This window comes from Netta rufina (genome assembly GCF_964035555.1).
Source record: "Netta rufina genome assembly, chromosome: 2".
NCBI classification, from domain to species: Eukaryota; Metazoa; Chordata; class Aves; order Anseriformes; family Anatidae; genus Netta; species Netta rufina.
In genome coordinates this window covers 123,099,733-123,160,680 of record NC_140124.1, presented here as the reverse complement: position 1 = coordinate 123,160,680, position 60,948 = coordinate 123,099,733, and the positions used below count along the sequence as shown (strand labels likewise).

The 60,948-nt window shown below is 42.6% G+C and overlaps 2 protein-coding genes across 2 annotated transcripts; both read right to left on the bottom strand.

Moving 5' to 3' along the window:
• Positions 1–5,239: 5,239 nt before the first annotated feature.
• Positions 5,240–25,548, bottom strand: ADHFE1 (alcohol dehydrogenase iron containing 1; the record flags this gene model as incomplete). The annotated part of the gene is made up of 15 exons (XM_084281892.1): positions 5,240–6,985; positions 7,581–7,709; positions 11,117–11,274; positions 14,425–14,521; positions 14,670–14,748; positions 15,721–15,819; positions 16,909–17,061; positions 18,295–18,400; positions 19,540–19,617; positions 19,976–20,172; positions 20,329–20,483; positions 22,671–22,724; positions 22,895–22,938; positions 25,205–25,242; positions 25,493–25,548. The coding sequence occupies 14 exons, from the start codon at positions 25,546–25,548 to the stop codon at positions 7,626–7,628; spliced, it is 1,398 nt and encodes a 465-aa protein (XP_084138018.1). The 3' UTR covers positions 5,240–6,985; positions 7,581–7,625.
• A 1,997-nt stretch (positions 25,549–27,545) lies between these two features.
• On the bottom strand, positions 27,546–28,779 carry RRS1 (ribosome biogenesis regulator 1 homolog). The gene has a single exon (XM_084281800.1). It carries the CDS (start codon positions 28,773–28,775, stop codon positions 27,690–27,692), a length of 1,086 nt encoding a protein of 361 aa, XP_084137926.1. The 5' UTR covers positions 28,776–28,779; the 3' UTR covers positions 27,546–27,689.
• Between the last annotated feature and the right edge of the window lie 32,169 nt (positions 28,780–60,948).

Sequence of the window (60,948 nt, the reverse complement as noted above, 5' to 3'; positions counted from 1 at the left end):
GCACTAAGGAGCAGGGCCGTGTTCACAGGGCCCTCTTTAAGCCAGGTTTAAGTGAAGGTGCCTGTGTGGAGCCTCAAGGTAGCACAGGAGATGGCACCTGACAGACAAGGCTTCAGGACAGGCTGGGAGCATTATGGAACAGCTGGGTCTTTGAAACAAAATGTTAGAGACAGCTTTTGTGTGACAAGTATGCTAAATGGCCCTACAGCTATGAATCCGTGAGGGGAAACTGGGAGAAATGCCCCTGACGCCAATTATCCTAAAAGGGGTTTTGAGGAGATGAAGTGGGTTATCTGCTCTCCTTGCTGGCTTGGTCTTTGGCCTCTCTACTGACACTGCCAGCACGGGTGTCAAAGATCTTCTGCTTTAAGTACCTGACTTGCTTCTAGGAATCTGATTAAAGTAGATCACCTCAGATAACAAGATGAATTAATGCTGCAAGTACATAGGAGAGGATTTTCAAACCCATAAGCTACATAGAGGTCAGCCTTTTCAAGTCATGCAGCCTCAAAGAGTTTTGTTTTTCACAGAACTGATATTTATTTGTCCTTTACATCCATCCTATTAGCTTTAACACTTAGACACTTAGTTTATTAGCTCAGTTCTGGTTGTGGCCTATTCAGCTGCTCTGTCCACTCCGTGGCACCAGCTGTGCAGAGATAAGCCTAGGAGAGAGAAAACCAGAAGGGAACAGGAGAGAGTTTCTGGGGCTCTGCAATAGACATAACACACTCTCCTTAATAACTACGTAGTTTTAGATTCTACATCCCTTAGGATTTTATTGTGTTTTGTAAAATGCATTTCTCATTGTGGATATTACCCTAAAGTCTGACATTTCTATTTCCTCTCACAACATGGCCAAATAGGAGAGAGAGGCTCCTCAGTTGTACTTCTCCCTTTCAGTTATATATTTTTTTATAATCTCTGGTCTGCAACCATGTTATATATTCAGGCTCAGTGTCTCAGCTGCAGCTACTGTATGCATATGTCTGCACACAGGTCATTTTTTTTAGAGATATGCTCTGCACATGCAGATGTCTCCAGTGAGGTACAACCTGCTTAGCCCTTTACAGACCATCTGCTTACCATGTGCAGCTGTAAAAGTTGGTGCTTTTAGCTTAGCCTTGGTGTGTAGGTCCCCAAGTTGTGCTTTGCATTTGGTGACCTCATCCCTTCTAACAGAAGAGGTCACAAATGGTTACTTTACTACCGAAATCTGTCCCTGAACTCTGTGCTCGATTTTACTGAGTAGTCCTACTTTTAGGACTTCCACTTAAAATACAGTTACAGTAGGCATGAATTACATCAGGAACTAAACCTGGGAGATGGCTACATGAGGGCTGTGGGACGTGCTCTTCTAGGATGTTGGAACTGCTTCACGCATTGAACTGGCGGCTCCCAAAGTAAGGCCCTTCCCTCCAAAGCGAACACCTGGAGGGCAGATCACAGCTCTTTATAGCACACAGAGAGAAATGGGAAAGAGAAAATTGGGCTCACGTGCCAGAAATGCAGCTATGAGTGTGTCTGAGCAGGACCTGCGTGCTCCAGAGGTGGGAGCAGAGGCCAAAGCCCTCCAGGAGGAGGATGGAGCCACCAAAACTAGTGCTACACGGGCTCTGTGGTTTCAGTACTGCAAGACAAACCAATTTGGGCACAGTTTGTGTGAATTCCTGTTCCTTCCTGCTCTGGCAAGCACATAGTGACAGCTTCCATGAGGCGGAGGCCTGTCCATCGGAAAATGGATTACAGCCACCACCTCTCACACATAAACTGCTGAGCAACCATCTAATGGTCACTGGAGATACACCGCAGGTCTGGGCTGGTGACCCGGGGGTGACAAGGCTCCCTTTGTCTGTCTGAATCCCCGAGGCATTCAGAGCCCTGATCAGGGGGGAAGTTCTGATCTAAATGACCATTAATCTTCCTTGGGGTGAGAAGGTCAGAAGAGCAAGTTATTCAATGCTAACTGCTTTTTATGCTAGCCAAAAGCTTCTTTATTTCCAATGCTGTCTTAAAACATACAGCAACACTTCAACATCCAAACGTTCACAGTGATTTTGGGGAAGTGATGTCAGCTTTTAGACAGATGACAAGCTGCGGACAAAGTGTCAGCCCCCTACAGCTGTGTCCACAGCGATACCGACAATGCCCCACAAGGGTGTCCTTAAATTGCATGGAGGCAAGCGACAATGCCACAGAATGAAGCAAGAACGCGCTGGAGCTGCTGACAATCGGCCTTTAACATGTGTTATCCATTTGACTGCAGGTGTAAATCAGCATTTCAATGTCAAGTTGCTAATTTAGGGCTGTATGGCCGAGCATTCAGATGGCGCATCCCGTGAAAAGCATTAGGGTATTGTTGAAGTAGGTCAAAGTCACCGCGAGGCAGGAACATGGAGGAGAAGTTCCACATCAATAAACCAGTGTTTGTGCTAGGATATATATTTCATGATACAGCAGGGTTGGATCAGATTAAACATTTAAGAGGGGCTCAGACCACGGCGCGGTTGCTGCTGCTGCTCCGTTGACTTGGTGCCTGTGCTGCCAGCACACGTGGCAGCAGAACCAGGCTCTGGCTCCACAACGTGACATCAATTTACACTGCCCTCGAAAGGATGCATTTCACATCTTCTCTGCTTTTACACGACTTAATGGCTGTGCATTAACTTTAATTTCCACATTCAGAGAAATTAAGACAAAAATCTTTTGCCATTTGCCGTATTTAGAGTTCCCTGAGAAATAGGCACGTGTAATTTTTCAGAAGAATCCAAAGACTAAAAGCATTTTTTCATCCCTCTCCTATTAATAGGAAAGCAGTTAACTCAAGACCTTGAATTAACATTCCACTGAGCTGTGTCAAAGCAGTTCTTCCTCTTATTGTTATTATTTGGCTGCACGAAGTTTTCTACCAAGTCACTTGTGGCAGCTGTCTCAGTACAATGGGGGAAAAAAGAAAATGAATGGCTGAATGGATTTTATTTATTTTTTTTTCCTAATGGGAGTCCCAAGCTGGCAAAATATAAAACTGCATTGTGAAATGGTGCATTTAAGGGAACTGCAGCTTTCCTAGTCATATCACGTTTTTTTGTTTGTTTGTGTGTTTGGTGTTGGGTTTGGTCTCAGTTTCATTGAGAAATTCAGAAGTGAAAGATAAGCTTCTCCATATTCTCATGTACAACTACATGGGCACAATCTCTGTGACACACGCGTGTAAAAATACACACTCAGCATTTTTTTAACAAACTGAGCCTGTATTCTTTCACACCTGTACACTGCAGGTAAGTGCAGAGGTAAACAGCTGCCTGCAGCAAAACTGTGCATGCTGAGACCTTTGCAAAGTCAGTCCCTGACAGTCCCACTGTATTACCGTTCAAAGAGCAGCCTCTTCTGCAAGTAGCCTTCTTCAGCTTCCTCTGCAAGGTGAGTCAAAAATTGAAGCAGGTTTTGAGACAGGACTACTAAGAGAGGTAGGTGTGGAAGATCCTTTTCTTGCTTCCTGGAGCTGACACTGCAACGAGCAAGCGGTCTTTGTACTGCCCCATGAGCAACAGCTCTTGGAGAGATGAGAAGAACGATCACGTTACTTTCTGCATTCACTACCAGGTGTTTAACAACTATTTTGAATTTAAATTCAGTTCCCTTTTGTTTGGGAAGTACACAGGGATGGTCTGGGACAAAATGCAGACCATACTTTGAGGCTTTTGCTATGTTGCATTAAGTTGCTCTTGTCCCTTCTCCACAGACACACTCAGTGCAGGGAGGGATGTATGAGGCCGCAGATGCTGAAGCCCAAGACACGCTGCACATGTCCTGGAGCACTGCAGTGCTTAAGCAGATTTGCTTGGGGCTTATGGAAAGTGCCTAGAGAGAGCTTTGCTGCGTGTCTTTTAACTAACACTCTTCCTCATCCATTTTTCAGGCCTCAGGGGGATGGAAAGCCAACCACGAGACAGGAGATGACAGCCTTGGCACATTGCCTTGAAGAGAACACGATGCAGTCAGGGATGAGCAAGCACTCGCTAACCCACCTGCAATTTCTTCCACCTTCATTCACGCAGGATGACTGTGGGAGTTTTCCAAGATGTAGGTTATGTATTTTTTGCCTCATTCTCCTTTTGCTTTAACTGGTGGGATAATCAGCACTGAAATGGGAAGAGGCAAGGAAAAAGAGGGGCTGGACAAACAGCTGTATGAGCTGCCCCCATTTCTGCTGGTGCCACGCAGCCACCCTGTGAGCACCTAGTACATTGGTTTTGCATTTTGTAGTCCAGGTAGAACTATTACCTGCTGTTAAACTGTCTTCAGCAGCACTACACAAGCACTTGCTCACACTGGCTCCCCAAAGCCAGCCTTATCCCGGCAGATGGACCGACCGAGTCACCGCATGGGCCAGGGCTCAGTCTGTGTATGCCTGCACAGAGCTCTGAGAATCCAGGACTACGGCATAGAAATCGATGTCAACAGCAAGAATCTGAGCAGTTTGCTAGCATGAACATGACAACTCCTACTTCAGTAAAAAGGAGTCCCTGGAGTCTCCTCAAACCATTCTTCTGTCATGACTGAATAGCCCCTATCTACGCTTCCTCAAAACCTATTAAAAAACCATGGCCTAGATAAACTTGGCATTTGTTCTTCATATAAAGACTGGCAAATCCCTTTATGTAGTTATAAGGCAGAAAGTAAGGCTGACTCCTCAAGGAAGGGGAGGAAATCAATCACACCCTAGTGCTCACAAGTAAGCCACACAAGGATTGTAGTGTTGTCATGCAGTATGTAATATTTGTTAACCTATGTACTGACTATGCAGAGTAAGGTGTACAGAAAAGCTGCTTCAAGGTTCAGAGAAGTGCAGTGCAGCAGCTGGGGTGCTTTTGTTTCTGAAACTTTAACATTCGTCTCAGTTGTCACCCCTGATGCAATGGCTTTGCTTACTGCTGAGTGCACCAAACAACTTGGCTGGAAAAGTCACTATGCACTGCGAAGCTAACAAGTGATTATTCTTTCCAAATGGTTTTGGTTCATAGTTATTTTAAAAGTTAACATGGTAGAGTTAAATGTCAAAGAGAGTCAAAGACTTCCAAACAAGCCTGTGTTTATAGCAAGTACAATACTATTTATTATTTGCATTCCAAATGCGTCACGGAGGCCTTTAGTAACAGGGCAGTAACAAGTCACACATGGGACAAGTCGCTCAGATGTGCCCGACCACCACAATTTCACCCCCCTCCCGCCCCTCAAACACCAGGCTCACGTACAGAAAATAGACATGTTCAAAGATACAGGTATATTTGATCAACTAGATTTCTCAGTACAGGATAGTTTAGTTAGATAATACACACACACATACAACAAACCCTCATTCAGTTGTGAATGAAACTACCAGTGCTCAGAATAGGACAGGAGCCGGGACATGACTCCTTGTCAAACCATCATTATTTGAAAGACAGCTCTGCAGGGTGGCTTAAACTCCTTCAATTTTGCTCAGAAAACTGCCAGGAAAACAAATGTCCCCTTCTTACGGTACCAGGTGCTTATGCTGGGTTAGGTATGGTATCAGAGCCTTTGTCTCATCCACAAAACATGGAGAAAACCTATTACCTCAGAATGGGTTGTAAGGCTTAGCTTGGAAATTAGCAAGAGCTCTGGGTTGCCCGAGTACATGAAGTTTAGCGTGAGGTTGAAAACTCAGCCTGTTAGTAACTGCCACAGCAGCATAAACAGCAAATAAAAAGTGTGCTGGAGCAAAATATCCTGCATTCCTAAGTAGCCCATCAAAGTGCTCTGGTGCAGTAATGAAACCCATGTGCTGCTCAGTTCCCCAGAACTTTCCAAACGCAGCACTGCTGCCATGAATTAGGCTCCTAGAAAAAAAAAAAATTCACTCTTCAGGATTGCTCCCACAGCCTGGAGAAAGGTAGGAGCGAAAAGCTGAAACAGAGCAAAATATTATACACAAAAGGGTTTGACAAGAAGGTTGTGGTTTTGTTTTTTTTTTCCAAGTATGGTAACTTTGCATGATAAAATAAAATGAATCCCTCACCCCCTGCTATTATGAAGGCATTCTTCATGATAGAGGTTGCTCTGGGCAATTTCAGCACAGGACAAGATTCAGAAGGACACGGAAGACAGATGCGCTTTCCAGAACAGGCTGAGGCATTTTGGCAGTGCAGTCCCCATTGCCGCCAAACCCATTTTATGGTAAATAAGAAAATCTCTGGTATCCAATCAGTATCCATCCACCTACTTCAACTGAATATTAAACCAGACCCAATGCCATCATCCAGGACATGTCTGCCTTTTTAGACAGATCTTTTTAGATTCCAGGTTAGCATTAATCCTATCAGACCAATCCCAAAGCACACAGGTGTACGTATAGAGCCTTCTGCTTCGGCTGGGTGACTGCAGAACTGCTTCTTTCCCAGCAGGTCATGGGGTTCTTCTTGTGTTTGTCTTGTGCTGTGCTCACTGCATGAATCTGGTGCTGAAAGGGTCCAACATGAAGCAGAATCTGATTTAAATGAACTGCACACACAACCGTGTGCACTTTTTTTTAAAAAACAAAGAAAAATAGTATTAAAATTTTAGTTTCATTTCTCCCTTTCCCACTTCCCTTTCTCAGTTGACAGTCCACCAGCTGGTTAACTGCTCTGAACATGCACACTCGTTCCCATGTCTAATCAGCGGGGCACCGTGCAGCGCAGTGCTCCACCACCACACTTTCGTACTGAACCACAGCCTGCTGCCACTGCATTAGGCTGGTGGCTGCGCTCCGAGTGACAGCACCTGCAGGACTTCAGCAGAAGCGCTCGCTTCACACATGCAGCTGATAGCTTCCTTCCACAGAACACAGCAGGAAAAGGGAGCGGTTTTCTCCACGGAGACAAAATGACCGTGAGGGATGATGTCTTGCTGTTAGGTGGTTCCTGGTGAGGGTGCAACCATGCTTTGCTCTGGTTTGCTCCTCCTATGAATACTTCATATATATCTGGAAAGGAAAGACAAGTATTGGAAAATACATTTCAAAATTTTAACCTAAAGCAAAACCTCAGAAAGCCTTGTCCAAACGTAGTTTCTTCTGTTATGTTTGTTTTTTAATCAAACAACAGCAATCGACCTCCCTTCAATAGCCTTCTTGGTGAAGCAAGAGGGTAAGAAGATGACAAAGTGGAATACAATACAGCAGATTGACATTTTCCCCAAGGGACCCCCCACCCCCAATTAAAAATGACCCCAGTTATTTCTTATATAGCATGACTTCTTAACAAAATTATAGACAATTTAAATAAAACATGTTTTGTAAAACACCCTGTAAAAAACAATTTCAAACAATTTCACTTTTGACCATCTCTAAAGCACCAGCAAGCCCTCAGTAAAGCTAGATGTCTGACTCAGCTTTCATGCAAGAAATACTACTGGCTACTGAGCAAGGAAAAATGCAATCAAGCCTTCGCTTCAAAGTACTGTTAGTTAACGATGAATTACTTGATCTTCTGGCGGTGCACAATGGAACAGAAGTGGAGGACACCCAAGTTCTTCCATTCTCTAAACAAATTCAACCCCCCCTCTCTGTAAGAAATTACCTTTGTGTTAAAAAAGGGCACGCTTTTCTGAGCAAAATGTTTACGCTAATAAAGCTTCATGGAAGCCTCAAAGAGGGCAGACAAGTCTTCTTCTGTTTGGGGACGTGGTGACAGTTTAGTCACTCTCTCCTGCAAGATGAAAGACAAACTAGATTAGAGAAGGTCGCCAACAAATGGAATCAAAGAGCAGCTAACTGTGCAGCTCAACGATGTGCTGATGTCCTTTGCAGAGAACAATAAGGGTTTGCAAGTAAGTAATCAAGCAATTAAGGTTGAACCATCATCAACTGCACTGTACTTTCAGTAATATACTGGCTAAAACAGCTTATAATTAAACACACAGAAGGAAGATTAAAAAGCAGTTCAGTTGCAAAGTTGACTACTTCAAACATGCCAGTCACAGATCCAGGTACACTGGGGGTAGCAATCTGGGAATACAGTCCATTTTAAATTCATTTGCCAGCATTGGAACTAAGAACTTAATTTTTAGGCACAGAGATTTTCAAAATACATCTCCTCTCAAAGGCCGGGAAGCCCAGTAGATGGGGAGAATAAGCAGTGAGTGCAGCTCAGGCTCCAGAGGAGAGGCATGCCAAAGGAAGGTAGTGCAGCTGCTTGATACATAGCTGGACACCTTGGAGCAAGAACAGAAAATAATTAGGTTGGGTTTTACTCTGGCCTGTGATTCACCAGAGTTTTCAGATGCATAAGTCCCACTGACTGAAACGAAACCCAGCTGTACGCTTCCCCGTGCTGTTTGACAGAAATAACTACAGAGGCAGGGACTGCAACTGCGAACAGCCCCCACGCCGTCCAGGGTGCGGAGCTGTGACTGTGCAGGGAGCCAGGGAGTGCAGAAACACGACAGGGCTCCACTGGGCTGCGACAGCCTCACATAATGCACTCGTAGTGTTACGATCAGTAATTTCATGCCTTCAACAATCAATGAATTTACCATTTACTGAAGTACTGGGGAGGTTTACAAACACCTGCAAAGCCAGATGCCCACACCAGGAACGCATTGTGCCTCGGAAAAGCAGTCTCTAAGCGTTATCTGCAGCCTCTTTGGCAAGACAGCTTCTCCTACAACTGGTTTCCACATCTCCCTAGTGGAAGAGGCTGTCCCTGTAAACGCCCTGATTCATTTCTCTCTTTTTTCCACTTGTGACACTGCGGATGTCATTTGCTGTGGGGCTTGCCTCACAGACTGGGTTGGATGGCAGGGAGGGGACGCCTCCTGCCCTCAGCATCTGGAGGAGGCTCAGCAAAAGCAAAAGGCAGAGCTCACACCGCTGCCGCAGCTGCTCCGCTTCCCCCGGTGCCCACAGGGCTGTGATTTGCCGAGCAGCCGGATGCGGCCGCAAAGCGAGAGCACCACGCTGTGAAGTTCATCTGTGGATACGGGGCGAGCAGGGTGAGGAAGTCACCGCAGAGATATTCACAGCTCATAATCGGCACGGCCTGCGATGGGTCCGAGAGGCGCGGCTTTGTGCAGACGACTTCATGTGCAAAAGGAGCTTTGCAGGTACAGCTGCAACAACTGAATGAAACCTTTCCTCGTCTCTGATCAGCGCGGCTGCACGCACGGATCCAGCCAAGGAAATGGCTCAGATTCTTCTGTGCAGTTTTGAAAACAAATGAAGAATTCAAACAGCACCAGGATGAAGAAGTGTGTTGCTTTTTGTCAGACTCCCAATACACGGTAACTCAGAGCTCAAATACCCAGTAAATTCATCAGCCTTAAACTGGGATGCTTTGGGCCAAACTGCAGTTTTGCAACCCTGTATTACCTGTGAAGTCCCACGGGGTGACAGGGGACGATCACCGTGACAGATCATAGCATTTCCCAGCAGCAGGATGCTCCCTCCCCATGGCAGCTCAACACAGAGGCACCAGCGCTGCCCCCACACAAGCCCGCTGTTACGTGCTGATGCCCAGACAGCAAGGCCCTGGCTCCTCCGGGCTGACTCAGTAAAGTCTGGTGTAATGCCAAGGATGAGCAACTTTGTGCTCATCGCTGGTTCAGACTCATTTAAAAAGAAAACCAAAATCCTATTCTAACTTCAGGTTTGCCCCAGCATAGCTCCAGCCCTGCAGCGTGAAGTACACCTGGCTGATTGATGGTATTAGCAGCAGCGGCCTGCAGCACACTGCCTTGCCAGCACGAATGGGTGGCTGCTGTGTTCTGAAGAAAACTTACTGAAAGGTGAAAAGAAAATAAATATATCAAAGGCTGACCTGTATGGACTAGCTCTGTAGGTAATGGACTGTTAAGGAATACTAATATGTTCCCAGTATGGTACAAATACACAAAATGAGGTTTGAGAAACTACCAAGTCAGCTTGTTTTACACAGCACAATTAATCACCAATGCAGTGAGATGACAGTAAATGAACTAAAAGTCAATCTGAGATAAGCTAACAAAAAAATAACAACAACAAATAAAACCTTCAATGTCTAGCTAAAGAGACTTCCCCCTCTCTCAGCTACACAAAACATGCCTTCAATGAGATGTTGTGCTTGTGCTGTCCCAAAATAAATGTTTTAAAGAAAGCATACTAGGAAAACAAACCTCCAAAATGCCCCATAACAATTTATGTGCATAACCTATTTGATGCGTACTCTGACACTACTTCTTCCTGGCTTTGCCACTTGATCCCAAATAGTTGCATCTTTGGGTCTCATTTCCTCAGGTGTAAAATAGGAGTATCATTATTTACCCTCTAATGTGAGCTGCTCTGAGATTTATCAATGAGAACTAGACATGATAAGAGATACTGCTGCAAAAAGTGATTAACCTTTCAGCCTACAAATTTTTCATTTTCACCATATTGTTTATTTCCCTTGCTATTTGGTGGAAATAAATCCTGAATAGACAGAGCAGTCCATAGCACATGAATTGAGCTGTCTTTTTACAAGGAAGACACCGGATTTTGCTTTTGGTGTGGTGTGTTGCTTTTTGCAGTGTCTTTGTGAGCACTGAAACAATAAAGGGTATTACAAGTTTAAACTACACCGTCCCAGGGGACCTTATTTCAAATTCTGATGGGGGTCAATGGAACAAAAAAGCCATCTGTGGAAAAAAAAGTGTGACTTCTCGGTATGGAAAAGTTTATTGCAAAGTCAGCTTCGCCATTCTTACCAAGTAGTGCTTGGCGTTAAGGTTTTATCTTTAACCCATCCTGCACATGCAACTAACAGAGATATTTAAGAGAAAACAGTTTATTCTACCAAGATCAAAGCTCTATGAAAAACATCCCCTTTTTAAAAAACTTGGAGTTTAAAAAATGCCCCCAACCTAGCTGTTCTTTCTGGACCCATGCAAAGAACAGACTGCAGCATGCACACCATCTCACTGAAAATAAGACTTACACCATGTAGAGAGAAGAACAGTTGACTATATCTTACTTTCTCCATTGTGTTTTCATGTAGGACTATAAATAACATTTGCTTGAAAAGAAACCCTTCTGTTTTTTTTTTTTTAAAAAATCTGCTCTATTTCATTTGACGAGAAAAACTTTTACTTTCTGTCTTACCTGAGGCAGAGTGCCTTTGACTAATGCAGGGATGTCTGCTTTAGAATACCCAATTGCAGCTAAGCCATCATCAACATTCAGATCAAATAGGAATTTCCGGAGCGTGTCTGCCAAAATAAACCCCGCGTCTTTGATTCTGGCAGTGCGGATGTCAGCTCCTAAAATAAGACATAATGCCTTGACTGTAGGGTGGAGAGAGAGGAGGAAGCCTGTTCTGGACTTAATTTAATCATAATATCAGCTGAATACATATCCATACATAACAGTCACTGCCCTAAAAGCAACATGAAGTAAAAAGAGGAACCAGTCTTCATTTTACAGTTGGGGTGATTGGTAAAAGGTGAAATAAAACAAGATCAGGAGAAGCAGGTAACCACTGCCAGAAATACTAACTGCCACATGGAGTTAGCTTCCTCTCCCTCTGTGCTTACAGGGAGAAGCACTCTTCAGTCTGACTAACTGCTGGGAGGAAAGAAGCTAGCACATGAACGTCAGCGTTATTTATTTTTTATGGACAGCCTGCCAGATGCTACCTTTATTTTAAGGCCTTGAGTTTGCTGACATCTAGAGGACATGGAAACCAGTGACCAAATAATTTCCTACTTGCTCTGTTTAATTGCACATTCAAAGAGAGGACGAGAGTGCAGAGGCCGAGAAAGACAGGAGCTGGCAGGGCAGAGGTTTAATAGGTTAAATAAATCCTACAGTTAACGCTGTTTGAATCTGTGCTTCCTTGTGTAGGATAACACAGAACGGAAGAGGAGGAATTGCTATCTTTGAGACATCCGCTGTACAGCAATGAAAGCTTCAATATAAACTGAAATACAGAATTACAGAATAGCTTGCTCCCCCTTCTTCAATGAATGGTCAAGAATTAAAAAAATAATAATAAAAAAACCTGCACGTCCCTATGGAAGATGGAGCTTCCTCCCTGCGATTTCTCTTCCAAGCAAGCTGAGCCAAGTTTGTTCTCTGCGTAACCTCGATGATGTTACACCAGAACTATGCTGGGCCCAGGAACCATGCTGAGAGATGAGTAAGAGCACAACATAGCTACGGGAGAAATGTTTTCTGTCACCCTCCTGCGGTTCAGGGTAACATGCACGGGTGACTAAGCGAACAGGAGACCAACAAACTCATTTGAGGAGCTCGGATATTTGGGTAGTAAGAGGGGCAGTACTGGGGTAGAGACCGTCAGGGAGCAATTGATGAATATCACGACAGAGTACTGTGTGCAGACTGATGCCACGGGGATTATGGCATGCTACCTGAGCTTAATTGTAGAGGAGTCATTGGGACGTAAAGGTGATCCACTATCTTCAGGTAGTAAAAGTGAAAAGGGAAAGGGAGTGGGGGAAAAAAAAGGACAAAAAAAGGTTTTGTTACTTTCTTTTTGCTCAGCCTAAAGGATCCATTAGTCACTGATTGCACTCCGAACATTTCTGGCCACACACACACCTATTTCAGCTATTAAAGAATCCACCCAAGGAGGTATGAAGCTTTTTCTGGCTGTACCCAAATTCACAGCTGTACATACACACAACATGACTATTTAGTAATCTTCTCCACATTATAAAATAGCTCCTCAGTCACTGCATCTGGCAACATGACAGATTTGAATCAGCTACTGGAGTCAGTTGGATTCCAGACTTGAATCAAGAGCAAACACCCCAGGTGGGAGTTAATAGTTTCACTTCCACGTGACGTCTTTTCAGCAGGGACACTTTACAGCAAGGCAGACACTAACAGAGCTTAAATTTCTATTGAGAATATTAATGGAGCTTCTAGAAGCAGAATTGATGGCAGCTGTTCAAACCACAAAACCTAAAGGAACTACTTTTCAACAGCGAGTTTTAAAATCAGGGAGCCAGAGATCAAACTCTCCGATACGCTGTGCAGGCCAGTTATCTGACAGCAGCCCACTTTATGTGAGCTGTATGCTACTGCTGCAGGCACACAGGCATTTTGTAGCTTAGTATCTCTCCAGCTGGGCTGTGTTCTGTTTATGACCACAGGCAGGGCTGCAGGAGGACGGCTGAACAAATCTCAGAACCAAAAATACTAAAATAAACGGAACTCTCCCCCAATCTATTTATTCCTGAGCATGTTGTTTTACACTCTCCGCGATACAGCTGTGGTATTTTCACTGTCTATCCAGGAGTCTTTGCTGAGAAGCACGGTGCTTTCAGCCTACATACACAGGGAAGCCATACACATGGCTGGACTGCTGCGACTTGCAGGCAGAAGGCTGACCATACAAGGGATTGAGCACGAATTTTCCAAATACCAGGAGAGTTGCTCTACCCACTTTCTCTCTGCTGTCTACGCTGCTGTGCACATGACTGTGGTTGCTCACTCCTCAACATAGAGAGCACGGGTATTAGCTGCAGTTTAGCTACAACACAGAACTGAGTGCAGGCAGCAAAGCTGGCCTTAGATATAAATAAATGAGCCCACAGGAGAGCCATGCTGTCACAGCAAGGCTGCTAACAGCTCCAGGACTACGTCACTGAGAGCTGGTTTGCTATACATAGCCGTGCTGGGGGTGCAACAAAGAGCTATCCTAGCTCCAGGACATCTTCCAGCAAAGGGCTGCACAGATTTACCAGCCACTGTACGAAATGGGAATCTTAAAATGTGTTGTCAGCTTGCAGCATTTACTGTCATTCTGGTAAGGAGAAGAAAAGGCTGCTTCTGAGCCATCGCAGAGGTGTCCACTGAACAGCTACTCTGTGCTATACCTTGGTATCAGCCACTGAGAAATTCCATCACCTACAGATAATCTGATCTACTATCTTACGCCTGTGTTAGAAGGACAGACAGCCACGGTTATTGTTTGCCTTGGAAAAGGAGCAGGAGTGATCCAGAACAACATTCTGTCCTAATTCAGTGCAACAGCAGGCGATTTGTTAGGCAAAATGCTTTCTTTTTGCAAACAGATGCAACTGAGCATTGGTTTATTTTATGGTATCTGCTTTAAAGTAACTTCTCTCCATAAAGCACCAAGAGATGTTGATCACAGTTACAGTCTCCTGATCTGTAAGGTATCTAGTGAATTTCAGCTTTCCAGTTTTCTAGTCAAGAAGCCCAGTTCTCCAGTTTGCTTCTTTAATTACTTAATCCGATATAAAAAATTGGACACCAGAGCCCAATGCTTAAGTTTTGTGGTTTTTTTTTGGTTTTGTTTTTTGTTTTAAATTTCAAACCTCTGCAACAACTATGAATGCTTCCACATATTTCTTCCCCTCCCCAAAAGACATTTTGCAACAAATTCAGTATATATGAGCAATATTCACAGAGATTCCTACCTAGTATTTCTGCGGCTTCCAAGTGCCGCTCAGGATGTACCTGTGCTGTGAAAGCAAACACTGCTGGGGATGTGAGCACCACAGAAAGGCCATGTGGCTGGAAAAAAAAACAGACAAACAAACAAACAAAAAAACACATTAACAGCACATTTACTTGTAACTTCAATGTGGTCTAACACTCAGCAATGTGAGATAACAGAGAACTGAAGTGTATGATAGGGAAACAAAGATAAACCAAGTCTTACCACTAAAGAGTGATCCACGTTATAATCCTTTGGTTTGTAAGTTTTCACCAAACCAGAAATAGGGTAGGACATTCCATGGCTGGAACAGAGAGTAAAGAGAAAGTGGTTAGGGCAACTCGCCTGGTATTTGGGAAATGTATGTTCAGCCCCCTGTGTGGTCAGCCTTCTCTGTGCAAGTCTCTCGGATACAGAAACACAAAAAGTATTTAGGTACAGATACAGCATGGATATTAGGTACAGATAACCCTTATCCTCTGCACATTAGTGACCAAGCTTTAAAAACAGCAAGAGCAAGCAGCTCCTTACTTTGAGAGGGTGAAGTTACATACTCTACTGACGGGACTGAAAGATGCCCCGATACTAAAGTAAGGCAGACGTGCCAAAAAGAGCGTAATCCGAATTCCCACCTGATCACGCTGCATGAGAAAAATAAACAGTGATTTTAAAGTATAATTAAAGAGTGGATTTGCTCAAACAAAAGAAATGAAAGGAAGGTCTCTGAAGAGAATGACTGCTAATAACTTTCCCACATAATGCAGGCTTCGGCTTTGCTTCTCTGAGGTTTTTACCCCTATGAAGATAGATTGGATTATAATATTAATTAGAGCTCATTTCAACCTGCTGAATGCCCACCCCACAGGCAGACTCGCTGCCAATTGCCTTGGTTCAGGACTGGCACAAGATTACCTCCGTGCTGTCTGACTGCAGAACAGCCAGCATGGAATCCAACATTTTAACTGCCCTTGATGCTTCTTTTTCCAGTTATGATTTTTACTTGTACAATCAAGAAAGGTAAAGAAGGCCACAATTTGGAATTTTCATGGGATTTGATTTGAGTATCCCAAACCAGAATACACAATCTTCATCCATGTAAATGCCAAGAACCTACTAATTTCTCACAACATATGACCCTCCCTGTGATAAGGGGCAATGCAGGTCAAGCTACACTGTCTTATACCCAGGAAAGGAGGCGGCAATGTTTTTGACAATCCAAAACAAGCACTGGGCCAGAGGCTGACCTCAGAAGGGATTAACATTTTCCTGTACTCACCAGAGATGAACACCAGCGTTGCCAAAGCCAATACCAGCAAAAGCACTTGCTAGGTGCATGTTGGCTCGTGCTTCACGGTCTTCAGGGTTTCTGATGGCTCTGCACACCATGGAGATAATGGTACCAGCAAATTCGTGATGGAGAAGGGAGAAAGGAGAGCACCTTTTAACTTGGGCAGATAATGATAGGACAATGGGGAATGGCTTTAAACAAAAAGAAGGGAGATTTAGACTAGATGTTAGGAGGAAATTCTTCACTCAGAGGCTGGTGAGGCACTGGCACAGGCTGCCCAGAGAAGCTGTGCATGCCCCTTTCCTGGAAGTGTTCAAGGCCAGGCTGGATGGGGCTTTGGGCAACCTGGTCTAGTGGGAGGTGTCCCTACTAATTCTACTAATGAGCTTTGGTAACCTCATGAAGAGATCCTAGATCACGCCAGCACCCACTGAGATTCACGAGACAGCTGGTCTGAACCTCACCATCACGTCAGGCTGCTTATGCAGTTTGACAATATGGAGAAAACGTCTCTGGAACAGGTTCCACAGAACAACAACAAAAAAAACTACTTTGACTGGCTAGGTACTGTAAAAAGTCTTTAAGAAAATAATATATTGATCTTTAACATAAAAGCTTGTGGTATACAAAACCTGTATACAGATTAAAACGTAACTGGTAAGGATCAAAGCCAACTCCCAGTTAAGCCCAAACTTCATCTAAATTGAATGTCTTCTAAGTATTAACTAGTTTTCAGCAGAAGTATAACTTCACACATTTTTAAGTGAGTGTGGTCATCTTCTTGATGGATCTATTTGCATATTCGTTTGCAATGAAAGTCACAGAAATGACACCACCAATATTTCATTGTTGCATATTCCTCTTATACTGTCGAAGACAATCTTCAAAACTATATGAATGCTGCTCCCATATTAACTGATCAGCTTGAAATCCTTTTAACTGAGGACTTCTAAAGTAGATCCACTGAGGCATTAAAAAGCTATGGCTACAAAACAACTCAGTAATCCTAATCCTACTTTCAATTTTATTTGATAAATATTTTGTTTTATTCAAGAGAATTCAGAGTAGGAAATGAAGGCTTAATGCATTGCTTCAACCTAAAATTCAGGTTCTAAGTTCTTTTGGGGCACTGAAGACTGAACACACTGGGAGGTGGGGGGCTGTCAAAGGTATTACCTTTTCAAATATTTAGCCACAATGCGCAGAGCATGAAGAGCCCAGATGTCGCTGATGGGGTTGCTGCCTTGGTAAGCTGGCCGGTTGATGGGATTGGAAGGGCAGGGACTGCGCATCTTGTAAGGAAGAGCGGTGTACGACTCGAGAGCATGGCTAAAAGAAAGATGAAAAATGAATTTATTTAAGTGGGAGAGCTCCAATTTGCTGCTCTGCTATCTTTTGAGTTAAGGTTCTCCTTATTTACCTCTGGTGTTTAGCCAAAAAGAGAAATAATCTCATGGGCAATTGGACGGACACCTCCAGAGCACTTAGCTCTCCGACAAACACTGAATGCAGTCCAGACACAGTCACAATCCACCAGCTCATGCCTAAAATTAGGTTGGATGAACTGGCATCTTGGACTGCAACGCTTTTCAACGAAGAGCACTGTGCATCTGCAGTGGGTGCATTTCCTCTCTGTAGGACAGGAACTTTGAGAGGCTCTAGCACCAGGTGCACAGTGAGACCCCTTCCTTTTAAAAGCACGGACCTTTCAAAAATTACATGCAGGATATTCCAGCTATCTGGAAGTGCCAACAATCTTATCTCCCAGATATGCATAAATCTGGTTACACACAGCAGGAGCACTGCCTACACTGCTGCACTTTGATGTACTAAACTATAGGAAAACCATTTTCATTTATAAACAAATGCCTAAATTCCATTACAAACATTGTATTTCGGAATAATTCACCAAGCTTGAGAAACTGCAGCGTTCTGTTATGGATCTACCACTCTAACACACACATCACCCAGAAGCAAAGCAAGCTCTGGCCCTCAGAATAGAACCTTCCATGCATTTTGTGCAGTTAAAAGCTGTAGGTTAAAGCTGAAGATAATTTAGTGCCAAGTGAAAAACACATTACAAGAGAGGTAGTGAAGATGGTCGTATTTGGGCTAAAACCTGTCAGCAGCCCACAGGTCTTCAAAAGGTTTGTTTGACACATCGTGGCTTTTATTAGAAAATCCTTGTCCTCTATTCCCTGCCATGCCTGACAAATGTGATAAATGCTGTCACAGTTGTGATTAATCATCTACTTGATCTCTTAAAAAAAGGACACCCGGACTCTCTTCCCTGACAGCAACCATTTTGGAAGCAAATGGTTTCTCCGGTTCTGCAAGAACATTAAAATGTCTGCAAATGAGTGATTTTTGCCCATGCTTTCTGAGGTAGGCAGTGTAATTAAGTAAGAGGAATGTAGAACAGAGATCACCTTAACAAGAACAGGAGAGGAGGAGAAAAGATCACCATTCTCTACTCCTAAAATACATTTTTTTCTACACTCATCGTAGTAAAAATACAAAAACTACAATAAAATCAAGCAGTAGGCTACACAGAAAACTCACCAAAGCACATCAAAGCCACTGTTGGCCACTATTCGCTCGGGCATAGACAGGGTGTGTAAAGGATCAATGATGCCCAGCGTTGGCTTAATGGCTCTGGAAGCAATACCTGCAAAATATGGGAAGAAACTGAGTTTAATTTTTTTTTGCAACAAAATTGGACAGCAAAAGCTTAATGTTCGATAGGTAAGGAAGGCAAGTGATTTGAAAATATCAGGAGAAAAGCAAAGGGAGAGAAGGGAGAGTAAGTATCTATGAATTTAAGCCTTATTGATGAAGTCCCTGTAACAGATTTTTTGCATTTGAGACTGTTGCCTGGAGTGAATTCCACCAGACAACGTTCTCCCTCTGGCTGTCACTCTCCCTGAGCAGCCTGCCTTTCAAAATGTCTGTGCTGAATGGCATTTGCAACACTATTCTTAAATTTGCGTCTCCTGCGGACATCTCTGTGAATCAGAGGACATGAGTGGTTTGTTTCCACAACAAATTACTGTTGCTAACTGCTGTCTTCAGCATCTACAATCACTGTGCCTTCATATCTGGTTAAGGTGGCACAGATGTAGCCTTGAGAGAGAGAGACACAGACAGACAGACAGACAGATTGACTGACTATAAAGAGACTACAAAACTCTGAGCTCAGCCACAACTCCTTAGCACTCCCACTTGGGACTACTACCGTAGACTGCATAGCATAAAAAAATCCACACGATTTGAAGTAAAACCTCAAAATAGCTACGAAGCTTAAGATGACATTTTAGCTGTAATCCTTATTGTCCAGGGATGAAAAGGTCAGAGGAAGACAGTGCCCCTCACTTGCACAGCATCTCAGGCCTGAGGTTTCAGAAGTCAGGAAAAGGAACATTTGGTCGCAATTATACAACAAAGAAACATAATTCTTAAAAACAGAAAGAAAAATACAAAGGAAATAAGGAACAGTTGGTTGACCCTGAATGTAAGTAGAAATTTCCTTTGCCATTAACATTTTCTGCCATTTAAGGACTTGAAAGATTTTAGTTTCCTGTTTTGCCTTCAAACTATAATCCACTATATTACATAGGCATTTCATTATGTTAATATGCTATAAATTTAATTTGAGGAGGAAACCTTTAAGCTCTTCAAATTTGTCTGTGGCAGTTGAATCAAATGAATTGACATCTGCAATGGCACGCAGTATTCCTTTTTAAAGGCAGGAAAATAATGAAGACATTGGGGGAAAAAATATCTTGAATAGAAGACAAAAAATCTCACCAGTTTTTACTTTTAGTTCTTTGAAGTCAAAAATGGCAACACCAGTGGTTTCACTTCCAGTTCCAGCTGTCGTAGGAACTTAAAAAGAAGAATGGGGATAGTAACTAATAATAAGTAATATATAATAACACAGAATAAAGAAAAACACAATAATAATGCCACCAGAAATACAGGATCTGGGAAATCTTGGAGGTATCCCTGATCCAAAGCCAGCAGGTCAAAAGAAACAGCCCCTTTGATTGTTTTTCTCAGTAAAAGGAGTCCAACTTGGCTGAAAAAGACAAACTAATGACAAAACCTGTGAAGTAAGCAGCAAACTTGCTGCCGAACACAACTAGAGGAAAAGTAAGCCCAAAAGCAAGGTGAAAAGGTCAGGGTAAACTCTGACTCTTCTCCTCCTGCCCCTCACTCCCCACACACACCTGTGCTGCTTTACCTGCAATGTGTGGCTTAAGGGGCACAGTGACGGGCTTCCCCTTCCCAATGGGAGCATTGACATAATCCAAGAAGTCTGACGTGGGGCTGGACGCGTACAGGTTGGCAGCTTTACAGGTGTCTATTACAGACCCACCTCCAACAGCCACGTAGGCATCAAACTCCCCCTTTTTAGCAAATTCAATGGCATCCAGGAAACTAGGAAGACAGGAAAAGCTTTTCAATCACTCAGGAGAAAAACAGCACAGAGAGAAATTACTATCAAGACCAGTGCATAGGTGACAGGCAAAGAGGTGTTTATACAGCCATGGAGCCTGCGTGCCACTTTGAGAAACGTGCTGTCAGAAATAGTACCTTTGGTCAGTCGGCTCCACCCGGACTTCATCATACATCTGGAAGTTTATACCGTATTTTGCCAAGGAATTCAATACTGCATTTACGGGAGGGAGTTGGGAGAGGTTTTTATCTGTCATCAGACAAACTTTTTTAGCACCCAGATTCTTCAGGTCCTACAATAACAAATAAATTGCAACAGAAACAACTGGTGTAAAATCATATGCTTAACTATTTACTTTCCAATCCAAATCAACTGAATTATATAATAATAATAATAATAAAAAACTAAAAATTGTTGCTTATTATAAGACTTTTCAAACAGTATCATCTAAAGAAAAAAGAGGGTTCACACATATGTACAAGATGCAGGCAATAGCATAAATTATAAAGCTGCCAAACTTCTATAGCTGAAGTCTCATTATAGAAGTGTACTGGGTTTACCTGGCGAGGTTTTGGTAGCAGGAGGGCTGCAGGGGTGGCCTCTGGGAGCAGAGCCCAGCAGCTGCCCCATATTAGATAAGGACCAGCTCCAGCTGGCTCCAAAACAGACGCACTGTTGGCCAGAGCTGAGCCAGGGAGTGAGGCTGGTTGGGCCTCTGGGAGAGCCGATTGAAGGAAGGGAAAAATCTGCTGTGCAACAGCAGCTGGGAGAGAGGAGTGAGAAGCAGCCCTGCAGACCCCAGGTCAGTGCAGCAGGAGGGCAGGAGGTGCTCCAGGCAGGCAGCAGCAGTTCCCCTGCAGCCTGTGTAGGGAGAGGCCCCTGTTGGAGCAGGCTGTCCCCCTGCAGCCCATGGGTCCCACATGGAGCAGATCTCCACGCTGCAGCCCCCCCATGGGTGGAGGAGCCCCCGGTGGAGCAGGTGGAGGTGGCCTGGAGGAGGCTGCGGCCCATGCAGAGCCCCCACAGGAGCAGGGATCTGGAGGGAGCTGCCACCCACCCGTGGGGGACCCGTGCTGGAGCAGTTTGCTCCTGACTCCTGACAGATGGACCCCATGGTACAGAGCACGAAGCATCAGGGACTGACTGTAGCCTCCATTCCCCGTTCCCCTGTGCCTCTCGGCAAGAGGAGGTGGAAGGGGTGGATGGGGGGAAGGTGGTTTTAATTTGCATTTTTGTTTCTCACTGCTCTAGTCTGTTAGTAATAGGCAATAAATATCATTAATCTCCCTACATTGAGTCTGTATTGCCCATGATAGTAATTGTTGAGTGATCTCCCTGTTCGTCAACCCTTAAGCCCTTTCCATTGTATTTTCTCCCTTCTTCCTTTGAGGAGGGGAAGTGAGCGCACGGTTGTGGTGGAGTTTAGCTGCTCAGCAGGGTGAAACCACCACAAGCAGAAAACTGAAGATAAAGATATCAAATGAAAACCACGTGGAACTGCCTAAGACTGCATTAAAATGTAAAATATTTTTGGACTATTTTTTCCCCCTACACAATTCCTGTGACATAAAAAGGCCTTTCCATGTTAGGTCTCCCCTAGCTGCCTGCCAAAGCACAGCATTAATAACTAGAAAATGTAACACTGAATATTCATTTGTCATTGAAAAAAAAAAAAAAGAAAAATATTTAAAATAAGGTGACAAAAAGAAGGCACAGAATATTGCATCCTAACCTTTGCTAAATTAATTGTTGCAATAGCTACATGAAAGGTGTAATTTAAATAATCTCCATACTGGGTAAGTATTACACCTAGTATCTAAATATCTAAATACTAGGTTTAAAGGTAGAAGTTTTGTCTAACTTTTCATTTACTATCTGACCATGAATCTCCTTAACACATATGCAAATAAAGAGAACTATTAACTCCATAAATGCTAAGCAGCAACAAAAAATAATAAAAAAAAAAGAAAAAGATAAAGCCAAACTAGAACAATGTACTCAGGTGAATCACCCCACACTGCTGAAACACAAATTCCACGCCTTCACAGTGCAATCTCAGAGCCCAACTAATATCCATCTGATTTAATGGAAAGTCTCTGATTCATTTTAATAAGCGCTGGAAGAGACATGGTACTGAAAAAATCCTGTTGAGTCACTGTGATTCAAAATTTTTTGAATTCAATTCCCTGTCAAGTATTGCTGAGTAATCATGGCCAATCATCAATGATCCAATTATCCAGTGCTACACGTCATGCAGTCACTTACACCACAGCAACGCTGATGTAACATGCTTCTGTTCCTTACCCAGCAGTATTTTCCAACCTTTTCACGCTGCTGTGTATGACTACACAGACAGCAAAGCAGTGGAGGTTCAGCCACATTATATATAAGCTTTCCTATTTTAAACAGATTGATAGCACCAGCAGTCCTTTAGAAAATAAATTTTCACCAGTGAGGGATTTACATTGCAGAGGCTTACCATGCCAATCTCTTTAGTAACTCCTTCTCCGTATCGGATGTTAGAAACAGCCATCTGCAAAATAAAGAACACATTTTTCTGGGAAAAAAAAATGAATAAATGGCATCAAGTCCCAAACAGCCAAAGTGAAACTTAAATGTTTACTAATGTAAGCACTTGTTAAATGCCGTATTTGAAAGAATATATTACTTTAAAAATCATATGAACTTTATTATTAAATCTACCTCAAATGCATAGTCTGTATTTCCCAGGGTAGCATGTTCAGGAACTGGAATGAAAATTAAACAGTAAAATTAGGGAATAAAAAGTGACTTCATTCTCTCTATTACATATATAACAATATTACAGATGACAGATTTCTTTGCTTTTAAAATCACTAATACATTTGCACAGGTCATCTTGCCTTGTCTTACCCATTTTGTCCTTAGCTGTTTGTGAGATTAAATAACCTAAATGCTTATTTTGATTCATACGCTTCAGCAAAAAGGGGTGTTTTCTTCTTCCTTCACTAATTCTTTCCTATAAAAACTGAGTAAGTTAACAGGAAATTTGCATTACAATTTATAAAATATTTATTTATACATAATAAATACATAGAACTGAGTATCTGCAGAGCATACAGGATACTCTATCATTTGAGAGCTTCTAGGAATGCATAGAGGCTACATTTTAACCTTCACAACAACTTTTATGTCAAAAACAAGAGATATTCTGTATGTATCAGGATTGCAAACACTTTTTGTACATGTAAAAATAATTCTGGCAGGTGCTTATGCTGCTTTTTACTTCTGACTAGTCCTGAACTTGCAGGTGAATCCGAAATGCTTGCTTCAAAATTAAGAAACTGCATGCATCACTAACAATAGGGCTTTAACAAGAACTGGTGATGCTATCAACTTTATTTAGCAGAAGAAAATATTTGTAAGGATAGCACTTCAGTCATATCTTCTCTTTGCCACGTCATTCTTGCACGAATTTTCACAGATCTCTAGTTCTTGCATATCCTGATTTTGCCAGAAAGTGAAACAAACAGCATCAACTGAAACAGCCCATTCTTCTCCAAGAAAGGATCAGATGAGGCGTTCTGCTCTTCCTGCTGAAGTCATGCCTTCTGTCTGTTATATTAATTGAAAAAATGTGATTTGGATTCAGATCCAATGAGTGAAGCCATGATAATGAGTCTTACAGACACTCTGGGGTGCACTGAAGCACTGACCCACGACAGTAACAGATAGATGTATTAAAATCCTTTATGTGCTTTCTATTCAAGCCCAGGCCAGCTGCTATCAGCTCTTTCATTGCCATCTCTTGCCAGGCTGTACATGTTTGACCTCTCCAGGAGTCTGAGTCTGCTGTACCCTCAGTCATTAATTTGACAGGCTAAAAACATGTCCAAACGATTTACTCTCTTGCTTTTTGACGAAATAATAGGTGCCCTGCTGTTATTTTCTTGAGCCAAAATTAACTTACAGGAAGAATTTTACTGAGTTCAAAACCTGCATTATTTACTGCCAAGAAACAATGAATGATTTTTTTTTTTTCTGCTAGTTACTGTTAAGCCAATGCCCATTATTTACAGACCTACAGAATTGATACATCTTGCTACTTTATACGATCAATTTCTGCTTAAAACTTAGAGGGCATTCTTAATTAAGATTTCTAGTTACAGGGTCTTAGTTTGAATTGACTGAGGAGGTCATCAGGCAGACAACCAGAAAAATGAGATTCAGTTTCTCAGCTGTCCTATTGTTGTGCTGTATGATGGTCTTGAGCAAAATAAATGTATGAACACATAAACACATATTAGCTTTTCCACAGCTAAGATGGCAATGATAATTCCTTAAAAAGTATCTTCAGTAAAGCAGATGAAACTATGCCACTCAGAACCACTCATTATTGAAATTATGGCCCCAAATACCCATTTTTACAGGAACTATCCCTATTGTATCTTTTAGGTATCTTTGCAGCATTAAGAGTGAAACATTTGGGACGTATTAAATGATTGAGAGCATCTGTAAACTATTCTGCTGGACACCCTACAGCCAAAGCAACCAGAAGCTCCTCCAAGGGCACCTGTCACCAGCAGAGCTCCTCCTGCTTGCTCCCAAACCCTGACTGATACAAGCCACATCCTCCGGGCTGCCTGCACGAAAAGCCTGAGGAGATCCCACTCCCCCTGATAACATACGCCTTTGTGCATGGCTCCTTTTTATCCACGGCACTTCTGTTTATTCCTACTGTAGCAGAGACACATTTTTCCCCACAGATGCAGACGTGGAGATGGTTTGGGTGATGGCAGGACCAGCAGAAACCACAGCTTCTGGCTGCCTGTCAGTGAGGGGAGGGAAGGCCAGATGTGCTAGCTGTGGCTGATGGGGAAACACAGGAGTTCTCCAAGCAAAAATGTGCATTATTATGTGGTTATTCTTGTGTTTATTTACTTACAGTTGCAAAACAACAGGCTGCTTACCTGCTCACCTCATGCTTTGAACTGTTTGCTGCCTGCTATGTCAGAGATATAAATTAAGCCTTACCTCGAGAATATGTGTGGCTGTGACTCGGGCACCGACACCTAGATAAAAAAAAGACCCAAAAGTCAGGTTTAAGAGCACAACCCCCGCCGTGTCCCTGCCCCGCAGCCTCCCACCCTCTCCCTCAGCACCCGCAGCCGGAGGCCGCCACCCTGCGGCCGCGGCGGGACCGAGCCTCGGGGGGTGCCAAGCGGCCCCTCCAGCGGCCGGGCACCGGGGGGGAGCCCGGGGGGAGCCCGGGGCAAGCGGCTGGGCACCGGGAGCCCCCTCCGGGGCTCGTCCCCGACTCACGCCGCCCGCTGGAGCTGGCGCAGGAGGCGGGCGGCCCGCTCCCGCCCGGCCGCCATGGCTGCGGGGGGGGGGCCGGGCCGGGCCGGGCCCTCCCTGCTCCGGTCGCGGGGCCTGAGGCGGGGGGGAGCTGTGCTCATGGGGGACAGCTTAAAAATTAACGTGTATCGGGTGAAATGGGTGCTGAACGGGCAGGAAAGGAGATTTGGGGTGGTTGTGGTTTCACGGAGGTGGAAATTTAGCGAGGTGCTCGCAAAGGAATTGGGAAGCTGCACGACGCTGCAGGCGTCAGGAACGGGGGAGAAGCGGGGGGCACAGCTCTGGGACTAGTGCCTACAGCAGAGGACAAAATTGCCTCAAAGTCTGTAGTTTTGACAAAAATACAGGCTTCACACTGCCCTATTCAGCTCCCTCAATGAACACTCAAACATCTGGTGTGTAGCTGCAATATCCAACTGATGCTTGCTTGAAGAGCATCAGCAGATAAAAAGGACATAAAAATGACATTATGCCAATAAATACACCTCAAACAAGTGGCTGGTGTTAGCACAGCCCTTCCTCTCCCCAAACCCAAGCAAGCTCAGCTCCCTGCACCGGTAGGGCTAAGTTGGTGCCCGTGCTGCTTAAAAACTGGTACCCTCTCGGAGTTTTTAGATCTGTAGTCATGCCGGAGCTTCAGAAAGCGAGAGCACCCAGGAAGCACTCTACATCTCTGTTCTAAATACATAACCACTTGTGAAAATTCAGACTTTCCGGAATTTTAATGGAGAAATCCTTAGCTTTGGAAAGCTCACCACTAACACAGCAGCATGAAATACTTAACGGGAAGTCAGGGGGTGGAAAGAGAACAGTGCCATCTAGTTGAGCAGGTACAAGATGCATCCTATGGAAATGCCAGGAAAATCTGGAACATTTCCTGCCACTTCCCAGTGCTTTTTGCACTGCTGTGCCTGGCTACTTTTGCTGAACACCTGATTTCTGTGGCTTGTGTCCATGTGAGCTACAGGATGCATGGGCGGTGAAGAATGCATCCTTTGCAAAGTTGATAGATTCAGCATGGTACTTGATCCATTAACGCCACTCAAATTCCTCCAGTTCTAGCACTTATCCTCTTCTGTCTTTGGTAGTCTTAACTCATTGAACGTTACATTTTTTGGGTCACGGTCAAGTTGCCATCTTACTGAACTTCTACAGAATGAGAAAATAATTGCTATTTATCTAGCTTTTTCTAAAACCTTGCAGCAAAATTGTTGTTAATAACAACTTACAAGTTTACCACTTGAAATCTTGAAACCATCATCTACTTGAGATTACTGGAACTCATTTTACCCCCCCTCATGCCAGGAAGGGCTCCATAAAATGTCTTCTTTCCTGGAGCTACGCCACATATTGGGACAGAAAATTTTATTTTTTAGTTCACATGTATTGGGAGACACCACAAAGTTCAAGAGAAACAGAAACCCTAAATAATTTCTAGTGTCTGATCTGTTTGGTAAAGAAAAACTGAAGAAAAAATACAGGAAAAAAAATAGAAAAACTATTTTTATAAAGTGATCTATTAGTATTAAAGCTAATGCAAGTAGAAATTTATAAGGTTTTAGCCTACTATTCAAAAGCTTTGACTTTTTTGTTTAATAAACAGAACTCTCTGAAATCTCTGCGATTTCTTAGGCTCTGCAATGAGTCTTCCAGTAAGTTTTCGTGTTCCTCTTGTAACTGAGCCTGAATATGAGTTGAACAGCTATTCCCTTACAGAGCAAGAACTCCCGCTGGGCCACTTTCCCAGAGCAGAGCTTTGTCTTTCACCTGTACCTGTCTGTGTGCACCATTCCTGAATCACAGCACAGTTACAGCCCTGCAGCTGGGCCCACCCCCTATCCCAGCTAGCTGAGGACTTTCTCGGCCAGGAAATGCTGCAGCCATGGCTGGCCACAAAGATGGTACTTGGCCACCCCCAAAGCTCCAAGCCCAGGAGCACCTGAGTACCCCACGAACTCCCCTTGGATGGAGCACACCGCCCTCCTCAACTGCCACCTGAGAGCCAAACGCAGGCCACTTTAGAAAAAAACAGACCATGTTTATTGACAATGAGGTATGGGCGCAGCACACAGGGCAGGCGGCTGGCACCAGCAGTCCCTTCATGCCCCTCAGCAGGCACCCCCAGCCTGTGACACACACACACAGTCCCGCAGTCCCTGCCTCAAGCCTTCTTCCTCTTGCCGCCTGTGACGTTGCCACCTGCAGGGCGCTGCTGCCGCCGGGCCCCGCTCTTCCTGCCCCCACGGGCAGGCCGCTGCTGCTGCCGGCGGCCCCGCTTCCCACGCTGCTTCTGCTTCTTGCCCTTGGCGGCAGCCGCCTCGGCGTCCTCCTCGCGGAGCTGCTTGTTGACAGCGCGGGTGATGTCGAGGGCCGGCTTCTTGCTGTTCATGGCCTTCAGGAGCTCCAGCTGCCGCCCGCGCTCGGCCGCCAGGTCGCCCAGCACCGGCTCGAAGCGCCGCTTCTTGCTGCAGCGGCCTCGCGGGGGCAGCTCCACCGGCTCCTTGGGCAGCCGGGGCTGGAAGCGGCCGAGCGAGGCGGTGGAGACGCGGGCGACACGGGCGGCCAGGCCCAGCTCCTCGCGGCTCTGGTGGCCGGTGGGGTGCAGCGGCGGGGCTGGGATTGCAGTGGAAGCACGGTGAGCACGGGCCAGGTTGCGCAAGCGGTTGAACTCGTTGCGGGCCACCCGCTCCCGCTTCTCCTGCCGCTTCTTGGCGAACTGGTCCTCCTCCGGGTCGGCGCCCGCCGGCACCTCCAGCAGCCAGGAGCGGGCCGGGTCTCCGCCCGCCCGCCGGTACCCCCAGCGCCTCCGCCACTCCTTGGCCTGCTCGTCCCACACCAGCGAGGTCCGCTTGCGCCGCCGGATGCCCTTGAGGCGGGCGAACTGCTCCCAGCGGGTGGGCGGCCGCGGCTTGGGCGGCGGCTTCTCGCGGGGCAGGCGGCAGGAGGGCTCGGGCAGGCTGGCCACCAGCGGCCCCGCCGCCCCGCCGGCCCTCTCGGCCGGCAGCGCCCAGAGCTGCGCCACCAGCAGCTGCGCGTTGTCCCGGGCCAGCGCCCGCAGCGCCGCCTCCCGCCGCGGCCCGGCCCCGCGCAGCCCGGCTGCCGGCGGAGGGTTGGGGTCGAGCGCCAGCAGGTTGCCCAGGTCGAACTCCAGCTCCAGCTCCTTCTCCACCGACACGGAGCGGGGCCCCTCCCGCTCGCCCGGCGCCGCCGCCGCCAGCAGCTCCTCCACGCGCACCGCCGCCGCCATCTTCTGCCCCGGGAAACGGAAGGGGAGCCGCTTTGCCTCAGCGCGACGGAAGTGCCGCGCCCCGCTGCCTGCCGGGAGTTGTAGTCCCGAGGGGGTGTAGTCCCGGAGGCTGGGAGGGCTGGGGAGCGGGGCATGCTGGGAAGTGTAGTCTGCGCGGCGGGGCTTGGCCTCCCTTTGGGTGGGGGGTGTTACCCCCTGCAGGGCGCCTGCACCGTGTGCCCGTTGTTCACCGCTGTTTAATCACCCACACACAGCAATAAACACCTCTGGGAACACCTCAGGCCTGCAGGCTTCCCTGTGAGGCCTGCGAAATCTGCAGAGCTGCCCCACACCTCTCTGCCCAAACCCCTCGCCCGCCATTACACAGAATCACCGAGGTTGGAAGAGACTGCCTAGATCACTGAGTCCAACCTCTGACCTAACACTAACCAGTCCTCCACTAAACCATATCACTAAGCTCTACATCTAAACGTCTTTTAAATCCCTCCAGGGATGGTGACTCCACCACTTCCCTGGGCAGCCCGTTCCAATGCCTCACAACCCTCTCGGTAAAGAAGTTCTTCCTAACATCCAACCTAAACCTCTCCAGCACAACTTAAGCCCATTCCCCCTCACCCTGTCAGCAGGCACGTGGGAGAACAGACCAACCCCCACCTCGCTACAGCCTCCTTTAAGGTACCTATACAAAACACACAGGGCTGAAGCAGCAGCACTGGAAGGGGGTAGCATGGAAGGGGCAAAGCCAAAGCATGGTTGCTTGCTGTCTGCAGCACACAGGGGCATGGCCACTGCCATGTGCATGGTGCCCAGGGTGAGCAAACAGCAAAAAAAAACCTGCCACTGCACATGGTGTGCTTGTATTCCAACAGCAAGCAGGTTTAAGCCTCATGAACACGAGTATATACACCATAACACATTGTTCATATTGGTTTAAGCCTCATAAACACATACATATGTGTTTATATACATATGTTTATATGTGCATAGCATGCTGTTTATAGCTGAAATTTGCCTCTGTGGAGCTGTGTTTGTGAGTGCTAGCAGCTGGACCAATATTCAAGCCCTCTCTACCAGCTCTGCTCAGACCGACACGTGCCCTGTGGGCAAGTCTCCCCATAGAGGAGGGAGGAGAGGACAGCAGTATCACCTGGCAGATGTCTCCTCAGGCACCATGATAAGCGAGGTGATCGGATGATACTGCATACACCCAAAGGTCAGATGGGTCAAAGATACCTCCATGCTATTTTTAAACAAATGAGACATGGAAGAATCCTTTTATAGCTATACAGTGATTTGGCTTCTGTGACCATGACATTTCAAGCTGATCCCGTGTGCCCTGAAAACAAGCTCATGGTAGCATTGAACTGCAGCCAAGTGGTGGGAGTTTTTATATGAGAGACAATTTTCTGCTAAGTTAAATCACATCTCTACCTTTACATTATGTCCGGAGTGATGGAAACAGTTCTGGCACAATAGTGTTTTGGGGATGAAAATAAATTGCTTGGCTTGTAAAAGGAGATGAATATCTTTATAACTATGATAAAGTCTTACTTTTTATTTCCCTGAGTCAACAGTTATGAGTATGATTCATATACCATGGAACAGCAGGTTCCCTATGTGTTTCAAGGCAGATCCGATGGCATAGACCGTTTCCCCATTTACCACAAGATGGCATCGCACTGGAAACTATTTCGTTCTTTCCTGGACGGCTCATGCTATCACCTGGAAATACAGAAAAAAAATAACTTTAAAAACAGGTCTTCGAAGAGCTGTACATGCACTATGAGATTGGACTTAGGCGTATATTTATGCTTTTGAGAAGCATAAGGTCCATCGTTTTGGAAGTCTGGTCAATATCTTTAGACCGATCCCTGCACTACCCTGAGTTTTATCCTTAAGCAGTTAGCTCTTTGAGTTCTTCAGTTTGTATTTGCTCAGAATCCAAAAGCCTTCAGGTAAGTGACTAGGTATAGGAGGATTTAACTATTAGTGTTTATTACACTGCCAGACATGCCTTGAGAGTTTGTGATTACTGTGTATCACTAGAATAGCAGAAGGAGCACATACTACGAGTTGGTCTGTTTTACCTGACAGCTTGCACCTGCTAAGGAAGAAAAAATCAGAAGCTCAGAAGGTAAAAATTTACTTTCTGGCAACTGCTGTTTAGAACTGAATTCCAACCTTCTTACATATTCCAGAAATTGTAATGCTATGTGAGTGCTTAGAAAGCAGTAAACAGAACTATTGATTTGCTCCATGGCTTAGTCTCTATGTACGTGGTTGAACAGTAGCAATTATAATAAACAGAGGAAATCTGTAAATGCTTTAAATTGTTTGTTTGTTTACTTGCTCTTTATGAAAATCCTGAAAGTCACACTTTCAGCAGACTAGGTAAGTCTTTGAAACTAATAACAAGTAGAGGTTACAACACATTCTTAAAGCGTTTCAAAAAACACAAACAAATCATTTAAATTCCTGTTTAGAGAATAAGCCGGAAAAAAAATATTGCATCTTTTTAAAGATTCAGACTTTCAAAGAGCATGGGTGAAAACCTTCAAGCTGAAGTCTTTGATGGTTTCGCTGTAGTCCTTGGCAATGTCAGTTCTAATTTATCTTGAGGAGAAATTTCATAGTCTTTGTATAGATCTCCTTCTGTTGTGTAGAAGAAAGAAATAACTGCTTAGTTTACTGACAACACCATTTTTTTTGGTCCTGTAAGCACTGAAGAACAGACATAACTGAGCAATGAGCTTCACTCTGCTGTGCTTCAAATTTCCTCAGCACAATGTTGTGTTACTGAGGTCTGACTACAAAATTATTACAGCTGTACACAGTGATGGCACCCACGTGCTGCTGTACAGGCTGGTGGACAGGACATCTTTGAGCCTGTGATTCCACAGTGTGGTTGGTACAGTGGTAGTATGAAGAATGTTTGAATGGATTTGTAAACCCAACAGGATTTTTAAATGGAGCCATGGATATTTTGGGCAAATATCCCATTGTGGAAGTGGCTTCTTAGATGCTCATTGTAATAATCAGACTACACTTTGAGTTTATAACTCTCAGTTATAAGCTGAGAATTACAAGCAGGCACACAGCTTCCCAGAAGTGAATAGATGTGTGTACTGCTGAAATTTTGGGATTTTGAAAAGATGAAAGAATGATATCAATGTTGAATTATGGAAATTACATTTAGGAAATAAATATTTTTATCTAAGCTTGCTCCATCTTTCATAACAGGCTTTTGCAGCCTGTTTAAATTTATATTTTTTTCTAAGGATGAATTTTTGGATTCTCCTCTTGTGGGTACTGAGTTTTAGAATTGCATATATCACATTTCTCCAAATGTGGCTGGATTTGTGACTGCTCAGCACTCACTCAAAGCACTTGAAATCAATTACCCTTAACTGCAGGCCTCCACAATCCATAGATACTTGACCAATTTCAGTCTTAGCCTCCCTCTCTTTCATGAGGTTCTCTGTCTTTTCAGTATGAGTGATAGAAATACGTAACTCATAGTGTGAGTGCATGTGTCTCTGTGCATGCTTAATTCCTCAGTGATTGTTTACTTTCTGTCCGGTGAGGTGATCAGACAGAAGCTGGATTCTCTGTTAAAGTGTAGGCTTTCTTTGTGGTGAGAAAAGCTGCAGGTTTTTTTTTTTTTTTTTTAAATCATAATTGTGGTTTATATGAACAATATAAGGTGGCAGAGTGTAATTTGCAGAAGCACTTGTCTGAAACATTAATAGAAAGCATAATGAAGGATATATGCAATACACCAAATGAACAACATCCATATGATATACTATATTTTTTTTGCCTGTTGAAAAATAATAAGGAACTATCCTGCTTAGCTTTTATTTTTGTAGTTTCTGTTCAGCTGGGCTACAACTTTATGTGTGTATTTCATCAGACCTGCTCCAATGTACAGCGTTCAGGTCTTACTGTTAGTGATACAATTAGCTTAGATTTACTCTTCAAACTTTTGCCAATTACCTCTGGATGGCAGTAGATGTAGTTGCAAGATGATTCAACCAATTCTTTAACCTGCTGCGAGGATCATTATGAAGAACACTTTTATCAGGAAAACTCAAAGTGCTGGTAATTTTGGCAAATAGTAGAAAGTGCCCTTAAATTACCCACGATGTCTCCAAATCACTTATTTCCACTGATTTTGTTCAGTACACGTTAAAGTGAAATCTACATTGCAGGATTTCTTCCTGTAAGAGAGAAGTTAGCTCACTGAAGCTAAATTAAGATCAACAGTTTGTAGACCTAGTTCTGCTTCCCAATTATTATTATTTTTTTAAAAATCCTGATGTATTTCAAAATATATATTATTTCCTGGGATATGTAAGTGCTTTTGCAGTCCAAGTAATAAATTGCAGAAATGAAAACAACTTGGCTAAAGAAAGACACTTTTCTATTCCCTAGTCCATATAATGTGGAAAAAGTTGCCTGTCAGGAACAAACAAATTGCAAAGGCCTGAATAAAAAAAAAAGCCTTATGGTTAAAATTTTTGTTATTTAAGAAAGAGTTATGTTACCCATTACAAATAAAGTGTAGTTCATTCTTGTGGTTTCACCAATGTAAGGCCTTAGCTAGAAATGCATTAAGGGACGTGCTAAATTCTAAGCATGTGGATTGTTTTGTTGATGTTGAAGGTATTACCTGTGCTCACACGATTAAAAGCTTTTCTGGCCTGTTTGTAAGTGAGTAGGAAATCTCCCTGTCTGAAAATTTAATGCAGTATTAGCAGAGGCTGTATTTGTGGAAAACCATGAACGTGACACTCAGGAGGCTGTACCTATAGTTCAAAAACCTAAAACCGAGTAATTGGAAATGCAATTGGAAATGCAATTACAAGTGGGTACCCAGCAGTCAGATTTTTGGTTCAGAAGCCACAACGTAGATAGCTGGTGAGATAGCATGCAGATTTGGATGCCTATAGGCCTTTGTGGAAAGCAACTGGTAGACCATAATCTGTTTTGATCAGTTGACTGGCTGCGACTGTGTGGTTTCATTGAACTGATTTTGGGCAAACAAAACACAAGCTAAGCTAATTTGAGGCCTTCCCAAGTGCATGATGCCTATCTTGCTATGCATTAGGGAATCGGGCTAAAATCTGATTGCAGTATGCTTTGCTTTTTTTTATGAGTTTTACAGTGACCTGATTTTTTGAAAAAGTTTTCTTGTAGCATGGTCTTAATATGAAAAATCCCAGCAATGGCGTGGCTTGCTTTTGTTAGATGTTTTTTTAGGAGAATTCAAAACACAGAGTGGGACCTTTGTCAGACGGTGATGAAAAGAATGGCAATGTAGTAACATATTCTTCTTCCAGGGTCACTCCTTCTTATCACCTTTCTAGAGTATGCCTACTCTTTGGCATAAGATTGCTTCTGCAAGTTTGTTTTTTTTTTTAAGCACTGAACAGATTTCCTTCTTTTACAAGAAACCTGTCATGCACGGAGATTTGCCCTGGATTAAGTCTATACTTGCAAGCAGCAGAAGAAAAAAGGTTCTTTTGTTCTTGGGTGGGGCTCATGGTTAGAAATGTCTCCAGTGTTGGGAGTGATATGGAATATGTGGCAGTCTTCATCCGAGATACAAAAGGTTTACCTAAAAAAGCCGCATTTTCTGACAGTGGCCTAAGAAGAGACTTCTTGGGCCACATTTTCAATAGGAAGTTTCAGCCTTTTATGTTTATATACAAATACTGCATGCATGTTATTAAGCCTATGCAGATACCAGCATTCATATGGACAAGAGAGATTTGAATGTTGACTTTTGCCAGAGGGAAAAGGCTGAGATCTGATCTCAAAGCAAAACAATGCAATGTATTTAGGATCATGATTCTTCAGTGACTTATCAGGGAACCTTCACCTTGGGGCTAGATGTAAATCCAAGCATCATTTCATACACACAACACAACCGTTTCACACAGCACAAACACCTGGATCCCAACCCTCGCAGGATGATGTGGAGATGTGTGCTGAAATGCTGCTTCTCAAAGATGTCTGCAAAGCCTTGGCACTACTTGGCCCTCAGCAAGGAAAAGGCTTCCCATACACACCTCATAACCTTATCCTCCACATTTCCGTCTATCAGTGAGGCTGATCGGTCAGGATGGAGTTTTGTTTTCTGTTTGTTTTCAGACTGTGTTGTTCCCAAAGCTACTGTTGACACCAGTGTGATGAAATACACACTGAAGATGTATGACCAGGAGTGGGGAATATGCACGCATGTTCTGCCACAAAGGAGCAAAAGCATTTGCGGGTGCAACTACACCTCCTACAAGGTACTTTGATGATGTGTGCTGTAGGTGTCCAAGTAAGATACTAAGTGCTGTGCTTCAAACCCGATGTTTCAATTAAATTGGTTGCAGTCACGTCAAGGTCTTGCTGGTACATCTTCAGCTGACAGTTATCAATGAAAGGGGAAAGAAGTCTTGGTTTAGATCCTTTTGCATACAGGAAAACGGCACTTTATAGGTTCAATCTAAGATATTAGGGAGGTTTTCAACCACATGAAACCACAGGTGACTCATGTAAGACAAGAATCATCTTTAAGCTTGTATGAGCTTGTATCTAGGATATATGTTGTGGCTCAGAGTAAATTAGGACAATTTCTGTTAAACAAATATTTTTCATTTTAAATGTCATACAACCAAAGAGGCTGTTACTCTACGTCATTACCCAGTGGCAAGAGATTTGTCTGAAAGAGTTCTTGCACTGAAAATGAAGTCCTAGAGGTTAACAGAGTCTGGTCGGAAGGTAGCTGAATCAGCATAGCTGACTGGGGTGGGAGCAGCTAGGTGCTTGAGAGGGAAAAGCAACCTCCCAAACTGGCTTTGTCCATGGGGGAATTGGCCACAGATTGACTCACAAGTGGGGATGGCTTCCCTCGGAGGAGCAGTTGTGGCCCATACCTACAGCAGCCTGCCAAACCTCTTCTTGAAGAAGTCTCTGCTGTAAAGGTGGCATAACTGCTCAGGTAGAACTGAGATCTCCCATAACTGCTTCTGCAGCAACCAGAGCTCACAGCCTGCTGCATTAAGGTGAGCTGGCAGCAGTTTGGGATTACCCTTAAATAATACAAACAAGATCAGTTGCTACATGGGTTGCTCAGTCATTCCTGCAGAGGGTTTGGGATCACCTAGGAGAGGTGGGGGGGAGAGCTGGGAGCAGGAATGACATTGGCCATCCCAAGGTAACTTCCCTGCTGCTGCTGCTGAATCAGATCCCTCACATCTGGGGAAGGAAATTCCTTGTCCTAAATTTTCAGTCAGAGCTCCTGGGTCCTTGGAGAGGATGAGTGAGTTTCTGAGCTGTTCAGTGTCTCCCTTGTGCCACTACATAATCAAGTCAGCTATTCTATACAATGCATCCTTATTTTTTAGTTTTATGCAGCATCCTTCTGTTCATCAGCTGCTGTACTACATGTACAGCAGCAAAGCTGTAAAATGGAATAGGAACTCAGTTTCCAATACATTTATACAGGCACTGTAGGAATTGGTCCGTCTGTAATGCTCCTCAGTTACTGAGGAAATGTCCAGGGAGAGGTAGGACAATTGTGTATGTAGCAGTAGTCAGGTGATAAAATGAAAATAGTTAAATATTTCATATAATAAATGAAAGGGACAACAGAAAAGTTTTGATTTTTTGGCCAAGGATGCATGAATGGCTTAATCTACAATGTTGTTAACTCCTGGCTTCAAACCTGAAGGCATCTCATACAACTCATGTGCCATCTTTGCTTCTGGGACTGCCTTGTACTTCCAGTGCAAGAAAAGTTCCAATCTTATCATCATAGTCTTTGAACGGAAACAGAAGTGTTTGCTGAGTGTGTTGCTGCTCCTTGTCACTCCTTTCCCTGCAGTATTTACAGCCAGGCATTCACATTCTCTACCTGTCCACACACCCCAAATTCTGACAAAGGACACCTTCCTTTTCTTTTGAAGCTGATCCTGTACCTGCCTCCTCTCTGGGCTTCTGAAAACTTGCCGCATTCCCTACAGACCCATTCTGAGTGCCTCCGAGATGCTCCTCATAATCCATCATCCAAGGCTTTCTTTTCCTGTCATCCATTTCGTTCCCTTCACTAGTTCTGCCTTGTTTACTACATTACTGCAGACATCTCAGCTTCATCTCCAAGACTCTTAATTCTACCATGTTTATTTATCTGTTCCTGGTTTTTGAGGCTGTTCTCCATAGTCTCTGCTTTACCTGATCATTTCCCAGAGTATTTCTAATTCTTTCTGTGAAGCACTGAGCTAAAATTCACCTGACTCATGGCGCAGCCTTGCTTCAGTCTGCAGTATGTCTCTGGACTAGTTTGCAGACAGAACAGCTGCCTGCTGTGCAGAGGTGTGTCAGACCTGGCGTTGTAGTGCCTCTCTGCTTCTGGGTACCTGGAAAAAGTACCTATTAATTGCATGAGTAAGCCAGGCTTAGCCTTCCTCTAATGCTCTGATAGAAACGGCGTGATAAGTTTGGATGGTGTGGCAAGGCTGAGAAGCAGTCGGTGGTGAGTTTGGGAAACAGTCGATGGTAAGTTTGAGAAACAGTTGACGGTAAGTTTGAGAAATAGCAGAGTTGTGAATTAAGCTTATGACTCAACCCTTATTGATGTTACCAGTCAATTAGAGGATCATGGAAAATCTCAGCTGTACATTTAGTGTGGGCAGCGTTACGTACTGGAACACAATTGCCTTTCACTCACTCAGTAAGGCCTTTCCTGGGCTTTGCATCCTGCAGCAGTGAAAACACAGACAGCCACAGTTGTGAGAGTAGAGGAAAGAAGGGGGAAGCTCAATGGAAAAATACTCCATAAATGAGTTTTAGAGGATCAGTAGGGAAGAAGGAGGAGATCAACATCTCTCTAAATGAATTGTTTAAATGATTGCAGCTTTTCCTTCACTCCAATTTACTCAAGCTGTGCAAAACAGCTCTAGATAAAGTATATTCTCATTATGTTTTCACTGATTAGAGAAAGAAGTAGAGAAAAAAAAACACAACTGTAGATGACTTAGGACTGGATTGAGAATATTCATGGGTCTTGGGATGTGCTCTTGATCAGGCTATGGGTTATTATGATGAAAACATCTGACACTAAGCTAGTGCCTTGTAAATAAATCTAGAGTCAAAGAATTTGAACAAAAATAAAAGTAGATGGATACTATCAAACTTACTATTTGCTAAAAAGTCTAGTTAAGGATTGGAAGTTAAAAAGGTTTGTGTTTATCATCTCAATAGGTTCAGCAGCAGCCTTCATGGTGGCAGGTGTTTGTTTTACATAAAGGAAAAATACACTTTGACTGTGATATTGATTGCTGTCCTTTAGGAAAAAAAAATCTTGCTTTTATACCTTTACATTTGAATTTGCATTTTCCACATAAAGTACACTATTACACTACTTTAAAAATACATGTATAGAGATACAAAATACACTTGTAAACCTATCCTCAATTCAGCTAGGCACTTCTGTCTGCAAACTAACCACCAGTGTTTTCCCTTATTTAGATATTAAAATTTAAACCCAGGCAGATAAAATTGAGCATGCATTAAGTATGAATCTTGTGAATTGTCCTTTAAGCCCTTCCTCTTTGAAATCCACTTTTTAAAATGTAATATATATATATGTACATATATATATGTGGGACTTGCCAAGACAATGAGAGCCAATGCTAGGTGAGAGCTGTTAGACAAGCTAAAAATATGTTGGCTGCTACCTTGCTTCTTCTGTCAGATTCCTTTGTAACTTATCTAGGTGAAAAAATTCCTCTGGTTTCCAGTCTCTTTCAGGAAGGTATTCAGATTCAGGCACATGAGCAGTCCTACTCATTTCAGGGTTTGAAGCAAGTTATGTGTTTAAACTGCAGATTTTGAATGCACAATCCTCCAATAGTGTGTCTCACTGGACAGGAAATCTGAAGGCCCTACATCTCACCTGCAATAAAAAAAAAAAAAAAAGCCCCACAATGAAACTTTGTGTACCCATTCTCTGTGTGAAGCTTAAAAGAAGAAATCTGGAAGTTTGCAAATAATTTCTGTATTAGTAACCTCTCCATGTAACTTTTAGGGTTTTCTAATAAAATTTTTATCTGCTAACATGAGTACAGCAGTGTACTTGTGTAACTGCTGACCTTGTAGATCACTTTATAAGAACTGACAAATGAAAGGCCAAATAATATGTTAATTACCTCTTGTTGAAATGTAAGTGCTGTTGTGACCTTTTTCTGCACAGTATAAACTACTTTTTTTTTTTTTTTTTTTTTTTTTCCCCTTGGTGTCTAAGATAAGTTATTTAACTGTATTATGAAAACCATGCAGGGCCTGATCCTTGAAAGCTTCTACTAACAATTTTTTCCCCTTGCTACGTTGCAGGTCTACAGACTAATCCTTGACGGGTGGGACTTGGCATTGCCTTGGGTTATGTCAGCTTTGCCAGATATCTGAACCTTCTTTGGTGCACAGATGAATAGTGGGACTAATTAGAGGGGCACAGCTTTACAGCATTGGGCCAAAGCATTGCTCTGTATTTGTTTCTGAGGGTACATTTAGGGTATGATTAGCTAGGTTCAAGGATGTGAATAATTGTCTGAGTACCTGCAAGACACAGTTAGGTACCCTTTGTGGGTACAATTAGGCTAAGCTGTTGAAAAGTGTGTGCAGGGGGAAAACATCTTGCAGAGATTCAGACAATTATTAACATTCCCGTAACTTGCATTACATAGTGCATGGATGCCCAGAGTCCTGACAAAGATAGCTTTTCCTTCAGTTCCCTTGAAGATCCCTTCAGTTCCCTGGGATCTTTAAAAGTTTCCCCAAGAGAAAATGTTGATGCTTGTGGACTGGAAGGATTGAGTCAAAAGTCAAAAATCACTCACTTTAAGCATTGTAAATGGGAAGAACTTCTAGAAATTGTACTGATGATAACTGTCCCGCTAAACTACCCTTGTCTGTTAGTGGTTCTCCAAACTTTTTATTCTTGTTGCTGTCCCATGAAAGTTTTCAAATATGACTATAGCTTCCCTCTGGCTTTTTTTTTTTTTTTTTAAATATGTATAATATTTTTAATGCAACATCATACACTACTGGTTCATATTCAGCTCACGAATCAGTATAACTTTTTCTGCACAACTGCTGCCTAATGAGGGGTTCCCCCTGACATAATACAATATGATACACAGTGTAATATATGACAATACAAAACTAGTTCATACTAAATTAAATGAAGAATGGAGAATTAAATTAAATGGAGAAGCCAAGCACCTCAATAACATACTAACTCTTTGCAGTCCTGACCTACATGAGATGATTAAGGCCTCATGACCAACATTCGTCGTTTTGATGCCATACTTGTACATAGTGTCAGAAGAATATTGAACACACAGAGCAAGTGAGGAGTGAAATAGAAATAGAAAATAGAGCAAGTGAAGCCATCTGAATCCTTCACTCAGAAGTGAAACTGGCAGGGAAATGGGAGGAATGATTACAAAGCTTCAGGGTTTTCTAGGGTGCCGTGTAGAAATGACAGGGAGTGCGATCCCTCCCGCTGCCACAGAAAGCAAGTCCTATAGTACTGGGGGTGATCAACAACACTTTCGTGTGGAAACATGAAGTAGACCACAAACTTCTCAACAAAGACATTTAGAAATGTCAAGAGTGTTGCAATTGACAACAGAATGTCACTTGGAGAAAAGCGCATCTTGACACCGAACCAGATGGCGGATGAGACAATTGAGCATTCTGTCACATCGCAGAACAAAGCCAAGTCACGTGAACGAGAACTGCTACCAGCCTCATTAGCGATTTAATAATCTGCCTTCTAACACGTAGCCAGGTGAAAACACTGTACACGAAACTGATCTATCCCAAGTGGTTCTGGCTGGCAGGGCCTACTGGAAAACTGCTCTGCTCCTTTTTTGTAAATTTAGAACTGATATTGGAGCTGTCTTTCAGGAAGAAGGCCTAAGCTGTCACAGGATAAAAAGAGTGCATGAAAAAAATCCTATATATTCTAACTTTACAAAGCATGAGGCCATTTAAATATGGAGCACTGCTGTTCATCTCTCATTAAGGTCTTCCTTATTGTGTTCTCCCATTTGTATACAACAGTGGATTTAAATAGATTTACCTTGGTGTACATGAAATAGGAAGCAGGATCACAAAACAGGAGTGAAAGTTCTTTGTGAAGGCCTGATTCTATTTAATCAGACATCACCTCGCACTCCTCTAACTGTGCAACAGAACTGTGAGGTGAATGTGAATATAACCTATATAGCCAATGAGATGCAAAATAGATTTTGTATCAGAAAGCATCAAGGCTGAAAGCAACTTTGCTCCTTAGGACCTGAGCATAGATTAATTCATTTCTTCTCACGTATGCAAGGTTATAATCAGCCATAATTTAATTGAAAGCAGTTAGAATTAGAAATTAATGTATTTACATACACAGAAGGTTAGTGTGAAAAGAAAATGAGGTCCGTCTAGTTTCAAAGTCATTAATTTCAGGATGTCTTCCTTTTACTTATTATTATTAGAGCAAGTGCTTTGTAAAACACAAGTATTCTTTACAGCATACTAAAATGGTTTTGATTTTAGTAAAACCTACCTTGAGTTTCATTTACACAATAATTCATTTATTGTGAAGTGTTATTGAGAAACATTTTCCAGTGAAGATCTCTAAATATTTTAGAATTCAAGTGCTAGAGAGGGTCTCATCACATTAGAAAGCAATCAGCCATCTTGAAACAGGTTAATAAAAGCATCTTAAACTCATCATCAAAAGGCACTCTTGACCTCCATTATCAGGCACAGGACTCCTAATGATTCATTGATCACATTTTCTCTGTTCAACAAAAATATCATGAGCCTAAAGGTTTCAAGATATCCAACATGAGAGATATTTTCCTGCCTCACAACTACATTTGACAGGTGACCTTTAGTCTTTCTTTCACATTAGGGAGATATTTAATACAGATAATGCAGATACATTTTTTTTTTTACATTATCTAATGCACATGCTCACAGAATCCTCTCTTCCAAGTACCACACGATAAACAGGTACAGGAGTCTTGCTTCTGTAAATGCCTTCATTATAAATAAGTGCACTGCTTTCAGCTTTCCTCTTCCAGTGAGATCACAAGATTTAAAAGCCTCTGAATGTATGTAGTTAACCTAATGCCATTTCATAGGGAGATCGGGGCATGTGTAGCTACACAAGAGGCTTTCAGAACAGATGTGTAGTCTGTTTACGACCCTTCCAAACACCGTGCCAAGAACTCCACTTGTATTTTCAAGGTACTTAAGAGGTCTGATGTACTCAGCATTTTGGTTTACACCTACGCTGCCATGCAATCCAAGGGGTGGACTGTGGCTTGCCTTTCCATCCTAAGCTCACCTGAAATTTCCTGGCTTAGGTACAGACAACAGGGGAGCAGTGACGCTGTGGACATCAGCAGCCAAGCACTTGCCCGGGGTCCTGGGGAGATTTGCACAATCTGTGCAGAAATCCTTGCAGTCAGCACCAATGCTGGGCAGCTGAAGGTGACTCAAGTGTGCCTGTAAGAGCTGCAGGCACACCTCTGGATCATGGTAATATTCCCTTTTCCAGTGCTTCTCAGGACCTGGCAAGTGCCTCCTGCTGAAACTGTGGAGGTCAGAGGTGTTGTGGAGGGCACAAGATTTCACAAAAGTGTTAAAAGAGCTATGTCACTGCAGAGCTCCCCATTAGTAAGTCAGTAGTCTTCACTGCACATTCTCACCCGTGTTACTCTGTGGGTCATATGGTGGCTGCATCACCCGTTTCTTAATAGCAGGAAGATGCTTTGCAGCTTTTACTGGGGCCTGTGCTCAGTCTGAGTGGGTGCAAGTCTGGGTTTGACTCTTCTGTCTGTTATGCTGGTAAAGCATGGAGTTACTGTACAGAAAGTCAATGAGTTTGAGAAATATGGTCCTGTCCCTCTGAAGATAGCTCTCTGCTGGAGAGAGGGGGGGTGGAAAGGGAAATTGTCCCATTGGGATAAGATGACACCCCTGAGCTCTGCGGGTGAGAAAGGAAAAGGACCTGAGAAGGAGGCAGAATAGCATCACAGAGCAGCTGGCAGAGCATGAGCTCAAGGTCACTAAGCTATTGGCCCAAATCTATTAAAAATACTGTAAGCCAGCCACTATTCAGGCCAGCAGCCCTCCCCTTCTTCCTTCTCCTCCTCCTCTCTCCCTTCCCCCCCCCAAAGAAAAGAAAATGAAACTAACAAACAGACAAAAAAAAAAAAAACAAAAAAAAAAACAAGCAAAAAGAGACCAAAAAGAGAGACCAGTATGTCCAGGTCTCTCTTGTAGTGGGGAGCCCAGAACTGGACACAGTCCTCCAGATGTGGCCTCACCAACTCTGAGTCGAGGACTTTTCTTGAATACCTTCCTTGAAAACAGTTAAAAGAGTATGCTTTCAGATGGATCAGGAGCCCCTGATAACTGGTCAGCTTTTCTTGGGATAGAGGTGAATGGCTAAATGCAGTAATACTTTGGTAAAAAACGTCTGATAGAGCAGCAAGTCCAAGCTCTGGACTAAAGCTTTTTCCTTTTGCAAGGTTCCATCAATTTGGAGACAGCTAAATCTTTCTTCCCCCCTCTATTAATAAACACAAATGTGTAGAAAATTACCCTAATCTTCTTCCAAAGAGGATGTGCCTCCAGAATCACTTCCAGTACCAAGAACCTCAGAATTCTGCTGCCATATTTAGAGGCGATAAAAACAGTCCTTGAATTTCTGACCAAAATCCAAATATAGCCTATTTCTTTCTGCCAACTGAAAATGTACCTTTTTATTTCATTCAGTTTTGTTTAAATCAAACTTTGTTCCAAACTTTTCATTCTATAAGCATCTCTTTCACTATAATTATTTAACTAAAGTGGGAAAGTGCCCAGATTAGTGAACTGAATTAGTATGCTGCTGAATGTGCCTGCTATTGTCATTCTACTAGGACTCGTGTCCTGTTCCTGTTACAACTCTCACTGACTTCAGCAGGTTTATACAAGAGCAGAACTTAACCTGTGAAGGACAAACTATTTTATTTGACAAATCTGAAGTGCACATAGTTGCTATTTCTACAAGATTTCCTGAAGTCTTCACAGTAGGATGAATACACTGGTTGCTACTTGGCCAGGCACTGGCTTCATGTCTAGAAATTCAGTGCATGTCAGTGATGCACTGTAAGGCATCTAAGCCCACCTCTTATGTGTGTTGTGGGTTGCCAAGTCCTGCTTTCCCAAGCATTCAGCTGATCTCTGTCTTGGTTCTATGACAGCTTTTGTGTTGGGCACCTCTCTCTGAGAAGTGTGAAACGTGTAGCTCAAGAGTCCCAGAGAACATTAGGATAGAAGAGGTCATGCAGGAGGACGTTACTGTAGGATTAAATCAACTAGTTTTAGGTATCTACTGTAGGAATCCACAAATAGCTGGTTGATTAGTCTCCTGTTACAGCCAGAGGAGAGAAATGAGGAATACTGAGATGTTCTGGATGAGTTCTTGGAGACAAGACAAAGCTTGCCCTACAAGTGCTTCTCTTCAGCAAGCTCATTGACAATCTGAGCAACTCAAATATAGCCCTCATTATGTAGATGTCACAGATAGGTGAGATGATCCTATCTTTCCCATGTAGGACCTCGACAGGTAGAGATAATTCAATGTATTTTTATCTATATTATATATCCAGAGTCTCTTTTTCTTTTTGTTTCCTTCTTCTTAGCTACTCTGAAGACGCTATTTTTTCTCCTCCTCTCATTTATTGTTTCCTGTGTTTTCTTGCTTATATTTTTACTCACAGTCTATTTGTTGTCTACACTTTGGTGCTTTGAGATGATGATGGTTCTATATAAACAAGTTTGGCAATCAAACTACTTAAGAAACTGCTTGAAAATCTTTACTGAGACCTTGACCTCAAGTACTGGATGCAGCTGGTGGTGGTCTGACCTTCAGGAGTTGTTGTGCCCAGCGCTGAAGCTGCTGTTATCCAGTGGGCCCTGTTCTCAGAACCATCCTCTGTGTTGCCCAGAGCCTCTCATGGCAATACAGCTAACTGGTCCAGGGGCTGGGTGCTGCAAAAAGGAGGTGGGTGGTGGGGCTGTCATCTGCCCCTGCCTCCCTGGTCACGAACTCCTGCCTGTACCTGCGTGCTGCTGGCAGTTGTCTGACCTTGGAGTGAGTCAGCTCAGGGAATGGTACCAGCAGAAAATTACATTAAAAAGGAAAGAGTTTTTTCTCCTCAGGGGAAGAGGTGAGGTGGAGATTTCTGCTTTATTTTATTTTTTATTTTTTTCCCTTTTTTTTTCTTTCTCTTTGAAACTGCAAGCTTTCAGGTTCAGCAGCGCTATGCTCTGGGGTATGGTATAAATTCAATATACACATCTTTAAAATGTCTGTGAAGAAATAGTACATAATGATCCAGTCCAGCTCCCCCTCTGAAACTTCCTTTTGGCTTCAGTGCCTCAGGATTTCAGTCTGTTTACTCACTGCTATATTTCTATATTGATGTCTATATTCTCTTGTTATTCTGCATGGTCAAAGATAAAGATACTGTAAATATTTCAGTACAACATTCAAGCAGGAGGTTTCCAGTGCTGGAAAGCCCTTATGTAGCTATGCTCCACATACTGTTTTTATACCAGGCTACACTGCTTTTGATCATGCTGGTGTAATTTAGGAGTGATTCCCAAAACATTTGTAGGTCATGTCTCAGGATCCAGCAATGAAAGGAATGGGGAAAAAAATGAGATCTCAAATATCTTTTGCTTCCTCATCTTGCAGCCTTTGAGGAAGAAACTCCCTGTGGTCTCCCATGATGCTGCTGTGCTGCAGAGCTGCAGGGTAGCAGGTGCAGAAGCAGCCAGGTAAGTGGCAGCGCCAGGTTCCTTGCTGTTATCCAAGTCCACGACATCCTGCAGGGACAGTGCTATCCCAACCTGCATGACAGGGGAAACCACAGCACAGCATTTTTCACATAGCCTTTGCCAGGTTGCATTACAGGAGAAGGCCTACGTTAAGGTGCTTGGCTACGGCCCCTTCACTTGTCTCTGGTAGATCTGAGACTGCCATGTTCAAAGCACATCTCTCTCTGCTCATGGTTGCCATTGCTTGTCATGAGAGAATTCACTGGATTATTTGCTGGAGATGAACTAGGAGTGTAATCCCAGTGAGTCTGTTCAAAAATGCAAATGATTATTCACAGCAGCTTTTTTTTGGGGGGGGACCACAGTAACATTTGTTCAACTGTATTCATTACACTTGAGCTATAAAAAGCAGCAAATTAAGGCTCAACATGAAGACACATAACACAAAAGCAAAATGTGACAGCAGAAATGGTTCAGTATCCGCCCACTGCTTGCACAAGGAAATGAGGAAGAGTGTCTTGCTTCTTCCAGAAAGACTATCACAGTGATCCTTCCTAACATGCTTCAAAGTCCAGTCTTCTCCCTTTGAACCCTTTACTATTTTGCAAGTAGTAATACTTTTTTTTTTTTTTTTTTTTTTTTTCCTACAACTGTGAAGGAGGATGCAGTCTGGTTCAATCAGTTCAGTCAGAAGGGAAAGGATTGTGGTTCCTGCCCTCCTCTGACTCTAAAAAAAGGCTCTTTGGGATAGTGCATTGAGCACAAAAACTTTGCAGAAGTGGACTAGCACAAAAACAAGGGAAAATGATATTATACTTGCCTGCTTAAATGATAATTTTCTTATGCAGTATAAAAAGACTACATGCACATTTAATTAACTTGTTTTCAGATAAAGAAGAATAGAGATATGCATTCAGGATGCACTTTCTTTCATTAAAAAATCCTTTCTGTCTGCCTAGTTTCTGACAGATGACCTGGGTGCACATGTTCAGGGATACAGATCCAGGAACTTGGTTCCCCAGCAGGGGCCACTTTCTTTCAGTCTGCCAGATCTTTTATTACACGCAGATCAGGACCACAAGGTAGGCTGTAATTGATAGAGATGGATGCAAAATTCCCAGTAAAATATATATTTTTTCATTTTGCAAAATTAATTTCTGTATGATCAATATAGCTAGTGACTCGATTATTTTTGCCCAGCCCAGCTTAAAAAGTTCAGGGGTGTCTTACTGCACTGACCAAAAACTGACAGAACTGACCAAAAAAACAAGGCCTGTTTTGGAATTCTTCTAAATGAAAAGAGTGCTAAAGCACAAGTTAATGAAGTTCATATCAATTTGAATTCCTCATCCATTGAGTGTACTTACTTTCATGTTTGGTATATGCTGGTGTGAGAACCACTTTGTCAGCATGGTGCTTTACAAAAAAAAAACAAAAAAACACATATAATTCAATATTATTTCATAATATTCAAATAAGTTAGCTAGTTTTGCTTCTTATTATATATATATATTTTTTTCTTTTCTTTTCAGGGCCATGAGAAAAATCATCCTGTAATGTATTTGGAGGAAAACAACAAAGTTTATAAGTGAAATGCTCTGTTACCACACCGAAGGAACGGGACATAGTAGAAGAAGAAATGTATGAGGATACCATTCACTAAAAGTGAAGCAGCTCAAAACCTCACAACATAGCAAACGAACTATTAGGTACACCTGACTTGATGATTATATCTGTACTGCGGTCTGGACCAAAAAAAACCCTGTTTGTCCTCCTGTGATTACTCCTGATGTACTTTAGCACTGTCACATCCCCCTGGTTTTGCTGTTTTCATTACTCCTGACAGAACGTTTGGGTAAGTGCAAGAAGAGAGAGGGGATAGTATAGCGGTTTGACAGCTCTAATTATGAATATTTAAGAGCTGTTTGAATGTGCTCTCTTTTATCACCTAATTTCCTATCAATGACAGCTTTGGAAGCACTTGTCTCATTTTTCAAATCAAAGCTTCCTCAAGCAAAATGCTTGGAGACTGAATAGCTTATGCATACTATTAATCACAGAGGGTGGGAAAAGATCCATCAAGTGTTTCAGATAGTTTGAGAGTGCTCCATCCTCATAGAGCTTTCACCTCCCATTTCTCACAGATGAGTGTATTTGCCTCCTGTGAATGATCTTTGTGATTCTTCCTCATCCAGATTTATCTTCCTTCATAAATGCGTCAAAGGATGCCCAGATATTTAAAAACAGAGTAACTTCTAATTGGGGTTAGTCATAGATAGAAGGGAAGAATAGTCATGTGTTGTTTTCTTAAAGGAGGATACCTCTTGCTTCCAAGGGGTCAACTTTCATCAAAGAAAGGTTACAGATTAAATGGAAATGAGTAACTGCCCCAACTTTGAAATGAGCTTACTTGATATGAGCCAGAAAGAACATTGTTGTCTGATGCTTATTCTGTGATTACTGTTACTTTCTACACATGAGATTGACTTTGGTCATGGTGGCAAAATGGTTCCCAATTAATTTTATCATAGTTTTGTGCTTTTTGTGTATACTGAAGAGAAATGTCTTCTCCTTGTTAGGTAGGATTAACCAGAATCTCCCCAATAATGACATTTAAATTCTGCAGGGTGTGCTTAATGGATGGAGCTGGAGAAGGGGAAAGATGGAGGTGGACTCTACTAATAGCCAGGCTCTCTAATAGCCAGGCTATCCCTTGGCCTTCTGGGAGGCTTGTGATGACAGAGCAGCATGATAGCATCCCCAGTTTGTGAAGGAGTCTGTGTCTGTAGTGCTTGTTTCCTGCTGTTTTGTTGTGAATTTACATTCCATATGTTACTGAAAGATGAGACGAGAGAGAAAAATGACAAAAGTCAATACTTCACTAAACAACATCTCATGGTATTTCCTACTCTTGCTAGAGGGGAATATTATTCCTCCAGGTCTCATCAAAGTGATAGCATAGCAAGGACAGCCAGTCTCCAGCCTGTAGATGTGCGGATTCAATAAAGTGATGTTTTTCTTTCTTTGTTAGATCGGGAGAAAAAAGAAGAAGAAAAAAAAAAAGGTTTAGATAGGAAAACAGAGAGAATAAAGAAGCTGAAAATAAAATGATCTGGGAGAATGAAAAGCAGATTCAAAACTTCTTCATGTACATTAACACAGCAGGATAAAAGTGTCCTTGAGCTTAGAAACGCCTAGTCCCACAGCTCCCACTGAAATGAGTAAGATCTGCATCCTGTCAACTACAAATGAACCTCTTACCAAAGACACTCACGGCTGAAAATACTGGATTTTTGTTTTCATAAAGTGTTGTTCTATATCCTATATTTAGACTGCATTTTCATGTGTCTAAACTTAGTAATATTTTGGTCCAGCTACCAAGCTAGAGGGAGCTAAAGAAAAGTGAGTCTGCAAACATTTTAAATAGACTTCTACTATTAAAGCCATTTTTAACACTATGGCATTGATTATATTTTTAATTTTCCCGAAAAATCTCATTTTACCCTCTGAATGCTTGTTTTAAATTTGGTTCTGATGCACAGTGCGTTTTCAAACCACAATTTGTTTGGCGCTGTTCCTCATTGTTTAAGGAGAGTCTGCTTACAATTTTATACTCACATTGCTACAGGCATTGCTCTTAACAGATTCCTTCAGACTGTCTTTAAAACACCTTGAAATGGATCTACAGTTTTAATAATGCAAGGTTTGGCTGTTATTGTTGTAATAGCTGTTGCGGAAAGGAAGGCCAGGTAACAAAAGAAAAACAGGATGTTCTTTGTTGGAAGGACGAATTATGTCCTGAAACAACCACCAGGATAGTAGATCTCCCACTGAGTGACAGGTGAGACTTTGTAAGAAGGCAGGTTGCAGCCAAATACTGAATTTGGCCTCAAAGAGAGGAGACAATCCTAACTGTGCTTTATGGATTGACAGAAATTAATAGAGACCCCTTGTGCTTGGCTGTGAGGAAGAATATGAGTCTGCTTACATTTTTCAGTCAAAATTATTAGTTTTTGTTAATTGAAATGATTAGCACCCTAGGCATATTAACTGTGCTGTTCAGTCCAGTGTAAATGAGCTCACCAAATCATGTCCTTTATACACAAGTTTAAAGTGGGTCAAAAATAAATTGAATCAGTGACCTTTTCTAGTAGTTTTCCCCAGGGCAAAGCAGAATGTGTCATGTGCCTAAGTAATCTGTTTTCTTTTTACAAGGGTCTCTCTCCTGCTGTGGTTTTCCACATCCTCCAAACTCTGGTGCCTGAGTTCTCTAGATTACAGCCCAAGAGAAAGCCTTGAAGCACTTAGATAACCATACTGTCACAAAGTAGCCAGTGCTCCACCAAACCAAGCACATGCAATATGCAGAGACTTGCAGACTGGTTGGGTCTGGAAGGGACCTCTGAGGGCCATCTGCACCAACCTGCTCAGGCAGGGCCACCCAGCCTGCCTGAGGGCTTTGAATAGCCTTTGGATAAACTGATGTGTAAAGAGGCAATGAATTATGTATTTTTTATTTTTTATTTTTATTTATTTATTTATTTTCTGGGATCCATAATTACTTGGGGTATATGAACTACAGCTGGCACAAGCCAGAGCCATAGACCTGATTTCTATCATCACCAATGTTATTTTCAACTCTTCTAGCAGTGTGACTGTCAATTTTCATGTTAAGTAATAAAAAATTATTTTGTAAATATTTACCCCCTTTATTTTGCACGACATGATAGTTATGAGAAATAGGAATTAAAAGCTAAATGTCCTGAAGAACTTTTGTACCACAACTCTCTGTGCCAATTAATATTTGTGGTTTATGTCAGTCAGCCGTTTGATGAAATAAATAATCACTGATTCAGAAAGTGAAGTGCTTATTTCTTCTCTCTTGCATGTGTGTTCAACACGTCTAAGTAGATGCTCTCACATATTCCCTCTGTCTGAGATTTCTTCTCTCAGCTTTCAGGGAAGGCTCTGGAGAAGTGGTATGGCTAGGGCCAAGAGCAGATCACTCAGCCCAGGTCTCTGTCCTGCTGACCAAGTGTTGCTTCAACTACATTACCAGATTAAAATAAGGAAATTGCCCCTTCCTGCTGTTTTTGCATGGACCTTGATGTATCAGAGCACTCAAAACATTCCTTTAACAGTTCAAGTACCAGAAGAAAAACAGGGAGCTCTCAGTTTATTCGCCCTGAGAAGATGCAGACAGGATCCAAGGAGCTGTCAGGGCTGAGGTGCAGAGTTTGGCCATGCAGGATCATGGGATGAAATCTTCAATTAGTATCTCTTGCACATTTTATCTCTAAAAACAAAGAGTGGGGCACGTCTTATCCAACCTTATAGACAGGTACTAGATAGTTATGTCATCTCATCGGTCATCTAAATTCATCTGCAGGGAACAGAGATAGCACAGCACCTCTAAAGAGAGATTTATCCAATTTATCTAAAATGAACTGAACTGCCCATGGAGCTGCTTCTGCCTCACTGCTGATGGCAGAGGGAATGCAGGCAGTTAGCTTAAGCAGAATTTGGTAAAGATCAAATTCATAGAATATGATTTTTCAGATTATAAACTTCTTTTAGGCACATTTTGTTTTTATTGACAAAAATGACCATATTATATGAGCATGTAATTATTTCATACTCTGTGTGTAAAGCAGTGCACAGAATCTGAATTCTGCTGCATGAAGATTTTTGGTTTAATATGCAAAAAGAGTGCAAAAACCCGCTCAGTTTGAAACCATCGTCAGACTACATAATTTCCCATTGTACATTTCTGCGTCATTAGTGAGGTTTTGCAACAGTCCTTTGTATGAAGATGTTCCTAAAATAACTGTATGGTTCCTGTATCCAATCCACAGCCGTATCAGGGGACGTGTAGGAGGTGTCAACAAAGCCACCTTTGTGTAGTGGGAACTATGTTATTTGCAAGAATATAACAATTATAATGTATTTAGACTTTCATATTTAATATTTAACATCCCTGGAGGTGTTCAATACCAGGTTAGATGAGGCCCCGGGCAACCTTACCTAGAGGGTGGCATCCCTGCCCATGGCAGAGGGTTGGAATCGGGTGATCTTTAAGGTCACTTCCTAACCAAGCCATTCTGTGATTCCATAAGTCTATGAGTTGTGATGGTCTTATATGACAAACTAGATAGTGACATTGAAGAAAATACCATGATACCCACAAAAGGCGCTTGCTTGCGCACGAGCAGTTTATTTTCTCATTCTTGTACATGGAGAAAATATACCTTTTCCTTTTTCATTAAAACATTTTCTCTACCTTAGGATCCTGATAACTTCCTACTTTTCAAAAGGAAAAGAGAAGAATAGAAAGGAAAATAGAGGAATTCTTCAATATACATCAAGAAATAAGAAAATTAATTGAAATATTTGGAAATATTTCAATATTTTATGTAGATGTATAAGTCTTAAGGTGTATTTATCATGTAGTATCCTTGATTTTCATTCAGGATGTAGATTTGGGAAGGTAATGTGATCTTTAGCTCTGTTTCAGAATAGGGCAGGTAAATGGTAACAGCTGATTTTGTAAGAAGAATAAGGTCATTTGCTTGGTTTTAGATCAGCTGAGGAGAAAGTAATAAAAACTTTCACATTGATCTTTTCTTTTGCTTATGAATGGTCTTTTGAGTAAGTGATTCACCTGTGCTAGATTTTTTTTTCAGATTTTTTTTTTCTTTTGTAGAATTTTCCATATTGAAGACTGTGTAATGCTTTTTGAAATCATTTGACTCTAACGAGACTGCATCAAAACTGGTATTCAGAAATGGTTTATTAAAGTTAATGTTTTCTGCTGAGGAGTTCATTCTTTTACAATTGCCAGCTTAAATGGGATTTTTCTAAGTTGATACTTTCTTCAGTTTAGGTACGGGGCTTTATTTAGTCTTAAAGGCTTCACATTTTCAATAAGGTCTTACACCTTGTTATGAGAAAGGATTTGCAAGATGGCAGTAAGTGAAGTGTTAAGAGTAAAGTAAAAGATGGGGAAACCTCGAGTTTGGCCACATGGGGGAAGTAAGGGTAGAGGAAATGAGAACGTCTCTGACCAGTGTTCACTGCACCCTCAGAAAACCCACAAATGATGGGGAGCGACTCCATCGGATGCCATGTCCTCTGTTGCACTTTCAGCTCCAGGAGGATGCAACAGAGAGTGAGAACTCAATTTTTTGAAGCTGCTCCTCGCTTTGCTTAAAGAATTAAAATTTTGTTTTCTTTCTTTTTTTTTTTTAATTTTTTTATTTATTTTTTTTTTCTGTTCATCTTAATTAACTGATAAATGTTCTAGCCTCCTTATTTTCTTCATTTTTAAATATGAGCCTAAAAATCTGTATGTATGATGTGTAAACCATCCTATAAATTGTTAACTTCTTTTGAATCCATCAGGGCAGATGGAAAGATAAAATCCTTACAGTTATATAGACTTAAATATACTGCTTATTATTCTGTTCATAGTCATACTCTTTTAAAGTCTGGAGAGACCTGAGATTTGTAGTTTCAGGTAAATGAGAATTTATCACTTCCTGAGCACGGTGTTTCCTGTTTGCTGGTGTAGGTCACATTTTTAAAAAGTTGTTTTTCCTGTGTGCTTGTCACTGATATGTAGCAGTCATGTTCAAACATGCTATCTAGGTTTAATTCCAATTGAATTTTCTCTAATTAGCCTTAGGTATAGTTTTATGTGTTTGCTCTTCCTGTTGCCTAGGTTGAACTCATTTGTTTTCACATCTCTAGAGCAATGGGAATCAGATCCGTGCCACAGCTCTTCAATAAAACAGTAATCTACATCCAGTTCGCTGTTACACTCCACATGTAATTACTTTATATGTCTAGGGTGGGAGGTTGTGGAAGGATAGTGTTACTTATGAGTGGGTCTCCAAAATGAGTTTTCCTAGGCTCTTCTTTTCTTGATTTCCAGTTTTGTTTTTCTGTAGTTAGACTGCAACGTTTGAGGCACCACTGACAGCATGGCTATTCATTGCTTTGGCAGCTCCTTTGCCTCCTGCTTCTTTCTCTGTATTCTTTGTATGTGGAAAAAGCAAAAACAAACAAACAAACAAACAAAAAAAACAACCAAACAAAAACAAACAATAAACCCACCAAAATTTCTCTTCTTCCTTTCCTTTCCTTTCCTTTCCTTTCCTTTCCTTTCCTTTCCTTTCCTTTCCTTTCCTTTCCTTTCCTTTCCTTTCCTTTCCTTTCCTTTCCTTTCCTTTCCTTTCCTTTCCTTTCCTTTCCTTTCCTTTCCTTTCCTTTCCTTTCCTTTCCTTTCCTTTCCTTTCTCTCTCTTTCTCTCTTTCTCTTCTTTCTTTCTTTCTTTCTTTCTTTCTTTCTTTCTTTCTTTCTTTCTTTCTTTCTTTCTTTCTTTCTTTCTTTCTTTCTTTCTTTCTTTCTTTCTTTCTTTCTTTCTTTCTTTCTTTCTTTCTTTCTTTCTTTCCTCCTATTTGAAAATACATTTCTACTTGTCTTGCTGTGTTAAACTGGAATTTAATTAATAATCAAAGATACTGATTTTTAACCCAAGCTTTAACTACTCACTCAGTCACACAGGCTAGGGGAATGTTAGGAGAAAGTAGGGGCTGGGTGAAATACCTGCTGGCTTTGAACAGACATGCTGTGTAGCTTCTTATAGAAGCTCTTGTGGACAGTACGTGGTGGCAGTTTCTCTGTCATATAATCCAACATGCTCTGTCACATCAGCAAAATGCAGGTGCCCCATCATAAGACAGATGCATTTGGTGTCATTTGACAAGAGCATGCATGTGAACCTGGTCATGGGAAGGAGGCAGCAGGAAGCAGGTTGCAAGGACAACTTCTTTGCCTCCCAACCTGCTCTGCTGATGTTTCTGAGTCTTTGGCAAAAGATGGATTAGTCTTCAGGCTGGCTGGCTTTAACCCAAAGACTATAGGTTAAGTGCCCCTCATGAGGGACACAAGTTATCTCAGGGGAACTTCTGTCTGAATGTAAGAAATGCACTTTTCAGCATGAGAATGACTAAACATTGTAAGAGGTGTGGTGGTTTTACCGTGCTGGGCAGCTAAACCCCACAACCGCTCTCTCACTCCCCCTCCTTTAGATAAGGAGGGGGAGAAGTAAAGCAAAGAACAACTCACGGGTTGAGATAAGGATAATTTAATTAAAGGGAAATAATTATAATAATTAAATAAAGACTACCATGAACTAAACAATTTAACTAAGGGGAAATAAAAGGGAAAGGGGAAAAAGGGAGGAAAACAAACAAACAAAATAAATGAAAGTGATATGGAAGTGCAGAGGAAAGAAATTACTCTCTACTTCCCACAAATGAGCGATGATTGACCACGTCCTTGAAGCAAGGCCTCAACGCACGCAGCCGGTGTTCGAGAGGAGGACCGACGTCTTCTCAACGAGAGCCCACCCCTCCCCTCTTCTTCCTGTTTCCACCTTTTATTGCTGAGTGTGACACCACATGGTATGGAATATCCCTTTGATTGGTTTAGGTCAGCTGCCCTAGTGATGTTTCTCTCCTCACTTTTTTGCCCACCCCCTAGGAGGGTTAGAGAAAGGCCCAATGCTGTGCCACTGCTGCTCAGCAGTAGACACAACACTGGTGTGATAACACTGCTGTTCCAGCTACAAGTACAGAGTACGGCACTGAATGGGCTGCTGCCGGGAAAGTTAACATTCCAGCCAGACCCAGTACAAGAGGCTGCCCAGAGAAGGCACAGCATGTCCCTCATTAGAAATACTCATGCCTTGGCTTGGCAGGGCTCTTGATAACCCAATATGAGGCCCTGCTTTCAAGGGAAGGTTGGACCAGGAGGTCTCCAGAGGACCTTTCCCACCTTGACCTCTGTATGAATCACGGTTCCACTGTGTTCCCTTTTAAGAAGGGCCAGAAGTCTTCAGTGGAAGGGGCAGATGATGAAGAAAGACAAGCAAAATGAGACAGACAGTATTTGTGTGACTGCCAGCACAGGAAAAACTGTTGGTAGAAGAGAGGTGCAGATCTGCTCAGAGCAGGGTTAGGCTTTATATATGACATTGCACTGCTCTTAATTTTATTAATTTTATTAATTTTATTAATTTTATTAATTTTATTAATTTTCATTCATAATAAATATTACCTGAAGTTAATGTAAAAGCTTCTTAATAAATTGAGCATCCTGCATGACCTGACTAATTAGTCTCCATAATCTGCTGCTCTTTAGGTGCTGACCGTGTCATGGTGTATGCATGTAGTTGCAGCAGGACCAGACAAAAAATTAGATAATGGAGGAAACACACAGCGAAGTACTGTAAAATCTTCCTGTACGGAGACTATATCATGAAAGCTGCTTTTGATTGTATTGTCCCATTGCTCATGTTGCGACCAATACCTAAAAATAGAAATCCTATTAACAATGATAAATAAGTGGCATGTTTAACACAACCAAATTAAATGTATAAGTCTAAAGCAAATATTCTGTTAATAATGTTAATTCATTAAACTACAGGTGTTCTCAACATGAGGTCATTATATTGTGGTGTCACACATTAATAATCTTTTCCTGTCACTTCTGAATTAAATAATTTATGGAAATCCTGTGCATTTCCTCCGCTGATTAATAAACTTGCCATTGCATACTACTGCAGGAAGTAAAAGCCCTGAGTATTATCAATCCTGTTGAGATTTCTGATTTACTTAAATTTCATCCTGTTCTTTCTTTTCACGTGTCCCATTGTCTTGCTGGTAAACTATAGCTGGTAATAGATAGGTTCAATAATACACACTTAGATTTAGGCTACAAAGATATTTTCATTTTAAAATAGGAAAGATTTCAGAATTAGCTCTTTATTCATCTCACTGCCAAATCCTGAGACTGGGATCTCAGACAGGTATAAATCTGAGGAACTGCTATTTAAGCCAGTAGATCGGTGACATCTTGTTCCTGTTGAGTGACTGGCCGTGCTTAGCTTACAGCTACGGGCACAGGCACAGCATGAGAAGAAATCAGGAAGCGAGCTGTTAGTGGGGCTAGAGGCAAGATTTAATATTAAAGTTCAGCTGTACTTGTAACAGCCCCGAAGTTGCACTCTGCTCAAGCTGATTGACCTAAAGCAGTCTGGAGCTGAGAGAGGTGAATGGCAAAACCTGTGGGTTTCACCCATGACATATTCATTACATGACAATTTGGGTGCTGCCGCCCATTATTCTGCTGCCCTCCTCCCAGCTACTTCTTCCACTCCACTCACCACATGCAGTTGGCTCCTGTATCTATCTCACTTGCCTGGCTTCCTTATCTTGGTTTAAGACTCACTGTCTGTAAGTCTCAGTAACTTTGTAGCACCTGCTAAAAAGCCCCATTTTTATTTCCAAGCAGGTTCCTTGCTCCTTCATTTCTCCTGGTCCCATCCTTGTCTGCTGTGTTTCAGACACAAAATTCCTGCTTCTTCACACTACGTGAAGACTATGTCTGCATTAGCAAATACTGTAGCCCAACGGGAGCAGATGTATGGAGTGAAACAGTGCAAGTTCAGGACCTTGTGTCCACCCCATAAGCATTTCAGAGGATTTCTTTTTGAGCAAGCTTTCAGGAGCAGGACCCTCATTTACATTAGGACAGGACCTCAGTTTCCCTTGTGGTTTCATTTTGCACAACCCACGCACTTTGAAACCAGCCCACAAAACGAAGCAAAGCATGTTAAGTGGTGGGCGGGCAGGGGATTTGCTTCAGGAGTGCATTCCTTATCTGATAGATGAACCTATGGTGAGACAGTGGAGGAAGGTGTCTCAGAAAGCAGACAGGAGACAGTGACAACATGTTGGTCCCTGACAGTCCGTGAAACCAAGTACAGGAAAAAACACATTCAGCTTCTATGGCCTGGGCTGGAGACATTTAGTGCCATGATGCCTTTAGAGAATTTAGGTACCATACACTAACAAATACTAAAAAAAATACTAACTAACTGCCCAGAGAGGTTGTGGATGCCCCATCCCTGGAGGTGTTCAAGACCAGGTTGGACGAGGCCCTAGGCAACCTGTTCTAGTGGGTGGCATCCCTGCCCATGGCAGGGGGGTTGGAACTAGATATTTTTAGGGTCCCTTCCAACCCAAGCCATTCTATGATTCTATTCTATGAAATCTGTAATGGGCAAGTATGAATAAATATTCTTGAGAGTTTGTAAATTTATTAAAGTAGTGAAACTCACATCCCTGTTATTAGGACAAAATTTCAGCTCCAAGCCAGGGCTCTTTAGTTTCTCAGTGTGAAATTTCCTTCAACTTGATCAAAACAGTAGCTTTTCCCGAAGATTATTCTCTCAAAAACACCTAAAATATATTTGCTGTATTTAGGATAAATTGTTATTGTAAAGTAGATACCCGTGGAAAATATGGGTCAAGAAGGTGAAGTCTGTTAAAGAGAGAGGCATTTAAAGCATTAAGCTCTTAAAATAGGTTTCTGGGAAACATCCTCTGGTAATGATCCCATCAGATTTCTCTGTTCAGATTCTGAACTTCCAAGTTGATTACACATTACAACATGTCGTTTCCTGATCAAATGGTAAATTACTACCTACTCTTATAATTAACCTTTCAGCTGCCTTATATGTATTTTGAAGTTTATAATTTTGGTAAATGCAAAAGCTCATGCATGAAGACCTGGATATAGAAGATGATACATTTGTTTGAAAGCTGGCAAGAAACCTTACTCATCTAAGAAACCAAAAAGAAGCCAAATCAGACTTCATCAGATTCTCCAGTTGGTCAAAATGGTCCTTCTTTGCTGGTGGGCAAGGGAAAAAGGATCATGGAGAGTGCAGTACTGAATTGAAAACGCAGACATAAAATGGTAGTACTTGTAATTAGTCTCTGAAAAAAATCCCACACAGTGTTAATAAATATCTAAAGGCCATTAATAAACATCTAAAGACTGTAGAAACCCCACCAGCTTGTTTTAAACTGTACATTGCCTAAATGAATTGTGCAGTCTTGGTAGTGGACAGAGAGCTGTGAAGGGGCTGTATCCCCACAGTTCGCCTGCTTTCTTCAGCTCCTGTGAACTCACCAACACCTCTGGGGAGAGGCTCCTGGAGGGCCTGCAGGGAGGACATGGCCAGAACTGACCCTGGCCATCCCAGGCTGTGTCTCACCCTGGTTCTCCTCACCAGGCCTGATCCTGGCCACCACTCATGGGCTCACCTCAGCCCATTGCCATTCCCAGGGAAGTGTCTAGGGTTGGGGCTGCCGCATTGTCCCTGGCTTCCCAGTTGTGGTAGTGGGATGGGAAGGCCTGCTGGGCCCTGCCCTGATGTCCCCATGGAGGTCCGTCACTGCCCCACAGGGAGCCCACGGCCCCTGCAGCATCTGGCAGTCCTAGTGTTTCTCCTGTGAGCTGGTGTCTCTCCTGTGAGCTCCATCAGAGATACACAGGAGTGGGGAACATGTACATGAGTGTCTTGACCCACTTATTTTGGAAAATAAATAAAAGTTACACCCTTTATTATTAGGCAGCCTGTGCACACTGGACCTTTCCTCTTCCCCCACCAACCCCGTTCAGCTTGGCAGCGGGACAGTGAGCTACCACTGTTCAGCTCACCACACCACGTGTGACTTAAATGAGACAGGGAAAGAGCCTTGCTTTCCCCTCCTTATCAAAAGTGATGACACATTTGAGGAAACTGCTGCCTGTCTCCAGCACGGTATCAAGAAAGCCATGAATTATTTATTAGTTCAATTAGTTGACATGGGTGAAGAGTGGTGAGGGCTGTAAAATAATTACTTATTGATTTGCCTTTTCTTCCTTGAACCACTTCACAATTTTGGTGCGAGACAGCAAAAGCACAAAGGCTTGGGAGCCTACTTGCTATCCATTCTGGTTACAGTGGAGCTGGCATTACAAATAATGAGGCTTCAGCTCTGGACATGTTCAAATATTGGTGCTGGCACAACAGATGGAATAACTTAATTTGCTACAGCTCAGATGCTGTAACCCCATTATTTTCTACAGGCATGTTAAGCAACAATCAATAACTCTCTGTCTGCTTATGGCATTTGGAAATCGCTGGGGACTACTTATGACACTCATTTGTTTTTCACACTTGCCATTAAATCGTATTCAAAACACCCCAGACATTCAAAAGGTGGCTACATAATTTTTATGCATATTAAAACTAATAAAAAAACCTACCCAACTTCAGCAAACGACAGGCCATCTTACCTCAGATGAAGAAGAAGGCAGGGGTAATGGTCATTTTTCTGTTCAGAATTCCTCACAGCTTCCATAAACTTCCTGAGTTGTTTTCTTACTGCTGCTACATCAATAATGAGCAATGCTGGTTATGGTTTGTATCAATGCCTGTGTCCTGAGATTGTTGGGTAGAGACAACCTGAGAGCGATGGCTGTACATGCCTGTGATGGTGTAGGTATCTCTAGCCCTGTTGTTGAATTGTGGCTACAGGCCACTGCTGTGGAAGGTCTTCACAAAACCCTTTAATGAACTGTTTTGAAACTTCAAGTAAACTGCAAAACAGGTGCAGACAGAATTATGTTATGTCAAATAAATCAGAAGCTTTAATAACATTACTGGAAACAAACAAATCGAATCATCTTCTAATCCTTGTGGGAACTCGTAGCACAGGGTAGTGGTGTGACTAAGGAATTGTATCAGGGCCCTGAACTTCCTGCATTGTGAAGCACAATGGCTCTTGAATTTCTTGACTGTTGTCAAACTGCAAGCTAGAACATGACAAATATACCATTATTAGTCATCACAGTCAGTGGTCAGGAAAATGTCAGGTCCACTCAAAATCATTTCCAAGCACAAAAGAATATGAAGACATTTCTATCGCGGGACCAGCCTGCAGCAGACAAAAGTGGCTGTGACAAGCACTGACATTTAAACCTTTGAATCAAATGTACAGGTTTGAAGGCAGGAGCAGGATTTTCTTTAGCTGGTGACTACCATACTTTCTGGGTACTCAGACTCCTAGATTCACACACCACAGGGCCGTTTGTTTTTCCATACTGGCTAGAGAAGCATTACTTGATCAGACTCAGCACTGAGCAACTTGTCTGAGTAGAGGTTGGCAAGGTGGATTCTCCCTGCTGACTTTATACTACTAACAGCGTGTTTTTTCTCAATGCCATTCTCGTTGTGGTGCACATGATGGGTGACCTTATTGTATACAACACTGGCCACTGTCAACAACAGGAAAATGAAGCTTATGACGTTCTATACATCACCATATAACGTATAAGGAGCCATATAATGTCACCATATAATGTATAAGAACCATCCCTT

What these genes read in the sequence shown, in the direction of transcription:
- RRS1 (XM_084281800.1), bottom strand. Translation starts at nt 28,775, where the DNA reads ATGGCGGCGGCGGTGCGCGTGGAGGAGCTGCTGGCGGCGGCGGCGCCG.